The 60,065-nt window shown below is 38.9% G+C and overlaps 3 long non-coding RNA genes across 6 annotated transcripts; 1 reads left to right on the top strand and 2 right to left on the bottom strand.

Annotated features, from left to right (window-relative positions):
• Nucleotides 1–25,529: 25,529 nt before the first annotated feature.
• On the bottom strand, nt 25,530–43,441 carry LOC146441196 (uncharacterized). Of its 4 annotated transcripts, none has more exons than XR_014850422.1 (6): nt 43,298–43,441; nt 42,927–43,038; nt 42,145–42,282; nt 37,072–37,195; nt 28,261–28,393; nt 25,530–25,697 (listed from the first exon to the last, which is right to left on the bottom strand). It is a non-coding gene; the product is annotated as an uncharacterized LOC146441196 (long non-coding RNA). The 4 variants fall into 4 exon arrangements; XR_014850424.1 differs by lacking the exon at nt 43,298–43,441 and adding an exon at nt 43,121–43,286; XR_014850421.1 differs by lacking the exon at nt 43,298–43,441 and having other exon boundaries at nt 42,927–43,286.
• LOC146441197 (uncharacterized) lies at nt 28,743–32,122 on the top strand. Its single transcript, XR_014850420.1, has 4 exons — nt 28,743–28,976; nt 31,122–31,150; nt 31,400–31,551; nt 31,666–32,122. It is a non-coding gene; the product is annotated as an uncharacterized LOC146441197 (long non-coding RNA).
• Nucleotides 43,442–56,079: 12,638 nt separating the features above from the next.
• LOC146441198 (uncharacterized) lies at nt 56,080–57,617 on the bottom strand. The gene is made up of 3 exons (XR_014850425.1): nt 57,345–57,617; nt 57,183–57,263; nt 56,080–56,224 (listed from the first exon to the last, which is right to left on the bottom strand). It is a non-coding gene; the product is annotated as an uncharacterized LOC146441198 (long non-coding RNA).
• Between the last annotated feature and the right edge of the window lie 2,448 nt (nt 57,618–60,065).

A 60,065-nucleotide genomic window follows, 5' to 3' on the forward strand; every position in this document is an offset into this window, starting at 1 on the left:
CTCTGCAAGGTCAGACAAGCGCAGTGTGACCTACAGACATTAACTTTGTGCCAGCTGTTCTCTTACTCCAGGAAAATAATGTTGCTTTAATCTTATTTGCAAGAGTCTGATAAAAGAGAGCCATTTATCATCCACTTTAAATAAATAAATCTCATTTAAAAATCATTGTGATGCAGTTTATATGTGATCTATATTGCTAAGTTACCACTGCAAAAGCTCACAGGCCTAAAATTAGATCGTCCAGATGCATATGGATATGGGGAAGTAAGATTGAGCACCACATTGTCCCTCTGTTTCACTCTGTTCTGTAGTGGACTGAAGTCAGAAACAACAACTGCAGAGCAGAGAGCAGGATCCTTGCATATTTCAGTCCTTTGAAAGGTGTTTCAAGGCCCTCCTGAAACACAAGGAAAAGATGCTATGCAAAACAAAAGATGACTGAAGAAGTCAGTAGTGTGTTTGAGTGTGTATGTTGGTGGTGACAGTGAGTTGTCTGTCCCAGAAGCCAAAAATGTCACCCAGGTTACAGCCTTGTTTCATCTGTGTACACAGCTCCCAGGCATTTTAGGAGCTACAAGATGAAAATTGTTGGTCTGCTTTTAAAGTGTCAGAGGAGTTTTAAGATTGTTTACATGTTGATCATGTAAGGATGTCAGGCAAAGCTCATTTATCGGCGACATGTGGTAAGCCAACCTTGTGACTTTGTATTTCTTGTGTAAATAGAGGCACCATGGGTAAGAAACAGAAAGCTACAGACCTCTATATTACAGGATATCTTCCCTGTTCAGCCTTGAAAAAGTTGCTGTAAGGTGGCGTGGGAAACAAACTGTGTAGCAGGACCTCAAGACTAATAAACCCATGGATTGCTAAATATAAGGGTTCACAAGACAGAAAAGCATTTATTGCCTGTTAACCAGACTCTTCATTGACAGACCACAACTTGTTTTCAGACTTGGTAGAAATAATACAGTAAAATACCTGTGACACCTCCAGAGGCCTTTCCTTAGAAAATGATGGTAAGGATTAAAATTACTTGAGTTCCTAGTGACTTGTGCTCTATGCGGCCTGACCTTCCCTCATTTTATCTTGGGTGCACAGAGTGGTTGAAGTTGGCATGTGTGCGTAAGTACATTACAGCAAGTGTGTGTACATGTACCCTCTGGGTAAAGGAAATGAGACAAACAAGGATGCCAGGACATCAAAGTGTCCATACAAGTATTATGCATTCTTGTTTTGACCACTACACTTAAGATTGTAAATAATGCTATATACAGAAACATCTAAGAAATATTATAACCAAAAAAATTTAAAAAAAAAAGCCAAACAAATGAAAAGAAGAGGAAAAAAAACAACCCCAAACCACTGAGGATCTGTCTGAGAAATCCAAGAATAACAGTCTGTGCAGTGTTTTGAACCAAATGCAAAGACAAGCACTGCCTCATGAAAGGCCTCTGTGTCTTTATGTATTTCTCCCTACTGAGGAAACTAATGGAGGATGCTTAATGCTGCACTTATCTGTCTGTAAGATGGGAACTCTGTGCAGTGAAAAGTTACCAGAGAAACCAAAGGAGGTTTGTAATGTACGAAGAAAGAGCTCTGGGAAGGAGATAAGAGAGGAACATTCTTTTACAGCAGAAATTCTGGTCTAGCTCCAGGAAGGATTGGGGTTAAGGAGGAGCTAAACTGGGAAGATTCAGCAGCTTGTGAGATCAGTCACAAGCTGCAAAATGCAATTCTGGACCATTCCAGAGGGACTGATCCAAGAGTCCAAAAGACATTTGAGAGTAGTAAGAAAATTGAGGCCCAGAAACATATCCAGGATTTATTGTTTTCTGGCTCTTTTTTAACCCCCAAGCAATTAAGGGTACTGTCACTTCCAAAAGGCACACACACAGCTCTTAGCTTTCCTGAATAGCTTTGGACATGGCCCAATGTCCACACGTAGTTGAAACTGGAAGAAAAGGCGCTAAATATACACAAATGTTTGGAGATGTTATGGCCAGTTTTAGACCGAAGCTAGAGAGGCTTCAGTGGTATAAGGGAAGAAACCACACTACGGTGCATTTGTACATACAAAAACTTCTAGCAGATGAGCTCAATAAAATAGGGTCCAGCAGTCTCCCAAGTGTCAGTACCACAAAGATTTTATTAGATCCCTGAAAAATCATTAGGCACATTTTTACAAAGTAAAGATACTCTAGATTATACAACTACACAGTGAACCAAGACTCAGAAATACCCTTAATTAACCTTCAAGGACATTGCATGTGCTTGAACCGTTTAACAGCCCCTCCTGCTCAAATTTTGACATGAATATTTTCTGTAAGTGTTATGAAAATATTCGGAACAAAATAAAATTGTGCAAATGTGTCTCTGTGTCAGGTACCTGTGTTCCTAATTTCCATTATACAGTGGAAACAATACAGTTACATTTTTTTGGTATTACTTCTTATGCAGTCCCTGCAAGCCATTTTGCTCTTCAAGAAATACCTGCACTGCCCCATACGGCAATGCATTCTAAAAATCTAGGGTACCAAACCATCCAGCCACTCTAATTTTACACACAAACATAGCATGCAATACAAATATACTCTCAGCTCTATTTTCCTAGGTGTTTCGTCTTGCTCTGTAGCAGTGACAATGTGGTTTCTAACTGAGTTCACACCAAATAAAATGCTTGTCAGTGAAAGTGAGGCTTTTCTGAGTGCATCCAGCACAATGGGTACAGTTTCTCAGCACAGTAGCCACTCAGGCTTAATTGCCTCTGCACATACTCTGCACAAAGCAGGAGGTAACCTTCTCCATCTCACAGAAACCAGCTCATATGAGATATGCTGTTAGCATGCACTGGAGTGGCCTCACAGAGACAGCATGGCACGCCTATAGCACTTTATACTCATAACCTTCACACTAACTTCTCATATGGGTAATCTCTAATAGACACCAGCTACAGAGGAGGAATAAGAGAAATAACATGACAGCAGATTTTCCACAATCTAGACAAGAACAGGTCCACAGAGTACAGCTTGAGAATTCTACTGTACAACTTCTACTGATCTACTATGGCAAGCTAAACAGCTGTTAGCAAATCTCTAGAAAAAGCTGACCATAAAAAAAAATTGGATAGGGTCTTCTTTATAGCCCACATATATCATATAAAAAAAGTCTACAGATTCAAGGAAGAAGACAAGAAAGGACAGTATGTATTCCTTTGTCTTCCTTTCCTTTAACATGGGGTGAATGTCATTAATTTCCTTATTATCTTCACTGTTTGAACCGAAGTTCAAAAACAGCACTTCTGAGACAAGGTCAAGGTCATGCTCCACCTTATTGTTATGGAAACAGCACACAGGGTCAGTACTCGTGTCTTGTTGAGATTTTACTTTCTCATTGCAAGGTCCCTATTACCACAGCTTCTGATAGCATAATGCTTCATGAAGAAACTACAGGAATGACTGCACACTGAAATCGATAATATTTTTCTCACCACTGATAAAGATGTTGAAGTATATTTCATAGAACTAATTGATTGGAGGGAAAGCAGAGCAGTAAAGATTAGAGAGAAAGCAAAAATTTTTATAAAGTGCCAAACTCTTGGCATGTGCAAGAAAGATCATTAACTATTGTACACTGTTCACACTAATCAAAAACCAAGGTCACAAATGCAACAAAAGGTAGAAAAAGAGGCGCCCAAGCATCCCAGCCCATTTCACACAGCACATGAAGACACAGTAACTAATACTTTTGCTGTTATTTTGTCTTTGCTTTTAATTAGAGACTTTTTAGTGTTATCATCCAAAATGAAACTTTTACCAGATACAAGTTTAAAGTTTAAGAACCTGATAGACTTAGAAGCATAAGGGAAAAGAAAAACCCTCTTTCAGGAAATCTTTCTTAGGTGATCTTTTAATGATGTATTAAATTTCTGCATACTGCTGAAAACTGGCAATTAGACAATTCTAGATATGAACAGATAAAAATGGGGTTGTCATGATGCCAAGCAGCACTGACACTGGGAACACAAATACCAGCATAACAAGCTTTATAGTTCTGTTATTCTCATTAATATTCCTCTCGGACTTTCCAGTCTATTGCACCTAGGTATGCAGGTCAGTTTTACATCATCATTTATGAAATGAGAAAGAATTGTTATAAATGAAAACCATAATAATTTACAAGTGTTTGGCTGAAAGGCAGACATGATTTTCTTCTGAGCAAGACATTTAAATGAGATCCAGATTTTTCTCTACTCTAAATATAAACTCCTCTGCTCCCAAATCTTAGTTCTAATAAACCTATAATGTAGGAGAAAACAAGCATCGATGAGAAAGGAAAAATACAATCTGAAGTAATGAACTAGAGCTCCTAAAGCAGAAATTTGCTGCAGTTTTTGCAGACGTGCTCGTGCAGCCCTAAGCAAGGCTGCGTGTGAATACGTGAGTTATTTTTGTTTAGATACATCAGCAAGGCTAAGCAGCTCTTGGCAAGTTTATACCCCAAGGTTGCTATATTGCTTCCAGTAGCTCTAGTAACTCGTGATCCCATAGACACATCCTTATGATATCCTTAGTGATTTCATTACAGAGTTGCCTCATTCTATGAGTTAAATAATATTCAGGCTGCTGTGCCTCAGGCCTGCACTACACCACTTGGCTTGTTCTGGAAGTCTGAAACGTGCACTGAGTCCCCTGTTGTAAATGGGCAAGGTTTCCTTTTCTTCTGCTGGGATTACCTAATTCAGGTGCCAGGTGATTGACATCACTGCACAGCAAGGAAAAGATCTAAATATTGGGGAAGGGGAAAGGCAGCACTCAGGCAGGATAGAACAGTGATCTGAAAAGATTGCTAGCCACTGTACTAATTGAAACAACGTTCCAATTGGTACAGAGATGCAAAAAATTAAATAAAACCCAGATTCCACTTAGCCTCAAGGCAACATCTTCAGAAAAGATCTCCTCTTAAAAAGAAAATGCTGAAAGCACAACCAGTCCAAACCTGTCACAAAAATCAGGGGGAAGAAAGTGGCTATACATAAGAATAACCAATAGGACTGGAATAATTTGGACTCTGAGTCTGCACTCTGTTCCCTGTGTTTAAGCCTTTAAGTGAGGACATCCCTTGAAAAGAAATGGCACTCCCCAAAGGCAGGTGTCTTCCCATGTGACTATAAGATTGAAAAGAAATATGATAAAACGCAAGCGATCTGAAATTTGATACTGGGGAAAGCAAACTGTCTTCTTTGAGGAGGGAAAGGACCTGTTTATTTTCTTCTAACTCACACGGTTTACAGAATGATCCGTGACTATGGAATCTAATGTAATTAGGGAACTGAATAACCTAGTAGCAAATGCATCTTAAATGGAGTTGAATGCAGAATAATGGAAAGAACAAGATGAACTCCTTGCATGCTCTGATGGCTTGTGCCCATAATCATTTAGAAAAAGAATTAGACATCTTTCTGAAGAGCACAGTGTCCAATGGCAGTATAAAAACCACAAATAAATTTTTAGCCTTCATTTAGAAACAGATAACAAGCAATCTGGAAAACATCAAAGTGCCATTATATGAAATCAACAACGCAATCACATTTCCTTTCTGGTCATCCAACTTCTCCAAAAACAAAGCACAAATAGTACAGAACAGAAAAAGGCAATAAAAACAATTAAATATGCAGAAATACGTCCATTTTGGAACAGACTGGAAACAAAGAAATACAAATATAATTTTTGTTTGAAAAGCAAAAAAACCCAAAAGCTGGGAATATAACATATCTATGAAATAAGTAATGTATAGAGAAATGCAGCAACTGGATCCTAGCTAATAAGAAAACATCTTAGAACAGGAGAGATTGTAAAAACGGATAGAACACATGAAATCCAGCTCCACAAGATACTATTGAAATAAAGATTTCATAAGGATTAAAAAGAAGCTAACTGATAAAAATACATTTCAGTAACACCAATCTGCTTGCTTTCAGAAATCAGTGTGCATTGGGATATAACTGCAAATCTTCCAATGAAAGATTAGATTCTAATCTTTCTCTAAAAGATGTGATATTGGATACTGCTGTTCTTAGGAGATACAGCTCTAGATGGATGTTGAGACTGGTCAAGATCCCAGTGTTACTTGGGAGACTGAATTGCATAATATGTCCACTAATAAATTAGTCAATCAACACTTTGGAAATTAACCATTTACTTCAGGAAAAAAAGAAGTTAAATGCAAAAGATAACATCCAGCGAGTTATTTGTAAAAAAAAAAGAAATAAACAAAAACAAACAAAACCCCCACAAACAAATTAAAAAAAACACAAAGAAAGTACGGAGAACATTACTCATATCAATGAAGTCTTGTTGCTTTGAATTGCTTAGGACAAATAACTTTTGCTGATGTGTTCAAGTCCTAAAAATGGTGAAAACTTCTTCTGGAAAATATGTTTCATAATAACTCCTCTAACTGCAGTGCTTTGGCTAGTTGCTAAAAAGGTTAATAGTTTCTCATGCCTCCCCAGCCAAGGTTAGCAGTTGATTTCACCTGTAATTGAGCTACTACTTCAGGTAGTGAAGCACACTCTCAAGGTATTCAACTTTTTATGAAAGATCAGAACAAGGTTTAATGATTCCAGTTTTTCTACCCCCTCCAGCTCAGTGTAGGAAGTTTCACACAGTATAATTGAAATAAATGAGATATTAAACCCTAAAAGTCAAGGTACATATAATTAAAAAGTAATCACTGTGCACTTCAGCTACCTGCTAGGACATCATCTTGTAAGTCTCAAAAGGCACATCATTTTAAGTGACTCATTTCTGTCTGCCCTTTATTTACAAATTACCAGCACTACTGAAGTTTTTCTACTTTGATTATTCCACAGGCACCACCTAATAGAGAGGTTTGAGCTTCCCAAACTCATTTGACAAAGGTTCACAGATCAGACTCAAACCAAGGACTCCAAGATAAAATGCAGTAAAGCCAACTACTGGAAAATCAATATCTCAGATGTAATGAGTTGTAAGACAAGTAAATTAGAGTACAGATTACTCTGTCAATTGGAACACATAACTTTTCTCTGTAATTAAGTATTTCATATGTGATGCACTGCATTTGGCACTGGTTGCTTTGTCTAATTACTGTACATTTTATTTTAAATGAACAAGAAACTTCCTAAAATACCTTGGCTTCCAACTCCAAAGGTGCATGAGCCAAAAGAGGCTCTGGAGTAACGAGAAAAATTTCCTGCCCTAGTAGGAGCTGGCATTGGAAATAAAGTGTGCTGTATAATTAATGTGCCTGCCCTTTCTCACTTCAGCCCTGCTACTGATATGAAAACAGTTACTTTTAGAATAGCTCTAATCATCACTTATCCAAATCACAGAAAGAGTGTGAATATGGAAGGCAACATGAAAAATTATAGCTCAAATCCATAACTCAAGGAAATATTTCTATTTAAAAGTACAGCTAAGAAGAATACACAATTCCTTCATGTTATTCTTAAAACGCCCATTGATTGAGAGCATGCAAATCCTGTTCCAGTTTGCAGATGGCTGAGGCACCTAAAATCTGTTACACCTATACTGACACAGGACTATGCTGTGAGTTCAGGATATGAACAGGCAATTACATCAGCCTTGGAAGAGGAAGATCTTGGGTGGGGATGGGATACTCAAACAGAATTCTCTGAACACTTGAGAAACCTATACCATAGCTAGAGCTTCCATACTGTTGAATATAAAGGAAGAGTTTGGAATTTGTCCATGTTGCAACAGAAGCACGAAGGACAAGCAATAATCTGAGACAGAGTTCTTGTGTTGTGCAAACCTCTGGTCTCAGGATGGAGACACCAGAAAGGATATGGTATCTGCATCCCAAGAGCTGAAAGTCTGAAGGCATGTGGATATGAGTTGTGCTTGAACTCTTACATTCAAGAGTCTGAAGTTTTCAGCTCTCTCTAATCAGCTTTGAACACAGAAGACTGACAAATATGATGCCAGAATTTGAACAGACCTTGCAACTTGCATCTGTTTTTTAAGAAAGGGCTAGGAGACAGCAGATGCATAGTTGTGGAGGGTTATATACCAGAAGGACCAACTGGAAATACCATATCACCATGTATGCACTGATACATACTTTTTATGAAAGACATTTTATATTATTCTGTGATTTTTAGGTACTGTATATAGAAAGGTTTTGCTCACTCTAAAAAGGAACTGTAATGTCTGTACTTCTAAAGAACATCTTTGTGGACAGAGATGAAAAGTTCACTTCTTTTGTGTTGCTCATTTATTCTTCATCTCCTTCCTTCTCACTGCTGCATCTGATCCACTACCCAGAGAAATCAAAGGGAGATTTTTCTGATCAGTGCTCCTCTGTTGGTGTCAGATGCAATCAAAGACTGGGAGTTTATTGAATTACAAAGTGTTATGGGATTTAGTAACAGATCAGATCAAATTGGTTAGGGGAAAGTACCACAGATGAACACTTAAAGTGCATTGCCTTCTTCTTGAGTAAAACCTTGCCCCTCGTCAAGGAAGAAAACTTTTCTTATTTTGATACCCACTTTGCCCTTTCAAACAAAGTCACACTAAAAAAAACACAGATGTGTGAGAAAACAGTTTTTGGACTGTCTGTGGGAACCATTATGATTTTATTTAACATGCACTGCAGAGAAAATGCTTTTTTTGCCAAGGAACCAAAAATTATTCTAGACCAAAGCCCTCCTGTATCACCAGTAATGGAAAAGAGAATATGCGTAAGTATGAGCTATACTTAGATTCATTCTAAGTTCATTTTACATTCCCTGAGTGATGTAAAGCGGTCATGATGTTAATTAAGATCGGGCTATTTCCCATCTTCAAAAATCTTTACCCACACATTTTCTAGACATCTAGTTGGGAGCTGACGTGTCTCCTTCAGGCCTAAACACACCATGCATTGAGGTAACACACAGGAGTCTCTAGGCAGCAAATCTAAATGGCCCAACACAGAGCTGCTGTGGTAACTAGCTCAGGTCAGGAAGATGTGTCTGATGAGCTCAGGCATAACACTGGAACAACGTGCCCATCTTGCTTCTGAGACTGACTCGTTCGAACACCCCTAGCATGACACGTTATCTCAAAAGTTTACACAAGGCAGATGCCTTTCTTACTCTTTCAAACCCCCTTACAATCAAAAGTAATCCATTTCCAGCAACAGAGACATAAGTCAATAAAGCAAGGACAGCTTTAGGAGGATTTTGTGAATCATGGTTTAACAGATCTAAAAAAGTAGCAGCATAATTGTGCCTTATAATTCAGGTGACAGGAATCATGACTTCTTCACGTGACAAGTCTCACCAAAATCAGAAAGATCATAAGGATTTTAAGTGCTGATACCCCAAGTGAGAGCACACAGACCAACTGCTGAGGCTACACCCTGTCACGCTAAAAATCAATAGATGTGCTCTCATAGCTTTCTACTCTGGTGCTACCATTTACTGAATTTGAGCTACATATTGCTGTCTTGTAGTAGGATATTTCAATAGGAGCAAATGTACAGAAAAAGAAAATAACTTACCTGCTTACGTTTTTAAGCACTGGCTATGATTTTCTGCAGTCCTGATCTTTAGCCAGTAAACTGCATGGCACACCAGTTTTCAACAATAAGCATTTTATAGATACATACACACTGTGCTGAAGAGTTGATAGTGTAATTTTCAACTCCATACCGAATATATGTCTTCTTTTTAAAGTAAGAAAACTAGCTTTTTGATTACTGACCTGAGAAAACAAACAAAAAATACAATAAAAACAGCATTGTATTTTTCTTTTAACCGCAACACAGTTAAGCAAAGTCAGCTTTGCCACGGACCAGCAAGATCAAATGCAGAATTTCCCAGTACCCTGTCTCCATTGGGATTAGACCAACAAAAAGTGAAAAAGCCACACTCCTTAGAGTGAAACTGCAGGAGGCAAAGGTTCTGCCACTCTCATAACAAAGCTAGGGAGCTGGGCACAGAGAGTGATCTCTCCACCTGAGCAGCCACCAGCTCAAAGTCAAGACACAGAGAAGAACTTCAAAACTTTCCCAGTCATTCAGCACTCAGCAGGACTTAAGGTACAACTCACCTGCCAACCTTGAATAGCAGACAATCAGATTACATAAGGAGGATCATAACACCTTTAGAGTACTCTGATCCTGGAACAATAAGGATTCCAGTGATTCAACCTGCCTGCCCCTTATGCTACTTCCATACAGTTTGCTGCTAAAATTAGATGCCTTTGTCCCTCTGCTTGTAGGTATCCACAGTACAAACATTGAAAATATGGAAGATGAATAGACTGAAATGTTTCAATTTTGCTCATAAAACCTCATAAAAATCTATTCACTCTATTCCTAGCAGCCATGTAGATATTTTAACAAGTATTAATCATGGGATCTAATCTTAGTGTCAGGTTCAACCAAGCCCTGAAACCCTGAAGGAGGCACAGGTGAAATCATTTATGTTTTAATGCAAAGGAACTAGGCATGGGAGAGTGTTCAGGAAAAGCAATCCTAATTCACTTTTTAATAAGATTAGTTAAACTGCATTAAGTTGGCAAGTGGATGCTCTTACTCAGACTGAAAGTGGCCTTAACTTGGTTTAGTTTAATTTGCTTTGGAAGAAGTTCAGGAATTAATCTGATTTAACTAATCCACCTTAAATCCATTAATTACTTCAGATTCTTGAGTTTTCCTGTGCAGACAAAACCCCTTTCACCTTAACTGTCTGAGTCTGAGCTTGGAGATCTAGATGGAACAGATTAAGGAGCACATTGCAGATGCACATGTTCAGATCTCCACGGCCAAAGCTCATTAAATAATTCTGTGATCTTAACACAATTGTATTGCAAAACAAAAGACATTAATCACCTTCAGTGGTCTACAGAACAGGTCATGTGTACACTAAACACAGTAGACACAGTTCAGGCAGGCTCACCAGACACTCTGTTGTTCAAGAGATTTTTAGCTGATAGTGGTTGGAGGTTTTACGGGTTTATGATTGTTTTATCAGCTGAATGGGTACATTGAAAGTATCAAAAATGGATCTCAAAAGGGAGAAAATACAGAACTTTTCAGAACTTTCTCTCTGCCTTTACATTAGCATTGGTCTCCTATCCAGGTTGTTAAGAGTTTCCCTTTGAGCAGTTGATATGCAAACAGGATAGATGCTCTGAGGCAGAAATTTTTAGGTGGCCTGGGGCAGCAATACATCACCTGGTGCAGGTATGAGCCTTGCTCAGCATTTTCCACACTTTTTCATCTATTACCTAAAGGGAGGTCAAACACATTGATTATTTTGACATTCTTCAGAAGATGGACATTACCATTAGATTAGCGGAAATCTGAACAAGTGACACAAAGGCAAATGGAAATTCACTCATGGAGAGACAGATTGAAGTCAAGCCTGCTGCAGTTATTCATTTGGGTTTAGTGACACTTGTCAGACAGGTATCACAAGCTTGCTGCAGGGAACATGTAGACCTTGTAAGAGGTCAACATGTTGGCCTTATTCTTGCCAATCCAATCCAAATATCATCTGTAGTTTTCATCTAAAAATACTTCAGGGAGAATTCATGTCTCCACATTTGTCATTGTCCTAGCCCTCTCAGGAAAGGGCTTATACTCTCCCTGCCTTACATCTTCACTGACCCCAGCAGGCAGGACTGAGTGCAAATGGGGCCAAGCCACTTTCCCTTCCAGAAGACCTGTTTACCCCAGACATGGGACAGAACTCTGGGACAGGATATACCAAATCCATGATAGTGCTCCTTCTGGCCTCCAGGAGGAGGGACTGGGAGGTGCAGACCCCAGCACAAAACTCAGAAAAATACATGAATACAGTAAAGACACCAAACCAGGTCTACTCTTAGCAGGAAAACTCTCAAACCCATTCATGGCATGCTGGTCTCAGCTTGCAGTCCTCTGCCTACATCACAAAGCCAATGATCTGATACCCAAAATACAACTAATGACACATTTCACCACTCAGAGGGGTATATGACCCACTCAGCCAGGGACTGAACAGTCTATCTTACCTGAACTTTGCCACATACTCTCCAACCAGTCAAAAACATCACCAACTACTGGTTGCAACAGGCTGAATGGGAGAAATCCTCTAGTCCCACTATGAGCTCTGACACCACCATGAGGCTGGAGAGAAGCCTCATCCCTAGTTAGCTGAATATGCACAGCACTTTCCTTCAGTGCAGGGTTTGCCTAGGTGATCTCTGAAGGTGCAGAACTGATGCAACTGATCTGCATTTTGACTAACACCTTTTGGCTAAATCCAGGTGCCACAGAACTAAAGTCATCATGACCTAGTCCCAGCCAGCGAAAGTAAACTCACTCATCTGGGAAGCTAACTCTAGAAGGTTGTAACAGGCCGGGAAAAAAAGAAGTTTTGAGTGGTAAGCCTTCTTCAAGGCTTTATGACAGTAAAAACTGCTATCTTACACACACACAAGCAAGTGCTATTGCAGGGGTTTCTTTATTGACAGAAGAAGACACATTTTCTGCTAGCCTGACATTAAAGCAACAAAACAAGAACCTCACCCATACTGTAAACAAAATATACTGACCATAAAAGCCAAACTCCATGATTAATAGAGAAATAAAACTTTATGTCTTAATCAAATTATTACCTGACTGTCAGTTACAGCACTGGGCTGCTTTGGGCTGGAATAAAGTAAATTTTCTTCCCAGTAGCTAGAGCGGGGCTGGGGTTTGTATTTATCCTGAAAACTGTTTTGGTAACACAGGGGTGTTTTTGCTACTGCTTGTATGTGCTCACACATCTTTTCTGCTTCTCACACCACACCACCAATCAGTGGCTGCAAGGGCACAAGGAACTGAGAGAGGACACAGATGGGACAGCTGGTAATACAGCCAACAGACCAAAAGGATATTCCATGCTGTATGCCATCACGTTCAGCATACAAAGCTGGGGGAAGAAGGAGGAAGGGGAAAAGATTCAAAGTATTGGTGTTTGTCTTCCCTAGTAACCATTAGATGTGATGGAGTGCTGTTTTCCAGGGCATGGCTGAACACCTGCCTGCCCACAGGAAGCAGTGAATTAATTCCTTGGATCACTTTGCTTGTGTGTGCAGCCTTTTCTTTACCTGTTAAATTGTCTTTATCTCAACCCATGAGTTTTCACACTTTTACTCTTTCAGTTCTCTCCCCCATCCCACCAGAGGGGAATTAGTAGGTGGCTGTGTGGTGTTTAGCTGCTTCCCAGAGTTAAACCACATGGGAAAATCCACTCTGCAGCAGGTACCCATTGAAGCATGAGTGGCTCTGCACAAGGTCATGGTGGGGCTCCTCAAAATGTGCAACCATGGATAAGCCTGTGACAGGGCAGCACACATCCCTGGAGGGACTGCAGCCACGGGCAAAGCCACGTTTGGGCAAGGTTACTTCTGAAAGGACTGTGGCTGTTGGCAATGCCATGTTAGAATAGGTACACTTCTGAAAGTTCTATGGTCCATGAACAAGGCCAGGCTGGAATAAACACACCTCAGTGAGACTGTGACTTTGGAGAAGTTTATGCCACGGAAGGTGCACTCCTGAGGAGACTGTGGCTCATGGATGTGGCTCCACTTGGAGCAGGTACAATCCCAAGGGACTGAAGCCTGTGGATAAGTCCAAGCTGGAACAGGGGCAAGGAGAGGAGTTCATTGCAATGTTAAACGCAATGGTCTGGTCCAAAGGGACCAGGAGTGGAGACTGAAATGGAAATACCTTTAAATTGTTGTAACCCATTGTTTCAGTTGCATGTTATAGGAATTGCCATAGCAGGAACCACCTGAACCAATGGAGGAGAAGCCACACAAGAAGCAGTGCAAGTGCAGCAGTGACAGGACCCAAGCTTGCTGCATGCAACATTTCACTTCTCCTGTCCTGAGTGACCACCATAAGCAGCAGACAACAGGAAAAGAATGCTCACAGTCTACACAGTAGAAAATATATTGCTGTACTTAAATGCAGGTAATAGGTAACAGAGTACCTCCACAACCATCTTGTGCCTGAACACTCTCCAGCCCACCTCCTTTAGTTTTTTGGATGGAAAAACACCCTGAAGGAATCCACGATTAACAAGATTTTCTAAGTATGGTGTTTCTATGTAAATTTAGCTTCTCCACGAGAGAAGAATAAGGGTGAAGGTGTTTTCCACAACAAAAAATAAAGGTGAGGGAAGAGCCTCTCAAAAGTTCTGCTACAGATGGATAATTCACAATGTACACACTCACCCATAATAGCTATTTGTCTATGTTTTCAAATATATTTGATGTAGATATACAAAAGATATTTCCTGACAACATAATGCATGCAACATGAAGTTTCATACTAAGACCATGTTAAGCAAGAGAGAGATATACAGGAATTGCTACATTAAGTAATTCAGATGCTATGACTTTTCACAAATTTTAATAGAATATAAATTCAAGACACAAAGCAAAGATATTTGTTTGTTGCTTTTTCCTGCACCAGGCCTGAAAGCCCACAGGATCTGTGGTTGTGGAGGCACTGGGCTCAGCAATGCCAAGAAATAACTTCACTCAGATTGTTCTTGCACTCTTTCACGAGAAGGGTAAAAACACAAGATACTCACTACTGCCACAAGATCTGCTCCAGCATGGCTGTGAACCCATAATGCAGCTGACAAGGTATATGAAGAAGAATCAAACCTCATTTCAAGTCCTGGATGACACTGAAACTACCTTGTGTGAAAAAGTCTTTCCTTGTCACCTTCTTCTTTCTTAGAAGTAGATCTTATCTTCATCCTTTCATCAGCCTTGCCACCTTTCCCTATAACCTAAGGACTACAGATAGCTCCCCAAAGTACCTAATCCCCACCAGCCTCCTTCCTGCCTGTGCCTGAATTCACTGGAGCTTCTGAGCCTTTTCTTCCATTGCCTTTCTAGATCTCAAATTTACAAAGCTATCAACATAGCTTCTCACCAGATATTTTCCAGACTTCCGCCCTTCCATCACAAACCATACTGATCCTACACCTTCTCATGGTACATTTTTTCCTACCAGCAATCATTTTCCAGCATCTCTTACAACCATATTTCCTTTACCCGTAGCTTTTCCATGTTCCTTTAAAGATGCTACCTGCTTCCTGACTCTTCCTTTTCTCCTCTGCACTTTTTGGTACTTACAATTTCTTCCCTTTCTCTTCACAGATGGTTCAATATGTCCTTTTCTCCCCTCTCTCAGAGGTTGTGTATGCTTCTGTTCTCCACTCATCCTACACTCTGATCTTTCATTCTTACATTTAATTTTGAAGTTTCATTCCACAAAACCTAAACAAAAGGCAGAAAAGAAAGCAAGCACTGGTAAAGCCCTGATCAGAGCTCCATACATCCTCCAGCAAAGTTTAGCTCTAGTGGCCTTAAGGAGGACAAACAGATCCTATTCAGGTGTCATATCTGGAACAAAAAATTACTTCACTCAGCTGTCTTAGCTCTCACATCACTGTCAGTCAGATACTGCTGTGCTCCACGAAGCCAGGCATTAATCTCAGGGTAGAATATAAACACTGCATAAGCAGAGGAACCTTAACAAAGGACAAAACTACTTACTTAATATTAGAAAAGCATTCTGGAAAATAAATTCCCGGAAGACTAATGCTCTTCCAGGTGTGTGGCCTGCAGCATAAGCCTTTCAGGTATCCAGCTGAGGCAGTCAATAACTGCTTTGAAAGACGCTCCTCCCCACGGTGAATTATTGCTTAATTAGATGGAGCCAGGATGTTCTATAACATGAGCAATGCTTTATGAATAAAATCAAGTGCATCCTGCTTTCTAAGCATTCATCTCACTGCAGCACAAAACCTGGGAAGTGACAGCTTGCTACCAGGAGGAAATCTACCCAGAAAAGATATCTCTTATGTTTCAAAAAAGAGTGCAGCTATAAACAGTTCAAACAACTCAATAGTCCACAGTGCTGTCAGTCAAAAATTCTTATGTGGTGCAGAAGCAGAGAAAAGCTCCAGTCAATATCAGGACCCTACTGTGATGAGCTGTATCGATGTGGGTAAAGAGCCTGGTGAGAGTTTCCCCACAAAAGCAGCTCCATGGTCACTCCCCTCCTATGCTCATTCTGATGCCCCAGTATGGAGGCCTTTGTACTAATCCACTTCCAAACTAGCTAGAAGCAATTTCAGAAAGATCCTCTGTTTGGATTAAGAATGGCCACATGAGGAGTTGGTGCAAAAACAGCTGGCATGCTTTAAAGCCACATTCTACATTGTTTTGAAACAGCTTTCACATACAAATATATACTTTAAGATCTCTGCCTTGAAAGATTTATTATCCAAAAATCCAATATTGTAAACACTTATACACCTTCTCAGCTTGTGATATATAATTCAATCCTTCCTGTGTGTTTTAAGACACTTGCATAAAGTTTCACGATCTAAAATGCCAGGAACAGTTTTTAATTTCTGAGTTAATTGGAGGTGATCTCCCTTATGTCAAACTCCTAACAACAGGTCAATAAATTCAGTAGGAGGTCTTTTCAAGCAACATTTAAATTTCCAGTTCATAAGAGAAGACTCTAAATTCAGCACATACTTGAGTGAATATTGCACTTCTCAAGAGGATAAAATCACTTATACTTCCCACATTTCAAACGCTTTGCTAGATCAAATAGTATAAAGAAACATGTTGGCACTTTAATTATTTGGTTAGTCCAATAATTACTGAAAGCTGTCTGTACAAAATCAGCACAACATTAATTCCCTGGTTAATTTAACTCTTAAAAAGGTAGTACAAAGGGTGAACAGAAGGATGAAGAAAGATTGTAACTAATACTACTGCTAAAAGGTTTAGTAACTTGTGTAACATGGGAAAAGTCTCTATAAAGAGTACCTAAAGAAACATTTAAATATATATATATATGGCTAGAAGTCCAGAGGAACAGTGATAGTAGCCCAAATAAAACCAAAGATCAATTAAATAAATAGAATAGTAGAATAGGTTGGAAGGGACCTTAAAGATTATCTCGTTCTAACTCCCCTACTCCTTTCACTAGGCCAAGTTGCTCAGACCTCCATCCAACCTGGCCTTAAACACCCCCAGGGCTGGGACATCCACAGCTTACTCAGGCAATTCGTTCCAGTGCCTCATCACCCTCACAGTAAAGATTTTTTTCCTAATATCTAATCTAACCCTACTTTCTTTCAGTTTGAAGCCATTCTCCCTTGTCCCGTCACTCTCATGATATTTTTTCCACACCTCTCTTGTAAGGTCCCTTCAGGTACTGGAAGGCCACAGTTAGGTCACCCCAAAGCTGCCTCTTTTCCAGGCTGAACAAACCCAATTCTCTTAGCCTTTCCTTACAGGACAGGTGCTACATCCTTCTTACCATCTTGGTGGCTCTCCTCTGGACTCACTCCAACAGGTCCATGTCCTGCCTGTGCTGAGGACCCCAGAGCTGGATGCAGTGCTCCAGGTGGGGTCTCACAGAGCAAAGTAAAGGAGAATCCCTTGCCTTGCTACTGGCCATGCTGCTTTGGATGCAGCCCAGAACAGGATTGGCTTTCTGGGCAGCAAGCCCACATTGCTAGCTCGTGTCCAGCCTCTCATCCAGCAGCACATCAGCATCCTTCTCACTAGGGATACAAAATAGAGATGCTGATAGTGAAAACCGATTCCAGCCTCATTCAGTACAGGACTGAGGGCAGTAAACATCAAGTGTCACAAATGGGTGACACCATCCACGCAAGGGAGTAACCCAGTTGAGAGCACAGATGGTGTATTAATTCCGCTAAGCACTTCTACTGATATGTCTCTGCCAAAGGTGCTGACTAGAGGAAGCTGCTGTTCTCCAAAAGAAAGCCCTGAGGAAATGTATTCAGAGGCTCTCTATTAATGAGTGGGAGATGGACTGCATGACACTGAAGGTGCAAACATGGAAGGTAAATGTGGATGTGTACTAGACTATTTATTTTTCTGCAGCAACAGGCACCACTGATGTGTAATGTGAAATCTGCTTTTAAACCCTACTGAAGACCATGAACTTAGAGAATGAATGTGTAATTCATCTCTTCTACAACAGTAAATATATTACATTTATAGCTCCTACAGGATACTAAAGTATAAATGTCAGCCCACCCTGGAGAAGAGTAGCTAACCAGTTGGCTAGCCCCAGTGCCTGTCTCCACATAAAGCCACCAAGCCCCCACATTTTTATTCCAAACCTCAGTTCTCAGTGATATAGACCATGGGTGATTGAAGACACTAAAGCCTTTGAAAAAGATGAGAGGAGATGAAGTTTCTGCAGAGAAGAGGGAGAGTCCTACTGGCAACTCAGTGCAAATTTTGAAGCTGAGGCAGTAAAAGTAAGTGGGAAGTGACAGTAGAGGGAGACTGTCCAGAACACAGACATATTTAGGCTCTGTTTGAAAAAGGATTAGTGTGGCTACCCACTTACTTTGACTGGATTTTGTCTGTGTGTGTTTGTAACATTTCCTTCCTTATTGGCAGACAACTGTATGGCCTTAAATTTTGCTTGGCCTTGTTTGGCCAGTTAAGTCTGCCTGAAGCTGTCTACAAGGAGGCTTGGGGAAAACCCTCTGAACTGAGCAGACAGTAAAAATTTTAGTGTGACAATCACAACTGTGGACTGCAGGCATTTTTTAGGAGGTACCAACACTGAAGGTACTTCTTGCTACACTGCTAATGACCCTGATTTGCAGTTGCTACCACTAGTGCCAAGCCTTGGAAAATGTGTTCCCTGTGGCAAACACAAATCAGCATTTCTCTTGCAAACAGCAGATGGATGAGCAGCATCCTGGGACTCTAGGCTAAGCCTGAGGCATCACATCTGGGAAATTTCCAGTTATTTTTTCATTCCCTGCTTCCACAATTTAGGGACAGCTTATAGAAGAAGCCAGGCAAGTACTGCCATAACCTAAGTAACCTTCCTGAAAGTCATATTGTTACAACACTTTACTGGTAACACAACAAACAGGCTTTATTTCGTTAATCAAAGCGACTGTTGATATTTCTTGTTTCCCTTCAGTGGTGACAAATGCCTTTTTTCTCAGCATACTAACTCATAGTGAACACTTCAGAGTACTGCAGATAAATCAGCTGGAATTGGAAGAGGGGCAAGAGCTTCTGTTCCAGAAGCCACTGGGTTTAGCATGGTAATCTCTGTCCTGGTTTACACTGTGTAATCTTTCAACATTCACATTGTGGGAGACACCCTGGAGCAGCTGGTTATGAAAGTAATTTGGGTTTTTATCTTACAGTCTACAGCTGCCCAGCTTGGATAGAGAATCACCACTCTCCAAGTGAGCCTTACCTTAAAACAAGCCTTTGTTATTTATCATGTGTCATTCCTCATAGGTTTCTTTGGGTTATAACAGCTCTGCCAGGCATGTGCTTTTCCTGGGAACTTTGTGCCAGCAGCCCCACAGAAACAGTCTGCATGAAAAATTCATTTGCATCAAATCTCTGCAGCATCTATTTTATCAAAGCAAGTGCTTGTATACTCAACCAGTATAAGCCACAGATGGGAAGTTTAAGGCAATCAGCTGAAAGATTAGGAAGAAAACCAAGTACACATCCTGCTTATGCATTTCTGAATGTAAAAGAAAAATATCCAGCAGCATAGGAAAAGAAGCAGGTCACCAGTGTCCATCAACTATTTTATCAACTTCAGTAACAGAAGACAGTATTTATGTGTGATGAAAACACACTGCTAGGTAGTCTGCTTTGATTAACTCATCACATAAATCCTCTTTTACAGGAATTTTCAAGGGGCGTTGAAAGCATTATTAGAAATGTCAAGGCTAGAATTGTCATGAACTGCAGTGTGGGGGAGCTTCAAGTGAACAATGCAGAGTGTAACAAGTTGAGAACCCACTGAATTAAAAATGTTTGATTAATTTAACTTTCTTATATGAAATCAAAACCCAAGTTTGTTTCTAATCCTTCCCTTGCTGATCAGAAAAGCACCTTCCCCTAGAACATTATTATTATTATTTAGTTTCCTGCTATGATTTCCCCGAGAACCTTTGCCAACTGGATGTCTCAGGTCAGATGGATTTTCAAGAATGACTGGACTGCTGATAAACTTTAAGTTTCCTATAATTTAATTATTGACTCAATAATTATATATCCCTTATAGATACGGAAATAAACATGATTTTTAACAGAGGTGATAGCATACAAAGAAGATCCAAATTGATTTGCAGTCCTGTGGATGATGAGAGGGTATACCACAGACTGAACACCATTTTGGAGTTCCTAGGAAACCTACAAAGACTGTAAAAACACCAGGAAAAGCCATTAGACCCTTGCAAAGAAAAGGAATTTTATGTGCTGTTACTACTAATAGACTAAAATAAAAATGAATAAAATTAGAAATAAAGTTTTGCTCTCAGTTTTTATTCCAAATTTCTTCCAGTTACTAAATGTAGGTTTTGTGATGCTAATATATATTTTAGCAGCTACAAAGCATTTTTACGAAACAATTTCCTGTCTTAAAAAATATTTACTTCATGTGCAAAATAAACACATATCATAAAGCTGGAAAGGTCTCCATTTTTTGTTTGTATATGAAAATCTAATTATTGTATGTGGTTGTTTTATTACAATACCCCATGGAAGCCATACACTGGTTGCTCAATGCTCCCATTCTCCCCTGCACACTATGCTCCCTAGCTGCATTTTCTCTTCCCTCATTAAAGATCTTCTCTCACAAGGGATGAGACTGTCACAGTCCCATTTATGAGGGAAGGAAAATATGAGCCAACAGGGAAATATTTTTGAATCCAAAATATAACTGATTTAATCAAATGGTCCATATTCAAGTGTTTTGACAAAACCTTTTTTTTTCAAGACAACATAAACTAAAGCCTCCATAGAACTACACTCGAAAATTTTGTCAATAATGTATCTAGCAATGTCTCAACAGTGTAAGTTATCTATAAACAAGGTACAGTTTTATCTACAAGTATCTAAAGCGGGGTTGCCAAGAGGATAGAGCCAGGCTCTTCTTGGTGGTGCCAAGCAATAGAACAAGAGCCAACAGCCACAAATTGATGCACAGAAAGCTCCACTGGAATGTAAAGATGAACTTCTTTACTGTGCAGGTCACCAAGCACTGGAACAGGTTGCCCAGAGAGTCTGTGGAGTCTCCCTCACTGGAGATATTCCAGAACCATCTGGACACAAACCTGTGCCACGTGGTCTGGGATGGCCCTGCTCGAGCAGGGAGGTTGGACAAGGTGACCCCTGTGGTCCCTCCCAGCCTGACCCATTCTGTGATTCTGTGAATGGTAAATCATGGGGCACCACAGTATTTGTCCACATAAATGTCTTATGTGAGTGTAGGAAAGCTAAATCCCCAAATTTAGTCATAATAGACCCAGATGTTTCTGCATTGTCAATAATACTACTGAAATTCTTACTGTTATAATCTAAGTCATAGTAGGTCAAATTTAATTTATTCAGGCAGAATTTGTTCTTCCCAGAGGAACACCTGTGAGAGGGGCTGATGGAAAGAGACAAGTGTCCCATACCTTATTCTCTTTTCGTCTACTAAACCAAATATATTTACCTGAAGTAGGTAAATATCAGCACAGTAAAACCAGAGAGCCACTGCAGCCAAGGAATGCTAAACTCTTTGCCTTCCCCAGAAAGAGAACAAACAGGATCTGTGAGAAACAGCAAATGAATGACTCAGATTCTCCAGCTTAAAGCAAGCATGCCCTCTGTGTTCCACAAGTCTTTTGGACACTAAAAGCTTTCTTCATCACAGTATTGCAAGTGAGAAAAGGTGTGATACTGCAAAGGGGGTGAAGAATGGTAAATTTGAAGTAATAATGTCATCATAACCCACTAAGATTTCTTGCTTAGGTTGTAGATTAGTGCTACAATCACGTGCTCTTAAAAAGACACATTTTTTAATCTCTTGTGTTTCTTAATGTATATACCACTTGTTTCTCTCTTCCCACACACTTTGGCAGGTAGTTTCTTTTCCATGTTTTGTTTCTCTTTCATCTGTTGGTTTTCAGGAGCAAGAACTGTGTTTGTATTTTGAATTTATAGTGCAGTAAGAACATATTGAATCTAAAGCCATAATCTAATGTAAAGACATTAAACCACCCCAAATAATAAAAGGCAGATATAAATTGTCCTAGACTGCATAGCTGTAAATGCAAGAAATATGGGTCCAGATTAAGTTGTAGTGGCATTTTGGCTGTCTCAATATAGACTAAAGAGAGATAGAACACCTGCTCTGATCTTCACAAATTGAATTTCAGCTCCTCTGTAGATTTTGAGTTCTCATTTGCATTAGCAAAGGACACCCTTTTTTTATGTAAATTGGACATTTATTCACATAGCAGAGTAGAAAATGTGCAATATGCTTGCACACAATCAATGCAAGCAACTGTGCTACAAACAAGAAAACACAAAAGAAACCGTCATTACAAGAAGTTACTACTAAGTAACTTCCAGGTTAATGCTATACTTCCCATGCTTCAGCAGCATGCAATCAGTGACGCTACTTTAACACTTATTTTCAGAAACTAACAATAATCCAGTAAGGGGGAAATATGAATTTTTCAGGTGCAAAACAGTAGTGAGATGACAGTCATCTCTCTCACATTGGAGAAGTGGGAGAAGCAGAGATTTTCTGACTGTATTTCTGAAAATAGTTCTGAGAGCCCTCACACTCCAGCAGACCTGAGCTGACATCTTTTCACCATCACAGATTGCTCACTATTCCCTGGCTACAGCAAATCCTTGCCCAACATCTGTACATGTATGTGGTTATGAACAGGTAGTCAAGCCAATGCAACACATCCTAAAATTTCTGCAAAGCAATTCATCCTCCTGCTTCAGTTATTCATCCAAAACTAACAAATACATGCAGACTTCAAACACATCATGCAGGTCAGAATTGGCAGGGTGGCTCTGATAAGTGAGGGAAACAGTGAACAAAATCATTTCTAGAACAAAAGTTACCTTAAGATAACTTCAGAAGTCTCTTTTGTATCATCTTGAGATGAGACACATTTCTTTATTCTCAATTTATTTCTCTGTGGCAGGTCCATTCTGAAGCACAAGCAAGATAGCAACCCCACCGAGAGAAAAGGAAAAAGAGAGGGAAAGTGTCTTATTCAAGGAACAGAGATACTTAAACAATGACCAGCGTATTTGTGAATGAATGCTGAAGGCACGTTTTTGATCCTAGTTATTTAATCTTATTTAAGAAAGATTGACACAGCTATTAAAGTTATCACGTAAAATTACTGCCATTTTTATGGAAATAAAGAGTGTTCGTGAAGTCGTTTGACTCTGCTAGTCCTTCTTTGCTCATAGTTAAAATGAGTAGGAAGATGGTTTTACAATGAAGAGAAGCCTCTCCCCACCACCACCAGACTATTCTTCCTGAGCCCCCCGACAGGTCCACACACACTTTAGTCTTTACACTTTAGCAATAACACAGCTGTTCCCCAAATGTGTTCAACAACTGTTCTCTAATGCCATCAGTTTCATGGTGTAAATGGGACCTAAAATAGCTGGAACATTATGTCCTTTACCATTATATCTTCCCTCCTGGCTGCCAGATCGTTCTCTTTTCCTTTTTTTGATGGATTAAGTAGAACCACAGAAATTTGTTGATTTGAAAACTAAGCAATCTCTTTAAACTGTCTCTCTGCTCATCCACTGCTATCACTGACTCCACCTGAATTCATTTTGGAGCCTGCATTACAAAAGCTTTATTCATGAGGGATTTGCATATGCAAGCAGCATTGATGAATCCAATAAAATAGACTCATTTCCTATCTAGAAACAACTTTAAAGATTTACTTTTCTGACACTGGCCCCCTTCGCTTTTCTTCTTGCCTGTCTTTTTAGGGGCATAGGTTGATCGTGCAAACATTTTATATGTAAGTAATGTCCTTTCACATGTGCCACTCTCAGTGGACTGTGCAGAAATGCCAGTGATTGCTCTAGCTTTGCACTCTTCCAAGATTTGTCAGCAGCAATGGGGCCCTACTCAAGCACCAGCATGATTTTTCTTGAAACCAGCAAAGAAAATAGGCCCTATTCCATTGCCAGAAAGCAGGACAAAATTAATTAACATAAGACTTGACACTAGAAAATCATTCTTCTCTGTGACTTACAAGCTCCCTTAGGCTCCATTGAGAGGTGTGTGGGACAACAGGCCAGCTGTTAAGATTTGTCTGTGACAGCTCTTCACTCAAGGGGTATAACTACAATTGTGTTGCACTCTGTCACACAGAAAGACAAAAAAATCCCAGGTTTGTTCCCCAGAACCTCAAAATGACACAAATCTTGCACTGGGTGCAGCAGGGAACATCAACAAGGTCAGATCACTCTGCCTCTTCCTCTCGTTCACCAATAGATGGTGGCAAAGGCCCCCTCCGAAGCTGCCATTGGACTTGCACAGTTATTTTTTCAATTCCTCTAGAAACGTAGAAAATGGGGAAGGCAGATACAGACATCTCCTTTGCAACAGTCACCTATAAACAAGTTAATAATTTTATCTTTCTAGCATACCTGTACATAATTACTTTGTTAATGCCAGCTTTCTATATCTTCAGATATGAACATATTTGTTTCTTCTTTTGTAAAGTAACTGTACTGTTTCACTTTAATTTCATGCAACAGAGCATAGAGAGGAACATCAAAGCAAGCTCTTCTAAAATAGGTTGAGGAATGGTTCTTGCTCCTAAGAGCTCAGCCCATATCTGCCTGAAAGGGAGAAGGGACCAGAGAAGAAAGACTCAGAAAGTAATTTCAAACTCCTGTTGCAGAATGCAGCATTTTGAAGAGCAAGCTGCTCTTTTCTGAACTGCCAACACTCAGGACAACTTCACATCATTTCAAGAGGCTGCACAGAGCTGCCTGCCACTCTTGGCCACCCATGTCAGGCTCAACAGAGTTTTGATGGCTTGGGGGAGCCAAGCATCAGAGTCTTGCCAAGCAGTATTTGGTGGCAAAAGAAGCAAATGCTGTTTGATTTTTATTGCAAGGCTTTTTGAGCACCATGCTTGTGCTTCAGGGAGTTGTGCAAGAAACCTACCTCTGCCTGACTTGGGAAGAGAGCAGTATGGGCAGAGCACTAAGGGTCTGCAAAGTCACTATCACACATGATACAGAACACAGGAACTCTGGATGTTTGCAAAGTACTTGTCAGAATGGCACCTGAAGTAAAGCAGATGTGCTGACCCAATTACATATCACACAATAATATCCTGCCTATCCTAATAGGACATTGCTTGTACTTCATGATGATATTCCCCACCTCATGATCCTGTGTAAAGTTGCCAGCAAATGACTGTCACATTCCACATCAGCTCTTGAGAGATGGCCAAGCTTTATTAATCTTTAATTTGAGAACAAAGACCTTTGAGTTCCTTGGGTGCAAACTGGTAAAAATAAATGTCATTTTAGTCTATTTGTTGTCAGGCTCACCTCTGAACATACTGTGCTAGTTTCTTTCATCACATACCTTTGTAGAGCACTTCACAAAGATTTTCTTTATTTATATAATTCACATAGATGCTTTTTAGTTCTTTGCTTATTTGCAGTAACTCATCTCCAAGCTGGGGATCTCTGATCAGCTTATTTGTTTAAGTACCAGTCTGTCAGTATAAATAACCCCTTGTGCATCAAGTTTTCCATCTTGAAAATAAGGGCAAAAAAAAGCTATTCACATATTATTTTTCCCTTCACATGTATAGTGAAACTTTCCCCAATATTTTGCACAGTCAATATTTTGGGTTTTGTATGGAGGCTCTAAACTATTTTTTCTAAATTATAAACCTTTTCCTTCTGAGTTTGAAATATAGGTATACAGAGAATCCAAAAAGACATTTCTAGTGACCCATGAGGCTCTATTTCTTACCAAGAGACAGAACAAGCAGCTCTGAACCAGATATCTTTGGTGTTGGATTAGGTGAGCTCCAGACATCCCTTACAACCTAAATTATTCTACAAAGTTATGATTCTATCATTTGTTCACCTATTAGTTTGCATCTCTGGATTATTTATGAGAGAAGGATTATATTCCTAAGAAAGAGATAAATTCAAAATAGAGAAGATGGATAAGTAGCTCAATTTCTGTTCTTATCAGTCCTGAGCTGCTATGAACATAAAAACTTATAAAATACTCAGGCTCCCAAAAGGCAGTACAGTGCAGGTACTAAAACTTTGCTAGATCATCACAGATAACACACAAACCTGCTAATATTTAAAGTCTAAACTGTTCCTTTTTTACCTCAGTAAGCTATCCTTGTCTTACTGGGTCTTCAGTGTGAGTTTTCCATTGTCTACACGAGGTGAGGTGGTATCTGTACTAATTTAAAAAGTGGATGCTTAGCTGTAGGACACATTCCAGTGGCTTAATTCATGCCCTGCAGAACCAGCTTGTGGTTTCGATATCATCATGCATTTATCTGAGACAAGAGGATGCCAAGAAATTGAACTAGGATTTTTCTATTGCTATTACTACTGTTGCTAGTAGTAGAAGTAGTAATAGTAGTAGTAGCATAGCAGGTTGGAGGGAGTCCAGTTATGTTCCCAGACACCATCTTATTTATTCTTCATTAGCGATTACAGCATTTTGGACAGGTTTCTGATGATGTAATATATTCCTGAGGGTTTCAATACTATGGAGTTTTTTTACAGATCAGACTGGGCGATAGTGGCAAAGAAAACTAACATTGGTCCAACCATTAAGGAAAAAAACCAAGTAATGGTTCAAACAGTTGAGCAAAAAAAGCTAGGTTAAGGGGTAGTGCTCTGGGCTGAATAGTGGTCACTCTTTTTGCCACTGTACTTACAAGAGATTCCTTGGGAAGGGTGGATTAGGGCTGTTTGTGGGACAAATAGCGTAAGAGCCTGAGGGCAAGTGAAAACACACCTACAGAAGTCCAAAGGTTTCCAAAGCCACCAGCTGTGCTCCAGTAAGACAATATGCAACAAAGACCTAGCTGACATGTGGTTTTCCCACCCAGCAGTGTTTTCTGGGTCCAGACTACTGCTTTAACCTAAACTTCTTGAACATCTGCCAGCTGGTTTGGGAGTAGTGGTGAGAGCACCATGGCTTCAGTTCATGTAGGTAGGAAAAGGGGAATGTTTGCTTATTTTTTGGTAGTCAGGGCACATAACAGAGGGAGCAGCATTCAGCCTGAAGAAAAATACTGGTAACTTCAGTATACTGAGTATAATTATTTGTAAAATCTCAGCATTTGATCCAATGCCTATTTAACTCAATGGGCGTTTTTCATTGACTTGAGGTGATAGATAAAATGGACCATTAGTGCACTTTTTAAAAGCTCTGCTGAACAAATACTTCACTGGGTGGTTCAGGTCTTTTTTATAATGTCTTGCTTTCTCTGTCAAATACTGCATTTATCTCTAGTGTTGTCCTTTACTGCAGCTTGTATTGTAACACTTTCACCTGCCTCACAGGAGGAGAAGAATTCTGAGCCTCTTTTCCTCTTAGTCATAACAGAGAATCTGCTCCATTAGTGTCCTCATACCACTGCAGCTCTGAACTTTAGGAAACTTTATTGGTGTATACAAAGGTACATTGGAGAACTTCATAGTGTATACCCAAGCTTTAAAATATTCCACTCTTTTTTCTTTAAAATTCTAATTAAACTGTTTTGATATTGAATTTCGGTTACTCTCACTTTGAAGCACAGCAGGGTGAAACAAGTGGGCAATAATTGTGGATTCATCAAATGAAAATACATGGAAGTTTTCTACTCATGAGGGACATTTCCCAGAGTAGTAGGAAGAGGAGAAGAAAAAACTTTAGGAGAGTCATCTGCATTATGCCAAATTGCCATTCCATTCAGCCTTCTAAAAAGGTCTTGTTACCTGATGATATTATGATTTAATAGCTATGATTAGGTGAAAGTAGATGCCATGGAGAAAACACAGAGCACACAGCAGTAATAAAATACAGCAGCAGGTTGTCATTTGCTGCCCACATACAGTAAACTTGTGGGTAACTCCATACATGTTAAGCACCCTGGATTCAATCCACAGAGAAACAGATCCAAAAAAAGCCACTGTCTGTAGCTGTCTGGACCAGGAATGCCTCCTACCTGCAACGGCACTAACGTGTCTGCTTTTCAATTTTTAAATGTTCTGTTTACTTGAGATGCAACACCATTGTCTAGACGAGGGAGCAGAGCATGAACAGACAGGTCAATGAGAAATGCAGTTTACCCACCTGTCACTGCTGGGCTACACTAACAAATACAGATTGTTGAAACCTGTTGATTTACTCACCATTGCACCACTAGAATAGAAATGCTCAAAACTAAGCAGTCCTGCAGCACCATTCCCCATAACAGCTGGAATTCCTGCAAAGAAAACATTATTTCTTATTAGCACACAGAAGTGGTAGGTCAGCATTTCCAGAAGCATCTTGGTTAGTTAAAGGCCTGCATGTTGGTAAATCCCATTCTGAAGCTCAAAATGCAGCATTTTAAAAGAAAACCTTTGAACAGAAGAATAATTTGATTTTCAGAAACATTGACAATGTTACTGAAAACAAAGTGTTGGAAATGAGAAATTTGCAGATAACACTGCCTTTCAACTCCCCTGTGCTTCATGAGGCAACAGTGAGTCACAGCACAAAGACCTTAGTGACAAGCAGCACTTGCTGATGCAGCAGTGTCACAATTCAAAAATATGCAGGACCACATAATTAGAAAATTAATATCTGCTGGTACTGCCATGGTGTCTCCATTCAGTGCTGTGTTTCTGCCCCTGTTTCTTCCCCACATGAGCATGGGGTAGCAGTGGCAGATCAGCTCCCCTGCCCCAGCAGCACAGCTGGAAGAACTGGGGTGGCTCTGTCTCTCAGTTATCTGAATGTTCTTCTTGCCTCATCCAGGATGAACATCAGTGCTGCCACCCTTGTGAGCCTGGGAGGACCTAAAGGTCTGGGGAACAGAGGAGAAGAGGGAGGGGTCTAACACTGCAGGCTTCTGACAGCCTGTGAATTTCTCTTTTGGCAAGTCCCAGCTCCCCAGTTTTTCTCCCCAAGCCTACTGATTTCTAGAATGAAATAAACAGCATTGCAACAATTTATGGCAGCATAACCTTTCTATTATCGGTATTATTATAGATTCACTAGCTGTTGTCCCTCCCTAAACTTCCTATCTACTTCCTATACCAGTAACAAATGAACAAAAATGGAGAATGCAGGACTCCAGGAAGGGTGTTGGCAGATGGGACACATGCAAAACAAAACACCTGTTTTGTTATTACTGAAAGAGAACGCTAATTCATTTTGAATTAAATCTGAGGCTTTCTATTTGCCTGAATCACAGCTTATTGCTGATACCCTCTCTACTCGCCATGTCAGAGTTTCTGATTTTCCATCTGGGAATTTAACAAACAACATAATTCTCCTCATAAATCTTTGTTAAGGTTTTTTGAATGCTGGCAACTTCCCCACACACAGGCACATAAATGCACTCCCGTTTCCACAGCAGAGCACTGCATCTCACAGCAGGAGAATGAAGGGGGAGAAAACCAAGAAAGCAAAAACCAGCTGTAGCACAGTCCTGAGAAAAATCAATGTTACCAAAGCTGATATATATTCAGCTTTCCCATGAATTTTGTGGTTTCTCAGAATGAAGCCAACTTTACCTCCCTTGTCAAGTAACAAAAACAATATTTTTATATGAAATGAAGTATTTGAACTGTTCCGAGAGCTCCCAGTTTCGAAAATCCTTTGCCTGAAGTAGAAAGATGAGTGAGAAAGGGAGGGCTTGGCAACAGACAGCAACAACAGGAAATCAAGACATTACCCACTCTTATTTAAAAACTGTTGCAAGCTATCCCAGAACAACATGTGTTGGCTGCCTTCCTCAACCCCACTCCCCAGCTTCCGTGTCATCATCACTGAAATCATTCACAACACACTGTCTTATCACAAAAATTAAGACTCTGACCTTCATATTCTTCCCCACCAAGGACAAGCAGCTCTTGAGGCAAAACTGTCAGTGTACCCTTACAACAGTACATAAACAAACAAAGGATTACAAGCTCCTAATGAGGTCTTTGAGGCTTTACAGATCAGGCTTCTCACATTGCTGTTCTCTGAACAAAGGAGTCTTGCTAATCATTGGATTTGTGCTTTCCAATTTTGAGAAGTTTGCAGTGTTGTTCAAATGATATTATCTGCTTTTAGATTTCTTTCTTAAGGAGCTTAACAGAGCTATCTGTCCCTTCTCTTGGCCCTGCTTCAGGAAAGTATTTGGTCACATAGTAAGTCAGCTCTTATTCATAAATTCATAGGCATGAGTCTAAAAATATTGCATCTAAATCCCAATGGAATTTCAGTATACATTGCCTGAAAAGTAAATTTCCTCAACCAAAGCTTTGCAAATGGATTCAACAACTAAAAAATAATTTTCTAGAATATGGAGAATTCTGCCTGCTGGACAAGCATCTACAAAGATGTTCTTTTGAAGGTTTTGTTCTTTCCCTGTGTGAAGTTTCCCTCCCTAAGTTCAGATATGCTGAGGCAGCAGGTCTCTATAATGCTGTCTAGAGAGTTGCAGAAAACTCTTATTCTTGCAGTGCTTTGACCTCATCTGATTTCATTTACATATTCTGCAGATTTTCAGCCTGGCCTGTCAATTTGCTTGATATATGCCTAACTCTCTCTCAGCTTCTCTTCCAAGGGTTTTATCACTCTTGTTTACTTCGGTGCACCTCCTTCTCAACAACAGTTTCTTTCTTATGCAGAAAAAGATAGCTCTTTCCTCGCCCCTTCTCTTCAGCCCAGCTGTCATTCATGGATGTAGGTGCTCCCAATTGCACAGAACTTTGCCTTTGATTTGATGAGGCTTTTTTACACCAACAAACACCACAAAATATGAATCAAACCCAAAGGGTGTTTGACTGAGAATCTAGAAAGTTAAACTGCTGAAATACGTAGTTTATAATTAAAGTACTGAGAAAATCTTTACTGAAGAATCACTAGAGCAACACTATAATTACGCTGTCCTTCATATCCTGCCATTAGCATTTCTAGAATTGACATAATAATAATGTGGTCTTTTTTCTCTTTAGGAACTGTCAGCTCTCTTTACACGATTCAAGTAAGTTTATAAAGAATATAAAGTTCTTAAATGGAAAATGCAAATGATGACTTTCATGTAAAAGACATGACAGTCACATTAGTAAGCTCATGAAAATCATGCCCATATATGTTTCAAGTCAGTAGACTAGAACACCTTTTTTCCTTTTCCATTTTTTCCCTATCTATTCAGGGTTCAAGAATTTAAAAAAAGACCTAAGAATCTCTTTTTTGAGCTCTCATTAGCTGTTCAAACCTCGTATTTTTGTAGGAACACAGACTACCTGTACTTCCAGGAGCACACAGAGAGCCCATTTCAGTCAATTGGAATCACTGAATTATCAAGCTTGGAAAAGCCCATCTCATATCATCTATCCAACCATAAGAAAGGCAGATCCTGATTGCAGACACCAAAAAGACTTTGTGCAGGTAGAAACCAAGCTGACAATAATATAAACATTTTGGGGGATGTCCCAAGAACATCCTTTGGGCTGCAGTTCCCAGCAGACCATGTTTCTTCTCCCTCATAGCAAGGAGAACACTGCAGCACCAGCTGCAGCTGGGGAGTGCCTGGGAGCCTAATTGGATTTGTATCCTCTGATCACTACATCCCTCAGGAGATGTCATTTGATTGGCATTCCTACACACTCAGAAGAGGTAAAAGAAAGTGTATGGCCCTGTGTTACTACTTTGGGGACTCTAGTGACCCTGCTGAATCTGAAAGAGAGCTGATACACATTCAAAGCACAAGCTCTAAGGAGCTGTGGCTCACAGGAGGCCTTGGCAGCCAATTTTTTTCTGTTGATTCCCAGTCAATCCTAAGTGTTGATAGACAAGAAAAACGTGTTTATGAAAAGTGCATTTTCTGTCAAGCAAGCAGCACAAGTATAATGGAGTTGAAATGAGATACTTGAATGTTTTAAATCTTTTGTGGCGTGTGGAAGAGAAATAAGTGCTAAAAGAGATCTAAATGTATTCTCTAATAGATTTTAATAACTGACTGCTTGGGAATAAATTATATTCAAAAATACACTATGTGTTCTGGACTAAATTGTGTGAAATTATACAGTTAGGCTATTTAAAGATCATCAGATGTCACATTGAGGGCAAATATATCTCATAACAGTTCTGGGGGAAGGTAAGCATCTCATGTTTGACACAGACAGCATTTAGATGTCATATATGTACATATAAAATACTGACTTACTAACAATAGGCAACAATGAGTAAAGGGAAAATGTGAATTAAATGTGAACCAAATCTCCATTTACCAAGTTAGTGTAGCACCAAAATCTTGTCATAAACTCTATGAAAGTCAGCGTATACTTGAGTCTAGTACTGCCTAAATCTACTTCTTTCATAAATCAGTTCTCACCAGCTGAGAGCAGCAATAGAAATAACCCACAGCTGACAAAACATGTCAGGACAAATGCTGCTGACAAAACCTTGAACTTTTTCTCCATTTAGAAGCCTGGTCCAGAACCGGTGTAATGAAAGGTGGCCAGGGGTTCTCACACCCTTCCAGCCAAAGTTCCTTCTTCCATGACAGACATCACAGTGGTAAAAGATGGTCTGTGTAATACTCTTTCAGGCAGTATACAGTGGAAGAAAGAATGTTTCTTTATACCACAATTAAATCAAGTTGCAGCTCCAAAATCTCCATTTTTTTGTATATAACCCAAACTTCCCTTTTACCATATATGTGACAAAGGCTTTCAACTCAAGCTTGTTGGCTTTTAAGATCAGAGAACTAGATCAAACCAGCACAACTCAGTTGTTCACCCAGTCATTCTGTGAAGCATATTTTGGTACGGCTAAGGGCTAGTCTACATCAGCTGGGAGGGGAAGGAGTGAATATGTGGGCTGTTCTGGTGTTTCCAGTTTGAAATCCCTGCAGCTTCATGATGGAGTTCTCCCAAATTACCTAGCAAGCTTCTGCCAGCTGGAGAAACCCTTCCAGAAGGGCATCATGATGAGTTGAAGCAGGTGAAGGAAGAGTTCATACGGTTGTATCTGTATTTGTCAGACATCATTTTTTAGACTTTGTCAGTCTTCCCATTGCTGTCCTGCCCTTAGCTGTCTCACACCACGTCGAGTCTATCAGATTAGCTACCTGCCCTGTAGTCCACCAGAGTCAAGCTGACCAGCTGCTAACTCACTCTTTTTTAAAAGCTGGCATGCAGGTCCATGCACTCCCCTGGTGCTCACACACTCCTAAAAGCTCATTTTCCTACTCAGCATCACAGCAATCCTGTATTGTGTAACTGCCTAGCACTATGCCGAGACCCCAGATTTCTCTGACACCTGAGAGAATAAATAATTTACCTTTAAAAGCTGTCACTGCAGCATGAAATGCTGTGAACTACATGCAAATAAAGAAAGGACAGGATATTTTCCTAGGACACTTCTTAGGCAATGTCAAAAAGAAGCATTACTTTTAAAACAGTACAGGAGAGAAAGAAGTCTTCTAATAATTTTTCAGGTCCTCATCTTACCCTGGGTTGGGCATTATGGAAAACACTGAGACACCAGCATCAGAATTCTGATGAGTTAGAGATGAAATTCAGAATGATTTTGCTATGAAGGAGCCAAAAAATGACACAGAGAGAAGCAGAGAGTCCCAAACTCAACAGGGTTATGGAGGAGACCTGGCAGTAGATGCTGCATTAAAGTGCTTGAATGGTTGATCTAAACAAAGACAGCCACTTTGTGCCTGACAGAGGCTGAGTTTCAGGCAGGTGTTAGTAAAAACCCTTTCTGAACCTATTTGGCTCTATCCCCATATTCACACATGTATGCTGGAAAATTCCCATCAGCAGCAATTATTTTCCTTCTATTTTCAGATCCCACAGCCCTCAGCAGCATTAGCACTTACCCCTCAGCTGCCTTTTTTCATTTGGCTGGCATCCAGGGCATACTCCTTCTGCACTCCAAGTACCCTGTGTAAGGCTTCAAATGACAAAGCAACAGAGGATAAGTTGGAAACCTCAGGATCAGTTGTGGATTAATGAGCCTTTGGCAGACCTTTGTACCTCCTGTTTCAAGTGCAAGGCACAATCCTTTAAACTTTCCTTATCTACATATTTACGTAGTTTACACATGTAAACTGAAAGAGCAAACAAATAAATAAAATCCCTCAGGTCCATCAAAATAAGACACCTAACTGGACAAGGTTTTCTTCCTAGAAGGAGAATCTGAGAACCAGTATGTAAGAGATGTGTTAGATCAATTAGTGCATTAAGCCATTTAAGGCTTTCATATGTGGCTAGCACAGGTTTTTCCCATGAGAATTTTTCTTGTGTTTTATAAATAAAGATAAAGTTTGGATGTTATTGGAACAGTGTCCCAAAACTTGGACAGTGCAGGCCTGGCCAATCAGGCCTGGGGGAAGGCTTCTGACTGACCAATCTGGGTGACTTTTGACAACTCGATATATATGATGAAATCAAAACAATAAAGGTCATTCCTTCTTGCCACTGAGAACTGGTGCCTTCATTACTCTGCTAGCTGCTCAACAGCGACATTCATATGCCACAGGGATGAACATAATCTAACATCTTGGGAAAATGGTATTATTCTTAGTAGCATAAATTCTGACACATACTGCAGTATGTACACTATATATTGTATATATCTACATACATTTGTTTGTTTCCTCCCTCTTATTCATTAAAGGTACGATTTTTCAAAATTGCCTAAGTGACTTTCCCACTTGAATTTAATTAAATTGCATAATTACTGAAGCTGACAGCATGAGGCCAAATGCTGCTCTTGAAATCATTGACTGCTCTGGGAATTTTGTGTGTTCAGAAGACCACAGCTTTTGCAGAGGCTGAATCTGCAAAGTCTGCATAAACGTAGCAGCCTGCCCTTTTGGAGCCAGCCATCAGAATTATGCCTGCCCAGGGATTGTTGACAAAGCCCTCAGCATATACAGCATCTGGAAAAAATCTCCATCCTTTACAGAAATGGCCTTTTCTTCTCCAGATATCTGTTGCTGTGCTTTCCCCCAGCACTTCTCTGCAGTTTGGAGAGAGAGTCATGATTAGGGAAGGTGTTCCACTGAAAAACAGCAAAATTTCTGATCCCTCTGTAGTTCCTGTGGCTGTGCCATTTCCAAATCCCAACCAACCACATTGGAGAAACACTGCTGCAGCCTATTACTATGATAACTCTAACAAAGATCACAGAACATTTCTTTCTGAGCATACAGCCATGTGGCTTTAACAGGTATTAGTCCAGAAGCCCTTTTTGCAGTAAAAAAGTGAATGCCTCATAGACTTCCTCCTGGATTCATTTTTCCTGAAGTTGCTTTACTGAGGTGGGAAAGCTGGGTAGAAAAGCATCAGCTCTTATTAGGAAAGCATAGTAATGTGGTCATGGTAACAGAACCAAATAGAAAGAAAGAAATAAACAAGCAGATTCTGCTTTGCTTGTGCAGGGTACCCTGGATCTTCTTGTTTATGAATTCCCTAAGCTGCTTTGGTAACAATACCCACCTGGACACAAATAGTTTACATTGTAAATGTAGATTGACCAGATTCATTTTGACAGAAGAGGATCAGGCATTGCTGGCAGCCCTGAATGAGTGATAGCATCTCACACCACAAAGGTTGTTGATAAGCAGCTGTGGCATGAGCTGCTAATGGTATCTGCTTCCTACTGCAAGCAGAACACAGCATCTCTCCATAGGTTTAAGAGTTAACTTGTTTAAAACTGCTAAAACAGTGCTGATCATTTTTTTATGTGATATGTCAGAGCACAAAACTGATGCCAGCACTCCTGTGAGCCAGCAGTATTAGAATGAAGTGCAAACCCCTGGGTTACGCTACATTCTTATGTGCCACAAAGATGGGGGAAGTGATTCCAGTTCTGAAGCATCTGGTAATAGCATTTGTGGAGTATGAATGGGGAACCAAATCCCAGCCTCTTTTACTCATGTGAGTAGTTTTGTGCTGATCCATTCTTAAAATAATCATCAATTCCCACTCAGTGCTTCCCCCCATAAATTAGTTCCTATGATGTATAACAGCCACTAAAAGAAGGATTGAACAGGGGAAATTAACTTGCTTTTCAGTAGCAGAGATTTATCAAGGCCACACTTTTTACTGGGACAAAAACAATTCATTTAAGCCTTATCAAGATTTCTAATTAAAAATCCTCTACTCCCAACAGCAACCCACAAATTCCGTGCCTAATTTGGAAGTTAATAATATTTCCATGCATTTCTGCTACACTCTGCTATTGCAGCAACAACTCTAGTCTGATAACAAGAGCATTGTACTCAAGCCAGCAGTAAATGACTTTCCTCATTTCTGTGTAAAAATGAAACTTAGTTTATAAAAGGGAAGTTTGAAGCTGTATTTGTCTGTGTTTCAGCTCTATTGTACGAGACAAGAAGGATTTGTCTGGTTTAGGTGTAGGTTAATGCATCAGATATTGCAGGCTTGAAAAGATTTGATTTTTTTATTGGGACTCAATCAGCTTGCACCAGGCCACCTGCTGCCTGGCAAGTCTCCCACCCGTAAGAGTTTGTGTGAACAGCTTGGACCACAGATCACAGCAATGGAATACCAAGCTTTCAACCAACTAGGCCATGAGTAGAGCTCAACTCTGCTTTTCATTAGCTGTGAGTTGGAAAAGGTCTCTTCCTTCAAAGACTTAGGTAGTGTAGGCCTTCAGCATGTTCAAGAACCAACTTTCTGTTCTGGGAGGATACGAGTAAGATTATTCTGTTCTGTGATGAATGAATATGATTTCATAGGTAATTCAAGCCTATTGTACTTTGACAGGGTTTTTTATGCAAACTACAATATGAACGTGAAAGAAATAAAAGTTTCAATCTTCACCAACACATAACAGTTCATCTTAGCTTCCACTTATAGAGAACTACTACACTGAAGAGCTTGACGCGTGACAAATCTCCACAAAGTCCAAACTCACCACCTATCTCATGTGTCTCAAAAATATTTAAGTTTGAAGCAATTCATATTCTGTCTTCATTATACATCAGTAACATCATGTCTCTGCACCATCTCAGCTTACAAGCTGCATCCTTGCTTATTATCTGTGAGATAAGAACACACAGAAGAACATTTTCTGACCACAGTGAGAGCTACAAACATTTATTTTTCTGTACATTAGCTCATTCCCTCAGTAGCCCATATATTGCTAGAGTTCGTAGGGGTTATTGCTTAAAAATAGCTAGTTTTAAGGAGCGATACAAGAGAAAAACAGGAGGCATTTTCTGATATCTATAGGGAAGGGTTTTCTAATCATCAGAATCAAAACTAACAAACGGAAGCTGTGAGTTCAAAAAATCAGACTAGATATAAGGTAGGATGTGATTCCTGTGTGACCACAAGGCCATCATGAAGTTTGACCCAAATCATATCTTCCAATATAACTGCTGAAAGCCAGACTTGACTTTCCCAATGTTAAAAAAACCACACATGAAAAAAAGCCTCTTAAAAGGAGGACCAGCCTTTCTGTTCTTAGTTTTATATAAGTTGGTTATAAATACATCCGACAGTAAAAAAGCAACTAAAGAAATGGCAGTACAAACACTAAGGGGGAAAAGCCTCAGTACAATGATTTTGTCCTTTTTTTTAAAGTCAAATTTAAATATTATCTGTCCTTGAAGTTTCAGAGGAATTTTGTTGTACATCTCTCAGTTTAATCATCTTAGGATCATTAAGAACTAAAACCAAGACAAAACTAGGAACTAGTGAGACTTTTCTGTAATCACTGAAGACTGGATCACACACCAATTTATGGACTCAGAGTTGCAGTGTACAAATCACTTGACAGACAGGGGAGCTAGCTCCTCCCTGACTAACTAGCTAGTCTCCCTAGCTAAAGAGACAACCGCTAATTGTATCTTTAAAAGACATTAAGATACCAGATAAGAAAAATCCTAATGTTGTTGTTATAACCTGGTCTAAAGCCACCTGAGCCAATACAAGTCTTTCCAATGGTTTCAGATCAGGCTGAAAATCCTGAGACAGCACCATCTCTTGAGCTGATGAGCTGATTCCTTAGCACTCATGGCAACATGCTGTAACTGCCAAGGTCACATCAACCATGAAATCCAGGCAGTTCTAGCAGTCAGCCTGCCTTGGTGACATAAGAGAAACTCCAATGGACTATGTGGTTTTTGCTGTTAGCAGTTTGCCCTCAATGCACAGGGAAAGAGAGGAAAAGGAACAGTCTCAACTCTGACACTCTACCTGATTCTCTGGCTTGTTTTTCCTATTTTTTTTTCTCCCAGATTTAAATACTGTACACCTCATATGGTGATTATTTTTACTTATTCAGATTCTAAGACGTGTTTTTTCCTCTGCTCTGTAAATGAAAGTGATATGTGTCTTGGCCTTTTGAGCTGATATTACTTGTGTGTAAATAGGTTGATGTTGGAAGACCACAGCTTGACATTCTGTGTGCTGCTATGTAGCTTTTAGGGATGTAACTTTGTTAGGTAAAGCACAGCTAGACAGTTGTAATGAAAAAAGAATTACAACTGACAGAAATAACAGAACTAAATTAGCCCAGAGCATTTACCCAGCAACTCACTAAAACCCTGAAAGAGCAAAAGCTCACAACAGTCCTTCAGCACAGACTTCAAACAATCTAGAAAATGCTGTCCACCTTATAACACTCATTCATCTCAGTCCAAAGAGGCTGCAGCACAACTGTTCCTCTGGGACAACCTGACCTTGAGCTCTGAAATCATGCAGCCCAAACCAGCACACTAAATGCCCTACTCCTCCACCTCCTATCAATAACTCCTGCTCAGGTAAGCAGCTAAAGTGGAAGTAAATACAATGCCATTTCTGCAACTTTGTAATTTTCTATGCATTAACAATCACTTTTCCACAGAGACAATAAATATCCAAACTCCTTCATACACATCTAATTATTGCATAGTATCTGATAACCCAAGTTCCATCCATCCTGACCTAAATCATAATCACAGGAAATGCACTTTGAAACTCAATAGTCCAGCTGAATTCATATTAATTCTGATGAGCATGGAAATAAGGACTGCTGCAGAAGGTTCAGAAAATCTAGAAAGGATTTCATTATGTAATACAGCTATTGTAAAACATTAAATTAATAAATACAAGCCTTCTTCCTACATATGAGATCCCATTAAAAAGAGCTCCAAAATTTATCACTTCCTCTCCTACTATTGTCAGGGGGCTGATGTCACAAATTTGGGTTCTCTGGAGATACAGGCTTATCTTCTTGCCACAGATGAAAGATTTATTGATACTGAAACAGCTTTAAATAAGAGTTTTGCTCAAAAGCTGTAAGCAAACTTGAATGTATAAAACCAGCAAAAAATACCTAGTTGTCATAAATTTTGTGATGATAATACATTTTCTGCTTTCAGACTTAAATCTGTATCTAATCACTACTCACAAGGGCACTTAATGTAAAGAGCACATTACCTTCATTTCTGTATGAAGCAGGTGGTTTCTTCCACCTTTCGTCTGAAACATCTGGTGCTGGCCACATTCAGAGACGAGTTTGTAGAGCAGATTGATATCAATTCTAATTTGGTATGGTAAATCCTCTGAGACAAATTCCACCATAGTGTGCAGATGTACCATGACTCTGAAGTCAACAATTTGGCATAATTTATATAATTATGGATTTGTCCCAGGTTGGCTGGATATGGGTTTTGAGGTTTTATTGCAGTCCTCCTTCTCCTTTTTAAGTAGGATTTTATTGGATTTTAATTTAAAAATATTCACAATTGTGTTTCTGTAGCATATTAACTCCTGAATATACAAATTAATTTTATATAGGGCTACTGAATTCAAACAGGGAAAAAATCCCCTGTTTCATGAGATGGTCACATGAGCCATATCAAGCAGTATGATGGCCAGCAATCATATGTAAGTGCCTGTTCTCTAGATCTCACAGCACAATTGCTTCTTCTTCACCAAGTGTTTCCAGGATCTACAAACAAAACTGGAAGTATTGTCTCCAGCTGTGTTGCTCAACATAAGGAACACTTCATCAGTAGGAACGCTTTTGACCACCTGCAGCCTGTCCTGACAGTCACAAATGCATCTTTTCCTTCCTTCACAAATGCATATGGAAGGGAATTTAAAGCAGAAGCTGTGATTTTTTTACCTGGGAACAATTTGAGAGCTTGTGACCTGTGCAGACAGGAAATGCACAGATGGTCTAGTAAGTCCTGGGAACAAAGCAAGGAGAGGAATGAATAGCCTTGTCCTCATCCTTCTCTGTCTTTTGGGAAGATACCTGTAGACTCTGATTTCTTTCCCAATGAGAACTGATTTATTTTTACACATTGCCTGCTAGAAAAGGTTGTGTTCATGTTGGAATTGGAAAATACTTTTTCTTTTATGAGAACTATAATCCTGTTTCTCAAATTGCATTAAACAATCTATTTTCCAGAATTTGTGAAAGGACTAATGGTCATACAATCATTTCCTATGCATGCCTTTGGTTATATGTACATCAGGTAATGATAACACCACAAAAAGGCTGTTATACAAAGGTAAACTTAAAAACTAAAGAGTTTGTATAATCCAGCTGGTGACAGACCACTCAAAACTGAAACCAAGCCTCCATGAATTCAATTGCAATAATACAATCAATCTATATTTTACTTTTATTTCTGGATTAAAAATAGATTCCTGCATGCATCCTGCATACAACAAATACCAAGTATTCATTACAATCAATAGAGTGTATTATATTGTGACCTCTCAGTGGTAGCAAGATCTTTCACCCAGCAGAAATCATTCTATGTGAAGGGCTCTTGAGCACAAATTAAATGAAAGTAGACTGCAATTGAGGGAAATTATAGTCATAACTGCTGTAGAAACGAAGTCAACTCTTTCTCTGCACGATCACAGCTAACCGTGCAGATGCTCTCTACTATCAGCATTGATGTAGGTGCCAAAATTCCTTCCTGCTACAGGAGTTTTAATAAAATGCTTTTTTTCTAAATGGATGTGTCATTGGCACGACACAAAAACAAAGACAAAAACAAGCCTTTAAAATACAATAGGAGCCCAGGAAGCAATTTGATCTACCAGTGCTGTTATAGTATAAATTAGTGTCTAATGACAGATACTACACTTCAGTTATGAATAAGAAATCACACATTGCCTGCCTAAGTGATATGTGTGGAATTGTACTAAGTACACTTAAAGGTCTCCTGCTCGAAGAAGTCTGACAGAATCACACTGTTAAAAACCATAAACATGTGCTTGCTTAGAAAACTGAATTTCTTCTTTTTTCCTTCCAAATGCTTCTTCAGCATAGATTTTACAACTTTGTTTTTTCCTCTACAAAGTTTATAAAATCAAGTCATAGGTTCTACAAGGTAGTAAAGCATCAGAATCCAAGGTAGCTTGACAATAGCCCAAAAGTTAAGAACACTTAATACAATCTGTTTGCCAACAGCTACCAATTTAAAATACAAAATATTATTACTTATGACCATATTAATCAAAGAGAAATCACTAACTGATAAAATGTATTGCAGTCAGGAAAGGATCATAGAAAGGGTAGAGATACTGTTTTTTTGAGCAGAGACACCAACTTCAGGGCTCTAAGCCTTTAAACAGAAGATCCAGTTTAGCAGAGATTTTGAGCTGTCTAGGAGAATAAATAGGCCTTTCATGAAGGTAGAAACCCCTCAGTTTTCCCAAATAAATGAATGCAAAATGCACACTTCTCCTTTAGGACACAAAGACATTAAATGTAGATTACTGAAGGAGCACAGGCAACTTTATTTCAAATACACCAGTGAGTAAGCAAAAAAAACTTTAGAAAATGGTTAAAATCTATTTAAGGATATGTTCATTTTAAAAGATATACTTCACAAACATATCAACTAAAAGCATCCTCTTTTCATGCTAACTCCTAGTACGTGTTAAAGATTAATTTACAGTACTGACTTCTCAAAGAGAAAAATGCAAATAAAAAGAAAATATGTTATCTTAATTGAGCTGCTTGCAGGAAACATACCCATTTCCATCAATAAGAAACAGCATGCTCTGGGGACCAGGACAGATGGATGACTGGCAAATGTTGAGAAGTCTGAATCGATCATCTCTGACATCACATAAGGATTCCCTTCTCTTTCCATTCTGAAATTGTTAAAAGCTGAGAAGTGCAGGAAAATATCGGAGGAGAGGAAACATCTTTTTGCCCATGGAAAAATAAATGTGAGAACATACTATCTTTTACTTATGCCTTCAGCTCCTTATTGATTCAAGAAATATTTGCATACATATATATAATTTTTTCCCATTAAAGATTTTGGAAAAATGTAAAGGAAAGTCAAATTACTATTTATCTTATCGTGGCCAAGTCCCTTTCATAGGGAATCATCAATCTGCTATAATTGGACCCATCAGTTGCATCCCACACATTTCCAAGCCAGCTAAATCTGGCAAGATTCCAAATACTGCCTTTACTCTGGGTATCTCCAGAAAATTTCTGGCTACAGAAATCTTGTCTAAAGCCCTCTGCAAGAGATCTTTTAGTTCTAGAGCCCAGGGCCAGGAACCAGTGGTAAGGCCCAACTCAAGTCTGCTGATAGGCATGTTTTCCCAGAATTAGACCTATCTGTAGGCTCATATTTCAATAAATAAATAAAACAAACATTCACTGGAATGTCCTACAAACACGTACTTCAGTTTTAGCTAGTGCTAGAGCATCACAATATTTGTAAAAAAAAACAAAAAATACTTGAAAAACATCTTTGATTGGAGCATTGAGCTTTTCCAGAAGGATGTTGAACTCACCTCCTTTTCTTTTACAGCTATGTCTCTTTTACAGCATTGGAGCACTATTTTTTTTTTCCATCATCTAGTTGAAATTTTCCCATGTCTGCTGTCTCCCCTTCTTTATCAGCAGCTGAACAAGGATCACATGAAAATCAGTGATGCTGCCTGTAGCAACCCTTCTATTCTACCACAGCAAAAACATCTGCTGAGACCTTGGTTGGCCTCTTACTGCTTCCTAGGTACATTCACCACCACCACCATAAAATAGATATTTTTCTCTACATTGAAGGTCACAGTCATAAATGACACTCATAAAACAAAGAAAAATTCTTGTCCTGACAGGGGCATATTCCCCACACTGTCACACTATTGCTTCTATGTCTATGTACCAGAGAATCAACAGACTGCATTGAAGGAGAGCTCCTGCAGCAGGTTATAAATAGGCTCCCTGCGCAGAGCACAGGCCATGTGTTGTTATCCTAACAGCACGAGGCTGCCTCCAATCCCAGTGTCAGCCACCTATGGAACACCTGTGTGGTGCTGCCCAGGTGCCTTCTGACCACCCAAATACTGCTCCTCCTTGCTTTTGCTAATCAGTATTTATGGGAGGAGGATGTGTATTGCGTGCAATTACAGAAGCATCTCCTCCTATGGGCCTGCAATTAAAAAAAATCACTTTGTGCTAATGTTTCCTTAAAAAGGGCATTGTCATATACAATAATTCATCAGCACAGTAATATAAACATGAAATTAAGGCATAAGGAGCCTCTCTAACATAATGATCCGTGAAACAGATAACTTCACAAGCTATTGTTAAGGGCTTTCAGGCTGGAGAACACAGATACTCTTTCTTGAAACAAGAAGTCAATACTTATCCCTGGGCTCTTCATTTGTCAATTTCCTTCACAAGTCTCCCTGTAGCCACAATGTGGGTCCTGGCTAATTTTAAAACCCCTTGTAAACTGAACCTTGTCTCAAGCTGAGCTCTCCAAATTGGGTAGTGAGGTCAACTCACCAAACATCTAAGCCCCCAGCTATACAATCAATCATGAAGTCAGGATTTCAGGCTGTGTGTATTTTAAAGTGTGTTTTAAATAAAACAGTACTGAAACACTCTTAGCCACCTGACCTGTTAGTCCTAGTAGTAAATAGATCCACTTAGCAAAACCCTGCTGTCACAAAGAGATTAATTTAAATTAAAATAACCCTTTCTTCCTCCTCTCATCAGTTACCACCTAATAGATCAGCTTATAAGACATAAACCAAAGAGCAAGTCAAAAGCAATTAAGGAAGATTTTGTGCATGCTCAGAGGTGGCCACACATGAAATCTGAGAATAAAATTCTGAAAAACTGATCACACTACAACTCAGGAAACCTGTAATCTGAAAATCACTTTTTTTTCCCTCCCCACTAACAAATCGGTTTCTTAAGATTAGAGAATTATATTGCTGTTTATGAGTTACATAGAAAATATTTGCACCCTCTGTGTATTATTTTCTGAGCTATACCTTGTTGTTAGCTCCTTTCAGCCTGCTCAATATTTGCACTGATTGTCTCCATTCCTTGCTGCTGACTCTCATGACTCTTGCCATTAATTTGCAGCCTAAAGAAATTATTGTGGAAACCTCCTGAAATATCTCACTTGCTTGGTGCATAAAATTAGGCACTTCTACAACAAAAGCTGCAGCTTCATCAAACAGCCAAGTTCTAAACAGGATTACTTGAGTCTTGATTTCATTCCTTTAGGCTCTACACTGTCATGTAATCATTAATAAAGCAAGTGTAATTTTTACACCTAGAACAATTTACCCTTTGGTTGGGGAAAAAAGCATTCCAATTGATCTGAGCTAAATTCCCAAGAATCCCTGGGAAAAAGGCCAAGTAGTAAAAATAAAACCATTTCAGCACAAGACCAAAGAAAGCAAAGTAGAACAGGTTTTTGATCTTATCCTTTAGACAACTGTTGACCTACAGCAAAACAAATTATAATCACTTTTAACTAATCAGATTGCTGCCTTTTCCAGTCTTACTTTTTCTTTATCTCTACTAATATAAGGAGTAGATGGAACATGGGATTCCTTACTGCAGTCATGTTATCCCACAACTTCAGAAAGAATACAAGACCATTATTTTCATATGCAACCAACAAAGCAATATTATTTGGAAATAAACTTTTAACCTTTAGCTTAGGACAGAAGTTTCACTCTACCTTCTCCGTACTAGAATTAGTAAGTTGCTTCAGCTATGTGAGAAGCTTTGTTAGCTGACTACAGGACAGCTTGCAATTTGCTTAAATGGAGTAAAAACTTACTAAGAATTTTCCTTAGATCTATAATGTTAACAAGCGACCAAGTAAATGCACTAACATGTAAGTACTTCAATCTGGGAGATGTGGTATACAAGGTGTCAGAGAGAGAAATCACATATATTCACGTATTAGTATCATTTTACCTCAAGAAGCTACCAAAAGGATCCTGTTAATATGTCAACATTTTTACTTGCTATGAATTTCAGCCTCTTCTCTCTGCTGAAGCACTGTTGGTTTTTTTCTGGGTAATAGGAAGAACAGGTCTATAAAATTCCTTCCAGGCTGAACAGCAAAAACAGCAGCTGCAGGAGGTATGAGTGGCTTCTTGGCAGAAAAGCATTCTGTCATACATCAGACCCACACTCATTAGTCTTAGTGAGCATTGCTACAGTCAGAATTAACTGTTATGCACAGGACTCAAGGATATTTTAGCCCCAAACAATGAAAAAACATATGTATTTTAACACTAAAAGCAATGGTGGCATCACCTTAGCTGCACTCCTAATTCTTTTGAACAGGATGCAAAACTAATGCCCTCCTGTTAGTTCAGTTGAAGACTTCCAAAACATTAAATAGAAAATATAACACAGTCTTGTAAAGGAGCAAAATAAAGAAAAACCTAATATGAAAATAACCAGGAAAAAAACTCATCATTATTTGGATCTACTTCTGCACAGTACTGAGCACAGACTGAACATTAAATATTAAGCATTACTAAGCATTAAGAGGTCTCATTACCATTCAGGTAACATCTAACAGAATCAGGTCTTTTACGAGGAGATAGTAGCTACAGAAAAGGTCATAGTAGCATTTTTAATCAGTCCATCTCAAAGCAGCCCAAGAAAGACGCTGGTATCATTATGCCCGTTTCACAGATTAGGAAATTGAGGCAAAAAGCTTCATCAAGATTTGACAAGCTACTATTAGAGCTAAAAACAGAACCCCGTTCTCTTAAATCTTCATCTAGTCTAGTCACGAGCTTTTCAGGAGAAAAAGGAGACAGCTGTTCTTGGACAATGATAAAGACCTGACTTTTCAGAGGTGCAGACAGCAAGGGAGATAGACACTTAAAGCCTACAGAAAAAAAGCACTTATTTTTTCCCTCCTTACAGCCAACACAGTCGCCAGATCAATAAGCAGCCTGGAGTGTTAAGACCATGTTTCTTGGCCTGGTTTCACATGGCATCGCAGACAAACAAATCCAACTGCCCCCAACGGGTTGTTCTGAAGTGAATACAATTCTCTTCAGACAGAAAAGTTGTGTGCACAGGACAAGTTATAGGATCAAGACATAATAGCAAGATGAATTATTAATTTTAGAATGTTTAAAATTGCAACATCCCTTTAAACATAAACTATTTCCTACATAGTCTTGACAGTACTCTCATTAAATGCTAATAGATGATTCTGTAATAAACAGAACCTTAAAAATGAATCACATTTATATGCCTTGGGATGTCATGAATAACAGTGTTTTGCAACTTAGGAGTGCAGAGAATCTTTTTTTTATGATGCATTGACAACCCCTTCTTGGTGTTGAACAACACTTCATAGTGCCTCACATTATAAATGTATTTCCTTTGTAGCAAAATTTGCAGTTATTCTATAAATTTCAAATGTTAGTTGTACAATTTTTCTTTATGAGGATGCAAGAAAGTTTTCAGATTGACCTTTTTTATTATACAGGCAGAGCAATCACTTCTTTGTGTGCCATAACAGTGATAAACCTGAGGTTTTTTTCTTCTGAGCTAAAAGTGATATAACACTCCCTTAATTAGAAATGCAAATATGTGAGCTGAAGAGAAAAACTGTAACCAAATAATGCTTTCAGAAGGTCAAATTTCTCACGACCCACTCTAGGTGCACAGACCAGATTCTACTTCAAGCAAAGCTGCTGGTAAAGCTGAGGTAATGGTTAATTAAATATGTTGCTCTAAGATGCTTTGAAATCCTCCAGTCAAAGGCACCATGTAAGCTCAAAAACAATTACACCCAAAAATCACTGTTATCAGCTACTAAAATAATATAAATTGCATTAACACAGACTGTAAGCCTACCAGTGGAAACAAACTTGAATTTGTCTCCTAATCTTAAAATGAGGAATCCTAAAATGAGATTCTGGTGCTGGGACAGAGGCAGATGACTCAGCCATTAAAAATGCAGTACTGTCTCAGCTGTTTTTTTTCTTTGGAACAAAACCTTGGAGCCATACTATGGGGTACATCTCAATTCTGACACCAAAAAAAAAAAGCCTCAAAGGAGTCAACAACTGTTTATCAGTGCTGTTCACACAGTTCCAGCTCATCATAGTCACTTGCTAGGGAATCCACATGATTTCTGCACATTCATGGTACTCAAGCTGGAGATAATAGCAGAGCAAAACAAAAGGTTTTACATGAGTTTTATATTTGAAATACCAAGGGAAAGAAAACAAGACGAAAACCAGGTTACTGACCTAAGTACAAATGGATGTGTATATATACACAACACCTTACTACCATAGGCTATGAAAAAAGCAGACAAGCACATCATGTGAGCTCTGCAGTTTAATGGCAATGTTGGTTTTACCCTAACAGTGATTAATTACCTGATTTAATAATTAGTAGTTACCTTGCATGCAGGGCTACAGCACAAACATGAACCAGAATTTCCAATCTCTTTACATCTACAGGTACTAATTCTTCGTACTGTGGGGTATTACACAATGGTGACACAACTGTTATTATAGCTAGCTTTGACAATATCTGGATCAAATTTATTTATTTTCTTATTTAGATTTTAAAAACTGGCAAAACGCAAGTTTTATAGTAGCTATCAAATAATTTACATCAGTGCAAACTCCTAGAGGTATGTGCAAACACACAGATCATGGTGATGTAAAGCAAGAGAAGTATTAAGAGGTGTTCTAGATTGATAAAAGGCCAAAAGCAGTATAACTTAATTTGGGTATGTGCTTTTCAACAGAAGAAAATAGATCCCATTTAATTTATGCTAATATTTTAAAGGTATTTACTCAGGTACACAAAAAAAGCTGTCTGGAAACCCCCAGAAATTGCTACACAGGCGAATAGCAGTGAGGGAACAAGCTACTGTGCATCAGCCAACCTTTGGCCACCGTCCACGTCAGTTTCCTTTTACTGTAGGAAATAGTGAGGTAACCAACGTTAGCCTGGCCATCCCTCCATGAAACCTAAGCTGATTCACATAATTTATGATCTGCCTAGGACAGGTGCACAGTCACAGTACATCAGCTGATGTGCAATATCTTGTCAAGGTGCATCACTGGATGAGGAATGGGAAAACAGAGTAAAATTGGTCTGGCCTTGCACAAGAAAAATAGCTAAATGACCAAGATAAAATAGAATAAACTACACTTTGTTCCAGTTGCTGCATTTTTCAGGGATCTGTGCTGGCATAAACTAACTGGCACTGGTGCCAATTTTCTTTACTTAAATGGAAACCTACAGAGATGTCTATAAAATGCAGCTACAGTTTAATTAAATGTGCATTTAAAATTACTGCATGTAACCCAGTTCAAACCACTACATTTAAAGCAGGATTATTTTAATTTGCCTTTAACTGATTAGGAATGTGTTTAAATTAAACCAACCTATTCTTAAATCAAAATCCTGGATCAGAATACCACAACTACAGTATAGACTTTTTCTATTTTAACATAATCCATAGGATTAAATACTTTCTAACATTCTCATTTGACAGGCCAAAATTAATATGGGTAAAGGTAATGGAAGGTCCAGTTAAGAACTCCATTTGTAGCCAAATTTTTAACTCCATTAGTCTTTTGCACCCATTTGAACATTCCCAGAAGTGGAAATATTTGCATATGCAAGACTATTATAAATATCTGATTTACCCACAGCTGAAATTTAGTCCTATCTGAGAAAACACCACCAGGTAACTCAGAAATAATTAGTTATTATTCTTGGAAGAAATGAAGTATTTCTACAGCTTCATCAATCCAAATAGAAAATGTAAAACCTTTTGCTCCACAGACTCAAAGACTGTAGCTAATTAGACTGAATTATAATGATCCTTTAAAACCAATACGTATTTTAAAAAGCATATTTAAAACACTAGAAAAAACCAGCTTAAAGTAACAAAGCCAGTAAATTGTTCATGATTCTGCAAATCAGTATCAAAGGGTTTGCTGTCATTCTCTTTTAAGATCAAACTCTATAAAAGAGAATTTCTCTACATGTTTTGACGCAGTAACATCTCAAAAGAGATTTACCAGGTTTATTGCTTTGGTCGGAAGTGCCAAAATATACAGAAAAAAATATTACTGTCCAATATGTCCAATATGATTTCCAAATAAAACAAGTAATAGCCTGAGTTTCATCCATTACAGGAATCTCAATGATTAGGGAATCACTCACAAGCAAAACATCTCAGCACACACAGGAATAAACAAGGCCTTGATCCAGGAAACTACTCCCTGTTGAGACTACTTGAGATCAATTAGACTCGGGATTTACATGGGACATGGCTTATTTGGAGCAATTTGCAAGACTAATGCTAAAAATCTAAAAGAAACTAAAAGAAAACAGGAATTCTTCTCACTTCAATAAAAAGCCCTTTCTGCAATTATTTAATTTTCCATTTTAGCTGTTCCTTCTATATCTTAGAGTAAGACATGAGGAAGACCAAGGTTTATTTTATTCTTAACATTTTTCTACAGTAAAAATGGATACTATAAAATTACCAAAACAATTGAAATAAATAATTTTACATGTATTACTAATATTCAGTAATTATTTCATAGGTGGAAAAAATGTTTTAAATGGCTAAGAAATTTAATGTGGAGGTATTCCCCCAAAGTCAGCCCATAAATTCCTCTCCTCTCCTAGTGGCAAACTTCCAAATATCTTTCATTTTCATTAAAAGTTTCTCAGCTCATCCTTGTGGGTATAGGGGTTGTAAACCACTGGTTAGGGAGAAAGGTCATTCTGAGCTGTTGTGATTCAAGTGCTGGCACAGATTCTAAAATAAAGCAACCTTCTCAGTGCTGTGATAAGGGCTGAGCCTTCAACATTTTTGGTTTAGCTGCTATTGAAGTTGTTGCTGATGCACAGAGTTAGTTATTCTCAGCAATTCATACTACCCTTGGAAAATTTGCAGAGAAAATTGAGAGAAGTCCCACTGTACTTAAAAATTCACAGTATATCTATAGTTTCCATCCATTAGCTTAATAAAATTTAATTTATTCCCAAAAAATCTGCTCCACCATAGAGCTTGTATGCTTTCCCTATTTTCACTGCATTAAGTGAAATGCAAAAGGCAGACACTTATCCCAGCAGGGAACAGCACTGAGATATTTCATGGCTTTGTAAAGTCGTAAAGGACACCATGAGATCATCCCATCTGCTTAAGTTTCATCATAATCTATTATGTTTCATCTGGTCAGCTCTGCACTGAGCCTCCTCTAACTTGTATCTGTTTAATGCCTGTCTACCAAAGAAGACACCAGGGTAGTCTTCTTCAGTCCTTATTGGTTGAACTGTGGCCTCTGTGGCCCCTGCTGCAGCTGCAAATTAATCCTGGGCAAATAAAATGGCACCATTTTGTACAGCACTCTCTGCCAGGACACTTCACACACATTGCAATTCCTTGTGTTTGTATGGTATGGCAAGGCTGATGTAAGGATGTCCCTCACAGCTCATGGCACTTGAGGACTCTGAGAGCAGGAGTGGCAGGTATGCCACAGTGTAGTGACAAAATCTGAAAAGACACTTATTCTCTCTGCTGGTGCAGATGCCATTCTGGGTGACTGGCCATCAGACTGTTTTCTGAAAGACAGATGTGAGGAGTTCCAGGACTATCAGTCCAAAAATTACCAGAGGACTGATAGAACCACAGTATCTGATCAGGCAGGAATAATTACAGAACAGTTTTTTACACAAATCAGACGGTTCCTTAACTTCACACCTATGCAGATGTTTGAAACCAAGACAGTTGTAAAGACATTTATCTGTACTATAGCTCCAGCATACTGAGACTGCCAGCTGGCTTCAGGTAAATGTAGGCAATACTTCACTTTCTGCTCTTCTTCTGCCATTTGACCCACAACTGATAGTGCCCTTCCTTCCATTTGAAATTTCCTGCATCATTGACTCAACTGAAGTCTGGATTAGGGAGTACATTAACATATTCAAAGGCCTGTGAAGGCAGCCTCTACCTTTTTTCAATCCATTTTGCAACTGACGTAATCATGACCAGCATGACACAGGTAGGGCCCTGCAATGGAGTATGTTCACTGACAGCAGGGGAAAAAGGATCAGTATGATCATGGCTGTCAGAAAACAAAGGTGAATCAAAGAATTTCTGAAGAAGTTGGAAGGAATTAAATGAGTCATGGATGTAATCATTCCATCTTTTTATTCTTGAATGAGAACATGAGGAGACTCAGCAGGGGCATACTTGTCAAGTGTGAAAGAAGTGAATCTCCCATGGGGCTCAAGAAAAAGAGAAGTGCTGATGCTGAATTAAAATAGAGGTAAAAGCACAGATGTCCAGATAATGATTCCCATGTGATTCCTTCAACTAATTAAGTCCTTCAGTCGTGAGATGGAAAATCGCAATAAAGAAGAATCACGTTTCCTTACAGTTTCACTTTCTTTTCAACACCACAACTGCACTGCCTGCAAACACAGCAAGGGGACCTCTTTTCCTCATTACTTTCATCCTGCAGTCATTTCCGACTTCCCTTGAGGTGCCACTGAATTCTAAAACTCAAGGAAGAAATTAGTCAGCGAGTGGGTAGGAGTGCAAAGGAGAAAAGGGATAAGAGAAGGCAAACAAGTCAAACCAAACAAGAGAAGGAATCTACAGCACCAACATCAAAAGAACAAAAGTCACAATGGATGTGAACCTGAGGCTGATGTGATTTACTTGCATGCCTTAGGACATTCAGTTCCACATAATCCACTGTCAAAGTCAATTATAAGTATTACAGTATCTGCTACTGGAACGGATCTAATTCATTCAGAAGTAAACATCAAATGCTGCCTGTAAGGTATATGAGCACTTAATGACAAGGATTTATACCAAGATACAATCAAAATGAACAAGCTGTACAAAAGAGCAAACCAAAGCTAGGTTGCTTATGTCTCTCTGTTTTTAATAGCTGCACTTGATTTCTCAAGGGATTATTTTAAACTAGTTTTCTTTCAAATATAACAGCATTAGGAAACAAAGGAATAAATAATCTTTTTTTGTAACATTGTCCCATAAAGTTACTTCCCTAAGTGTATATTAATATATCAAACCCGACATAATTATTAGATTTTTCAAACACTCAGAGCCTGGCACCTTCTGTTGAAATCAGTAACACCATCTATCTCTCACCACATGGCTTTACCACTACTGTGAGGATGATCCATTCTTGACTGTGATGAAGTAGTGCTATTTGAAGGAGGAAACTGCGCTGGTAGGAATATACAAATGCTTTGAAGAGTTTGAAATCAAAGTACAGTCTGTTTTCATCAAAGATGTAAAGGCAGAACTATTTATTTAGGACTGGAACTGCTCCATGGATCTTGCCCCATTTTTAGGGCAGAAGATTGAATAACAACTTTTACTGTATCTGCTTGGCTCAGAATCATCATTCCACTCTGGCAAAAGAGGACCTTGGCCACATTTATTTCTGTCTTTGACCTTCCTTGACTTGTGGACAATTTCCATGTACTTCAACACAAAGCCTCTAACATTTTGGAAATTCCAGCTGGCACAGAGCAGAGCAGCGTATGCCCTCTAAAACACATGTGCGGTGAGTGCATCAAGTCCATTCTCCTCACCTTCTCAAGAGGCAACAAATGAAGTTCTAGTTCCACCAGATCTCAGGGTGTCTAAAAGATCAACAAAACTTAAAAAATTCACATGATGATCAAAGCAATCCCATGGCCCAAGCCTGCACTCTGGGAGCAATCCAAACCTCAACACAAAAGTTCAGATTGACTTTCTCTCACCTGCTCCTCTTTCTAGCAAAAACACACACCAGTAGGAATAGTACATATTCCAACCTTAAATCCCATTGCACATACTCTCCCTCAAGGAATTATGGAGTGTGTAGCACGGTCAGGTAGCCAGTGCCCTGACATGGGAGCAGGAGGTATAGAGGCCATACCTGGTGGTGACATGGGTGGCAACGGAGCAGGGGCTTGCTTAGCACACCCTCATCCAGTGCATAAACTCAACAGAGGGAAGAAAGGCAAGCAGAGCTAAACAGTTGGACTTGATGATCTGAAATGTCCTTTTCCAACCTTAACAATTCCATGATTCTATGGAAATTTCTAGGAGGTGCTCAGACACGCATCCATTACAGAGAAGAATCATGCAATCCTACTGGAAAATCAGAAGGTAAAATAGGAGACTGGATCAGATTTCCATCTCTAAGTTCCAACACTTCATGGAATCAGGTCTGGACAATGGTGCACTGGTGCAAGAGTAGCTTGTGGGAAGCAAGCTGCTTTACTGGATACACTTTGCTAGCAGACAAACTGCTCTGGCACAGGCAGGCTCAGGAAAAACAAAGCCCACAAGAACAGAATGAATCCTCTGAAGTGATATTCCAAACAGCTGTGGATATCCCTTATGAAGGAAAACTACGCTTCTGCCGTTCCTCTGGAAAACAGATGCAAGATTTTTTTCCAGGCCTTTCATTTGACTTCTCCTGAGTATGTCAATAATGTATTCCTACATGTCTCCCTTCCCCTTAGCAAGGATCTCACTGAAAATTCTGGCTAGTAGAAGAGACTGGTTTTAGACCTTTTTAGTACAGTAAAAACATTTCTACACTATATAATTTCTTTTGCTACAATGAATCATTAGAAAGTCAGCTGAAGTTCAAGATAACATATCTTAAGAACCTTAACAGGAAGAAAAAATGGTATCTACCTAATTATACATCAAAGAGTACTTTTGGAATAAATTTTGTTATCTGCAGTGTTAGAATTTTTTAAGTGTTCTACTTTAGTAATAAGAACAGTGCTGCTTGAATTAACTATTCTACATAACTGTGCTCAGATATCCGGGGTGTCCAAATGTACTTTAACATGTCCACTCTATTGTTATCACTAGAGATTCTCAGTCCATATTTCCCTAAAAAAATATTCAATTCCTAATGCAGAAGTACTTCTACTATGGTCCTTTTTAATAACTTCAGTCTTGCCACAGTTCAGCATAATATTTTATAAAGCTTCTTTTTGAGTTAAAGGGCATGAAGTTTCAATAATACCAGTAATGTATATTGCATTTGTATTTCAGTTTTCAATTATTTTCACATTTTTATTATAATTTTCTTCACAAAAAATGTCTGCATGGGGGCAGTCTCATTTTCCACACAAGAATATATCTAATTCTGACATCCATCTGTCTGGAAATCTTTTTTATTATATTTGTCACAGCATATTTAGAGGTAAACTTACTCTGTGACATTTCAAGATATAACAGCATTTCCTCATGCACACTAACAAAAATCCTAAAAATCTCCAATACTATGTTGAGAATTTGCCCTAAATCATAGGTACAATATTTTTCAATGTATTTCAAACCTGCGTGCTAATTTTAATTTAAAACACTTACTTAAAGATGACCAGCGCTGAGATCGGAAGGGACCACTGGAGGTCATCTTGTCCCCATCATGTCTCCAGCACTGGCAGGGCCACCTAAAGTTTGTTGCCAAGGACCATGTCCAGACAGCTTTGGAATATGTCCAACGTGTTAGACTCCATAACATCCCTGGGTAACCTGTGTTGGGAAAAAGCCTTTCCTGATGTTCAGAGGGAAACTCCTGTATTCCAGTTTGTGCCCATCACACCCTGGTCCTAGCACTGGGTGCCAGTGGAAAAGCCTGGGTCTATCCTCTTTGCCCTCTCCCTGCAGTTATTAGTATACACTGGTGAGATCCCCCTGAGCTTTCTCTTCTTTGGGCTGAACAGTCCCAGCTCTCTCAGCCTTAATTCATACGAAAGATGTTCCAGTTTCTTAATAGTTTTCATGGCACTTCTTTGGACTCTTTCCAGTATGTCCATGTCTCTCTCGTAATGGAGAGCCCAGAGCTGGACACAGCACTCTCAGGTGTGGCCTCACCAGTGCTGAGTAGACAAGGATCACCTCCCTTGACCTGCCTAATGCATCCCAACAATAAAGTAGCTTATTTTGCTGCAAGGGCACACTGCTGGCTTATGCTCAATGTGGGGACAAACAACCCCTTGCACCAATAAATGCTGGGGGCCACCCAGCTGGAAAGCAGCTTGGAAGAAAAAGGCCTGGGAATGCTGATAGTGTCCAAATTGAATGTGAGCCAGCAATGTGCCCTTGCAGGAAAAAAAGGGCAACATTTCCTTGGGTTGAATTAGAGTGTTGCCAGCAGATCAAGAGAAAAATATAAACACTTCAAGGGAGGGTACTGGATCAAGTATTAATCACTGGGACACATTGCTTGTTACTGGACTCCAGCTAGATTTTGTGCCACAGATCACAACCCTCAAGGCTCAGCTGTTCATTCAATTTTCAATCCCCCTCATGGCCCATTCATGTAGCCCACACTTCAGCTCCTCTGTGAGCATCTCTGGGGAGGCCTCACTGAAGTCAAGGTATGCAGTATCCACTGCTCTTAAGTGTACCAGAATCATGATTTCCTCTCATATTATTTTATTGTTTATTTACACACCAACATTCCCAGTATGCTGTGGTTAACATTTGTAATAGAGAGTAGGTTAGACATTTGGCATTTATCAATTAGTTCATTGCCCCTGAAATCAGAGATGCATTACTTCTTACAAACTAGACCACTGATCAGCCTTTAATACTGGAAAGAGAGAGCTAGAAAAACACAGAAGAAACCAAGACCACGCTTTCTTTTTTATTTGTTAACCTTTTTCTTTATGAATTCACTTCTTTGAGGTATCCTTGAGGATGTGTCTATGAGATGTCTGAAAGAACAGAGAATCATGGGCTTGTAATTGGAATGTCCTGTACCCTGCAGTCCTTGAAAAAAAGAAACAAAAGAGTAGGACATGAAAAGCTAAAATCACTAATAGAACAAAAGGAGTGTTGACACAATAGAAGACTATTCACAGACAACAGGCTTCATTGCTACTCAGTGTTGATTAAACCCCACAGCAGGACCTTCTTGTTTACTGAATGAACCAAGGGGTCCTTTGGAAAAAAAAAATGGGAAAGTTTTGGTGACACGGAACTAATTAAAAACTAATGGAAATCATACACCAAATGAGAAATCATTCAGAGCAGCTTAAAACTGTAGATTCATTACATATTTTACCCCAGTGCAGTTTCTGTCTTTCAGAAAAACTTCATATTCAAATTAAAGTAAGTTTACAAATTATTCACAAATTATTCTTTACATGAACATCCAAAATCTAAATAATCTTCCTTAAAAATAAGAGTTTAATTCCTTCTTTTTAAGATGTTAATTCTCAAAGCACAGGTGTCATAGGAGACAATTATGAAATCTCAAAGTAAAATCCATCTTTCAAAGGGTAAAAAGTAGTACAGTTACATAATTCAAAAGGTAGAGTAATAAAATAATAATAACACTGGCAACTGCTTTCTAAAGATCTCAGAAAGCTGTACAAATATTGATGTAGATGTTAGCATTATCATTTATCTGAAAATAATAAACAGTTTCATTTTCATTTCAGAGTTAAAAAAAGGCACACAAAGGTTAATTATTTAGTTCAGGACCACTGTGCTTGGCCACTGTTTTAAAAATATAACTGAAAATTGCTCCAAAGTCAGATCCCTGCTCACTGGATTGCATACCATTCAGGAGTACTGTAAAATGAATCACCTTGTGCCTTATATTGGCAAACAAAAGAAGTTACAAATCTGCCAATACAGTACCTTGATAATGGAACACATATCATATACCATATGAAAAAAATTAAAAGGTAAAGTTCTGAAATTTTTTTATTCATTTTCTTACCTGCTTTCATTACTGTAGACAAGTGTGAATAGGGTTGTGTAGAAAGACTAAATGATGTGAACACAGGCAAAACAGAATCACCTGGACAAACATAAATTCTAGTTTAAAAATGTGTCTGATAGTGAAGTGAGAGGAAGAACATGCATGCTTACATGCACTCACTTTTCATCAGTGCAAGACTGGGTCCATTCTACAGCATTACATGCCAAGGTGAGAAGTAATCAGCTTCCATCCCATGTGTATAATATCAGATAATGTACACACATGGCAATACTGCAGCACAATCAGCAACATCTTACACTGGCTTCGCTAAAGAGGAACCATGAAGAGAGTAATCCACTGGCATTATGCTGAGATATTTTAAGAGAAAAACAGGAGAAAACAAATAAAAAATGAGAGGTGAAACTGTTGCTTTATATGGTATTAGTCAGTGTTTTTATCTTTAAAATAGGATAAGGGATGAGGCACACCTAATGTTGGTTATTAACCTGTTTGTTACTATTATACTGAATTTAGCAGTTTATTTAACCAAATAATTTTAATCTCATTTGAATGTGATTCCTAAACCTAACATGGCACTTGTATGAATCCAATCTGTTGCTGAAGAAGCACTGCTTGTTCAGGTGACATTTGTGTGGAAGTAGCTTTAAATTTATGATCTGTTGTTTCCAAAATATCATGTATTTCTAAGCAACAAGAAGAACACCAGATCCATGTGATTGTACAATTTTTCCCAATTACTCGTCCAAAACACAGTGGGAAAGATAAGAAATTCTTGGCACAGACTGAACACTGAATATCCCAGGACTACTCAGATCCTACTGCTTGAATGGTTTTACCTGCCATCAGTGATGAACATACAGCTCTTTCTAGCCTTATAGATATATGTCCTGGTAGCTACGTGGTATTGCAAAAAGGCTAAGTAATATCAGAATGATCCAATGGAAAATGTTTTGATTTGTTTTAAAGAGAAAGTTTTGACAGATCTCATAAACCAAAGCCATAAGGGTCTATATTTTAAAAAGCTATACCAAATTTTCATTTGCACTAACGTCAGTCTGTTCATCTTTATATCAATTCTTCATTTCAGCAACACATGTACAAGATTAACACACCCACATACATTCCTTTCCTATAATTTTTAGCCATTCACCTAACCAAAAAGACAGATCCTGAAGTGCACTGTAGTTGGAATTACATGGACCTTAACAGATCTAGACACAGTTTTGATGGCCAGATAACAAGAACTTAAGAAACAGAGCTCTAAAAGGTATCAATGTAAAAATTTGCAAATGGAGAGGTTTGGTTAAGGGTGTATCAGGAACTATGGGAGGGGAGGTTAATTTTTTTTTAATTTGCCTGTATTAGAAGAGATTAATTTGTATCTTAAAAAATAAACACCAATTCAAAGTGCATTTTTAGAAGTTCAATACACTGTTTTCCTTTTTGTGTTCTAAATGCTGTACAGATTCTCAATCACCCTGTGTTTTCTTAGTTCTCTTATTTATTCCTCAGTAGAACAGTGTCAAGGCAAGTCATATCAAGACACCTCCACAGAAAAAATGACCATGTCTATTCAGGAGATATTAATAAATGTTACAACCTTGATTTATACAAAGCAGTGGCAGAGATCTTTTACATTTTGCACACAAAATTGTCGTTTATTATAAAAAATTCAACTGCTTTCCCTCTTACGACAGCAAGACCTTTCTTATCTTCCGAGAAAAACCTTAAAAGGATATCTCAATGCATTCCTTTTTACAAGCTTTTTCATAATGCTAAAGCAAGAATACTTTCATTTCATTATAAATGAAAAATAATTTGGATCATCTGAGACTCAAAGCCCACACAATCTACTAGAGAAAAATCATATTAGAAAATGGAAAACAGGAAGCAACTTCTCTATCACAGCTAAAATGGGTGGTATTTAGAAACAAAAACAAATCAGGTGTTTTACTTCAGATTTCGTGGAAGTGGACTTATTTTCTGCAACATCATTATTTTACACAATATTCAGAAGCTGGAATTCCAAAAGAGAAGCACGCAATAAAAAGCACCTCCCAATCAACATCCTGACAATTAAGGCAATAGAGCTTTTACTATAGCTTACAGCTCTATAGAGCTGATAATTAAACCCAACTTATGCCCCTGAACTCTTAGTTTTTCATATCTCAGATAAGTGCCATCAACTGATGATGGAAGAGCTGAGTCTTTGTCTCTGCACCTGGAAAGCTTTTACCCAGCAGACATTTCATGAAAATGAGTGTATTTCTGCAGAAAGTTCTAGTTTTAGTAAGTGACCACTTTTTTGCAAAAGAATGTTTCATCAGAAAATTCATTACCCATATTCTTGAGTATCCTCATAGAGATGAGTATGTTTTTCTGATACCATTCCTCATAAGTGTCCTTCGAAAGAAAGATCGTAATATATTCTTAATAAAACAGTTACCTGAGAGAGACAGACACACACTTTAGGGAATACGAAAACACTGCACAAAGAGGATTTAGGAGCCTGCCTAGGAATCTATATTGAGCAGGAATCAATTATCCATAATATGTATTACACACAGTTTACGGACTGAGTTAGGAGCAGTGCTTAATTTGGTCATCTATGGTCCCAAACAAGATCTCTCGGTTTTTTGAATAGGCAGCATGGACAAACAATTCTTGCAGTCCTGAACAGTATACACTGAATCTGTTGTAACTTTCTCATTGTTCAAGGACCAACATAGACCTCAAATCCTTTTTTGGCACTTAATTGGAGTGGTTAAGACTATAATGTCATTTAACGGTCCAGAGACAGTTCTCTGGCTGCACACCGCATAGCATTTGACCCTGAGTCCCTCTGGGCCCCATAAACTGCCCCTCTGACCACAAGACATA

The sequence above is a fragment of the Lichenostomus cassidix genome, chromosome 2 (assembly GCF_008360975.1).
Source record: "Lichenostomus cassidix isolate B80296 chromosome 2, HeHo_3.0, whole genome shotgun sequence".
Classification (NCBI taxonomy): Eukaryota; Metazoa; Chordata; class Aves; order Passeriformes; family Meliphagidae; genus Lichenostomus; species Lichenostomus cassidix.